General features: G+C 46.4%; 1 protein-coding gene and 1 pseudogene across 2 annotated transcripts; one reads left to right on the top strand and one right to left on the bottom strand.

Moving 5' to 3' along the window:
- Nucleotides 1–28,971: 28,971 nt before the first annotated feature.
- Nucleotides 28,972–63,130, bottom strand: C3H17orf67 (chromosome 3 C17orf67 homolog). Of its 2 annotated transcripts, none has more exons than XM_081582648.1 (4): nt 62,601–63,130; nt 61,041–61,141; nt 32,282–32,419; nt 28,972–29,399 (listed from the first exon to the last, which is right to left on the bottom strand). In XM_081582648.1, the coding sequence occupies exons 1-3, from the start codon at nt 62,692–62,694 to the stop codon at nt 32,303–32,305; spliced, it is 312 nt and encodes a 103-aa protein (XP_081438774.1). In that variant the 5' UTR covers nt 62,695–63,130; the 3' UTR covers nt 28,972–29,399; nt 32,282–32,302. The 2 variants fall into 2 exon arrangements, with proteins under 2 accessions (XP_081438774.1, XP_081438775.1); XM_081582649.1 differs by having other exon boundaries at nt 62,045–63,071.
- On the top strand, nt 44,585–47,070 carry LOC145542427 (sorting nexin-7-like; annotated as a pseudogene).
- Nucleotides 63,131–63,471: the final 341 nt, after the last annotated feature.

The raw sequence follows: 63,471 nt of genomic DNA, 5'->3' as shown, positions 1-63,471 counted from the left end.
GAGAGACTGTGAAATCGCCTTCTTGCAAAGTTTGTAGGTCCTTGTTTCCTTCCTTAGGGCAGTGGATGGCGGGCCTGCCCAGGGGCAGGCAAAGAGAGGTGATAAATTCTCAAGCCTCTTCCTCCCATCCCAGGGAGCACTTTCCAATCTAAGAACTTAGGGTTCCCCGCCCTTTCTGGGTTTACGAGTCCAGAAAGCAGATCAGGACAACAACTGTTTCAGACTTTCAAGTAGCTGGGCGTGACAGATATAGGATGAAGCTTCACAGTTTACTTTTTTATCTTATTTTTCAGAGATAGGTCAACTCTACTGAGTAGCAGGCTCCAGATTTTCAAATACTAAATGAGAAATACTCTTAGCCTGAAAGCCATTTTACTATTTTAAGTATGTGGGGTTCCTCCAGTTTTGTAACAGCTATAGGATGTAAAACAAAATCCATTCCTCTCCAGTCCCTGCACAACTCTAAAGTAGCAAAAGGTAAACCCGGATGGGGAGTAGGGGGAGGAAAGGGTGGAGAGTTGGAGTGGGGGTGGGGGTAGGCCAGACGTGCAGCAGAGAGTGTATGTTCTTCACATTGTGGAACATCTCCTAAAACAGTAGATGTGAACCCTCAGAGCTCCTGGGGATCTATAGATTTTACACAAGCATCTAAGAGCTTTGGATATGCCTCTAAAATTTGAATGCAAATTCCCCAGGTGACATGGTCAGACTCAGACAAGCTGCGTGTCTCAGCAGCTGCACACTGACATTGTCTGGCAAAAGGAAGAGAAAGCGGGTTGAGAGTCATGTTAGGAGGTGGTCCTTTCATCTGGGCCATTTTGGATTTGCGACACCTTCTCCAGGATAATTCTTACTGGCTTTGCAAGCACTATAATTGCCACACCAGGGCAGACGCCATGACCGATTAGGTTAAATGAGTCCATGACTGTGACGACTATGTACTGTGCACGCTACTCCGTGAGCTACAGGGTGGGTGCTGGGCTTCTGACGACGGTGGTCCTGATCACGCCCGACCTTCTCTCCCTGCTATACCCCTACCCTTGGTGCTCTTGAGAACTAGTCACTCACTCATTCAACTGACCCTTCCATGCTTTCAGTAAATATTCATTGTGTTCCTCTCAAGAGCTAGAAGTGCAGCCGTGAATGAGACAGCCCGCTGCCCTGCTCCCCATCATGTCCAAGTGACAAGAGACTCGCAAGCAAAGGAACCACCACAGATAGACAGATAGATACATAGATACAGAAAGAGAGAGAACTTTAATATTTATTATAAATAGATTAAAATGTATATATGTGTGTGAATATATGTATATATGTGGGTCAGGAAGATCCCCTGGAGAAGGGAATGGCGGAGGCCCATCAGCAGAGGAGGCTGGAGATGGAGGAAGGAGCCAGACCGCAGAGGGCCTTGTGCCAAGACAAGGGGTTTGGGGTTTATCCTGAAAGTAACAGGAAGTCTTAAAGGACATTTAAGCAAGGATGCTTGGAACATAATCATGTCACTGTCTCAACTGCATTAATTAATTGAAGAAACATTTACTGGGCACCTTGATGGCTCAGTGATAAAGAGTCTGCCTGCCATTGCAGGAGACCCCAGTTCAATTCCTGGGTCGGGAAGATCCCCTGGAGAAGGGATAGGCTACCCACTTCAGTATTCTTGGGCTTCCCTTGTGGCTCAGCTGGTAAAGAATCCGCCTACAATGTGGGAGACCTGAGTTCAATCTCTGTGTTGGGAAAATCCCCTGGAGAAGGGAACAGCTACCCACTCCAGTATTCTGGCCTGGAGAATTCCATGGACTGTATGGTCCATGGGGTCGCAAAGAGTTGGACACGACTAAGTGACTTTCACTTTCACTTTGAGAGCTCAGTGGTAAAGAATCCACCTGCCAATGCAAGAGACACAGATTTGATGACTAGGTCGGGAGGATACCCTGGAAAAGAGATATGACTGAATGGCTAACACACTTTGTATGTATAAAATGCTATTCCAGGCACCATGAAGATAGGGGAAATAGCTTGGACACTAAGGGACTTAGGAGCCCTGGACTGGGTACTGAAGACATGGGTTCAAGTTGCAGCTTCGTCCTTTACTAGACAGCCCAGAGCTCCTTGAGGAGAGTGGGTTCGATCATCTTTCTGTCCCCAGCACCTGTCACACAGGAGGATGGATAAACTTAGAATAATCACATCACTTTGGATAATATCAGTAAGGCCTAAGATTTGCTTAGTGCTTTATTGCCTTTTAAGACCTTTTATAGGACTTCTCTGGTTGGGGAACTAAGATCCCACAAGCTGAGCCATGGTGCCAAAAAGCCCAGGAAAGATTTTTCACATACTGGATCTTATTTTATTCTCACACCATCCCTGTGTGGTAGATTCAGGACCAACTGCATAATCTGTGAGGCCCAGTGCAAAATGAAAATATTGGCCTCTTTGTTTAAAACTTAATAAGAATTTCAATATGGTGGCAGCACAGCATTAAGCCAAGGCCAGGATCCTTGTAAGGATGGAATCCTGTGTTACTGCACAAGCTACATGTGCGTGAAGCCAGCCCTGGGTACATCTATTTTATTCCTTTCACAGGTGAGAAGACTGAGGCACAAGGGAAAGTGACTCAGTGTCACTCAGCTGGCAACCAAAAGAGTGAGCCTCAAGAGAAATTCAGGCCGTCTCATTCCAGAGTGTGCTTTCCAGTGAAACAGAGCTGACTCACTCCTGCTCTGGGTCACAGCTCTGCTCCAGGGTGTTCCTGGCAGGGAAGTTCTAAGCATTGTTTGAAAAGTGATGTAGTAAAAAAAAAAAAAAAAAAAAGTGGAATGCAATTGTTCATGATGTTGCACAGAACACTTCAACAGGTCCCACTGCTCTCAGGCAAAGGGCCAGAGATGGAGTCCTTTTATAGTCTGTGGTTGTTCAGTTGCTCAGAAATATGCGAAGTACAAAGTGACTTTTACCTGCTGTGCCGCAGGCAGAATTGACAATTCAGACAATCCAATTGACAATCCAGTGACTCTCTGCGACCCCATGGACTGCAGCACACCAGGCTTCCCTGTCCTTCACAGTCTCCCAGAGTTTGTTCAAATGTACTTTGAGTCGGTGATGGTATCCAACCATCTCTCCTCCTGCCCTCAATCTTTCCCAGCATCAGGGTCTTTTCCAATGAGTTGGCCCTTGGCATCAGGTGGCCAAAGTATTGGAGCTTCAGCTACAGTCCTTCCCATGAATATTCAGGGTTGATTTCCTTTAGGGTTGACTGGTTTGATCTCCTTGCAGTCCAAGGGACTCTAGAGAATCTGACCCCTGATTAAAAGTTTCCAGCTGCATCACCCACCCTTGCTCTCTCCTTCAAAATGTGCTTTCCAACCACACACACCTTCCTACAGTTTCCCAACTGGCCTTGCTCCCTCTTACTTCCAGGCCTTTGCTTGTACTGCTCCCTCAGCCCCAGATGCTGTGTTAGGAAGGATGAGTTCAAGGTAGCTGGCTGAGGAAGGGAGCAGGGCAGGATAAGAAAAGGCATCTAAGGCAGATGACTGCAGTCTGCCTCCTTAGAAAAACTAACCATCCATCCATTTATCCATCCTTCCTTCCTTTCATCCCTCCCGTCATCCCTCCATCCATACACCCATACACCCAATAAGTATTCATGAGGTATTAAGTTGGGCCCTGGCATCCGGAGATGAATGATCCACACCTCCTACCCCCAAGGAACTCACAGTTCAGTGGAAAGACAAGCAAGCATTACCCAGAGTACAAATCCCCAGTTTCACAACCTCCATGAATCCAGATTCCTTCCTCACAATTTATGCAGGTTCTTACTTTCTTCCTCTTGCTCCTGATCCCCATGCTTGTTCATTAAGTGTCATCCCAATATGGCCTTGAACCAATGGGCACAAAGCCCTAAGCCCCTTTACTAGCTCTCCGTAAGAAATATAATTTCGGCGGCAATGTTATGGATTTGGTGACTCTATAGACCTGACACGCTTACTTCCACCATCTTACTGGTTTGCCCCCAGTAACCCTCCACTTCCCCAAAGCCCAGCGATTGGCAAGGACCCCTCCCCACTGCACAGCCCCCTGGGGGGTTGTCCAGTCCTCACTCCCTACCTCGACATGTCCCCGGGACAGCCGGCTCCCCAGAACTTGGTGAAGATGAAGTGCTCCGACTCACAGGAAGGGAGGATGACAATACAGCAAGCGGCGAGCGCGGCAGCAGGGCAAGTTCAAGGTGCCCATGTGAGGTGTCCAGAGAGGGCTGGGTTCCGGGAAAGACTCCTGGAAGAGACAGATCAGATGAGGATATTTCAAGCAGAACAAATGGCGAGGACAGAGAAGCCCGAGAGGGCGTGGTGAGTTAGAGGCGACAAAAGTGGCTCAGCAGGACGGGAGCGTCAGGTGTACAGAGCTGCAAGATGACTCTGGAAAGAGAGGCAGGCAGGGTGAGGCCGGGAGGGGTCGGGGGCCTGCGGAGGACCACGGGCTTGAATCTCTGCTTGCAGAGCTGCTGCTGAGAGATCTGAAGCCAAGAAGTGATAAGCTGGTGAGAGAATTTCAAAAAATTATAGGGACTGGGGCATATGGGGTCACTCAGTCCCAACCCGAAGGCTGTGGGAACCTCAAGCTCAGGGCCAAGGCAGCAGTCTGCCTTCCCACCCCACCGGGGAGTGGGTATGAGACCAGACTGAGCCACTCCTGGGGACAAGGCCTTGTGATAAAAACGGGCAACAGGGCCCCAGGGAGGCTGTTCTCGTGTCCCCAGGGGTAGGGGAAGGCCACATCTACTCTGTTCTCCAACAGCTCCTCTTGAGGATCTGTCATGAGGCCAAAAACAAAGTCTGCAAGATTTGTGGACTGTTCAGACCTGGCAGAAGGATTCAAACCAATTTTCAAATGTCCTCAGGTCTGCAAAACTTCAAAAGCACTTTTTTCCAGTGCTTTCTGCTCCTCTGCACACCCCACAGCTGCTTCACTCTAAAAGCCACATGGATTTTAAGGGAAACGGGATCAACGTGGTCCTAGCACCTTCACACTTGAATTCTCAAACGGGCTGTCTTGTAAGAGACAGGGCACTTCCCAGGCACCTTGGTGGGCTCCCTGAGCAGCTTGTTTTGAATCAGGAAATTGGATCTTGCCAGGACTTTATGTTCAAGTTCAATATTAATGTCAGAACACACAAAATGTGAGTGAGTTCTAAATTTGGAAAACCGTGTCCTTCCACCTCTCCCCCAGCGCATTCCTTCAGCTACTAGCAAATCCTCTCCTTGGTGCGGCCATCCAGGGCTGGTTCTGAATGAGGCACTCAGGCTTCAAACACTTGAGGTGCTCCCGCAGCAGATCAATAGAGCAATAACGCGTTTAGGAAGACCGCACAGAGGGAATCCAACATCTAACCAGCTTCTGTCTTGGCAGAGCTGCTGGACTGAGTCTTGTTTCTGTTCAGGACATCTGCCCTGACTTGAACTTTGACTCCCTACCCGCGTCCTTCCTGAACTGTTTACACTGTGAACATAACACCTAAAAAGATTTATTAAAAAAAAAAAAAGGACCTGAGTGTCATTTTTAGAAAGGCAAGACACCCAACACATCCTACTCTGAGTAGATTTCTTTGACGGCTTATGACGTTGCCTGAATGGTAAATATACCCTCAGACTCCAAGTAAATAGTCCAGGGCATGTAACTTGGGGATAAAAGAGGAAATTTTACACAAGGTGGCCACAGACGCCTTGTCATTTCCCAGAAAATTAGAGGGTCTTCCCCAGTGCCCTGTAAATTTATCATACGAGTATTCTTCCACGACTTCAGGAACAGATGGGGCCTGTTTTGATAATGTTTCCCAATCCCCATAGATAACATGAAGGAGAGGGGAGGGGGAGGGGCGGCTGGGACCACCTGCCATCGCCCCCAGAACCGGGGGGAAGCCAGCGCTCAGGCCAGCAGCCCACAGATGGACCGGGCCTCTGGTCGCTTGAAAGACACTTTGTTAGCACCGTGGCATTTCACTTCTGAAGGGAGGCAGCAAGGAATCCGGGGCAAAGTTCATCCCTGTATCTGGCAGCCCTTCCCTAAAGCGGCGAGCTGGTAAAGGATGGGTGGAAAGATCCTCAGCTGCAGAGGAGGGGCCGGGCTCAAGCAGCGGCTGCAAGGGGTCTCGAAACACATACCTCTGCCTCGAGGGAGGATCACAGGGATTCTGAAATCAGAGGGAGCCTTCCCAACTCCCGACAAACCAGTTTTCTGCATCTCAGTGGAGACGTAGAAATACAATCATCTTCCAGGCAGCGAGTGTGGGCTCACTTTAAAACGCGGTTTCCACCACTAATAATAATAGCTAATATTGACTGAGGGATTTCCAGGTGCCAGGCACTGGGCTGATCACTCGGCCCGGGTTCACGCATCCAGTCCTCGCCACTCTGTACGCGAGAGAAGGAAGAGGAGGTGCAGAGAGGTCAAGAGGTCAAGGCCCTGCCCAGCATCTGCCGCAGGGCAGGGCTGGGGAGAGTCCCAGGAGGTGCTGGATGATGCCCCTGCATCGCTGGGCTCTCCACGCCCAGATTCCTCACCTGTTACGCGCCACTGATAACAATAAGACGCAAGTGTTTTCCTTTCTTTTTTTTTTTTCTGTCCCTTCTCTTTTTTTTAAACCAGGCCTGTATGCTTTAAAACCACAATTTCTTTCAGGGTTCTCATTTCCAGCTCTTATCACTCATTTGTCCATTCAACACACTGACTGAGTGCTTACCAGTTGTGTTACCACCTTCCAGTCTTTCAATCCAAACTTTTGTCACTAGCCCGTACACTCGTGCTAAGTCACTTCAGTCGTGTCTGACTCTTTGTGACCCCATGGACTCTAGCCCGCCAGGCTCCTCTGTCCATGGGATGCTCCAGGCAAGAATACTGGAGTGGGTTGCCAAGGCCTCCCCACTGCCTTTTCACACTGAGCTTTTCCATCATTACCATGCCTTTAACAAGCATCTCCTTATGCCACTGTTTTACCAAAACTAACTATATCTGTCTTGTGCTTTACTCTTCACAGACTCCCGTCCCAAAGACTTACTTGTATGTGACCTTTATGATGACCTAGCAGAGAAATGAGAAACAGATATGATATTCTTATTATTGTTATCCTATTAAAGCACAGCCCAGGCATTCCAAGTGAATGCTGGAACCAAGATTCAAGCTCAGCTCTCATGAAACCTACACCTAAACCCTTTCCGTATAAACGTGACCCACCCTCTGGGCCCTATCTCCCCATCATGGGCTGCTTTGGTAAAGGACAGTAGCACACAGCAGCGTGGAGCTTGGCAGTCATACACGTGGCCTCTTGAGCCAGACAGCCTGGGTTCTAAACCCTGCCCCTGCCATGTACTAATTGATGACCTTGGGCAATGCCTCTATCTCCTCATGGGTAAAAGGGGATAATAAGAATACCTGCCCCTAGATGTCCATCAGCAGACGAATGGATAAGGAAGCTGTGGTACACATACACAATGGAATATTACTCAGCCATTAAAAAAAAAATACATTTGAATCGGTTCTATTGAGATGGATGAAACTGGAGCCCATAATACAGAGTGAAGTAAGCCAGAAAGAAAAACACCAATACAGTATACTAATGCATATATATGGAATTTGAAAGATGGTAACGATAACCCTATATGCGAGACAGAATAAGAGACACAGATGCATAGAACAGTCTTATGGACTCTGAGGGAGAAGGTGAGGGTGGGACGTTCTGGGAGAATAGCATTGAAACATGTATATTATCATATGTGAAACAGAACACCATTCCATGTTCGATGCATGAGACAAATGCTCAGGGCTGGGGCAATGGGATGACCCAGAGGGATGGGATGGGGAGGGAGGTGGGAGGGGGGTCCAGGAAGGGGAACACATGTAAACCTATGGCTGATTCATGTCAATGTATGGCAAAAACTACTACAATATTGTAAAGTAATTAGCCCCCAACTAAAATAAATAAATTTATTAAAAAAAAAAAGAATACCTGCCCCATAGGATTGTTGTGAAGATCAATGATTCATATTATTTTTATATTATATATGTTATATATAATATTAATATATATTATATAATTTATATATTTTTAAATTATAATTGATGGCAGTGGTGGTGATTTAGTTGCTAAGTTGTGTCCAACTCTTGCAAGCCCATGGACTATAGCCCACCAGGCTCCACTGTCCATGGGATTTCCCAAACAAGAATACTGGAGTTTCCTTCCTGCCATTTCCTTCTCCAATTATAATTGATATGTTATACAATGTTAATGTTTATTATACTGCATATTAATTTAGTCTAGAGTACTGGTTAATATAGTATATTAATAGGAAGCTCTTAGGACAGTGTCTCACACTTAACAAATGCCATCTAATTGTTCATTGTTTTAATGTTACTATAGAGGCATATGAAAGCAAACAGGCTAGGAAGGGAATGGCAGAATAGAGCAGAGAGCTCTAGCTGGGAATCCAGTTCAGTTCAGTTGCTCAGTCATATTTGACTCTTTGTGACCCCCTGGACTGCAGCACACCGGGCCGCCCTGTCCATCACCAACTCCTGGAGCTTACTCAAACTCATGTCCATCGAGTTGGTGATGCCATCCAACCATCTCATCCTCTGTCATCCCCTTCCCTGCCCACCTTCAACCTTTCCCAGCATCAGGGTCTTTTCCAGTGAGTCAGCTCTTTGAATCAGGTGGCCCAAGTATTGGAGTTTCAGCTCCAGCATCAGTCCTTCCAGTGAATATTCAGGACTGATTTCCCTTAGGATTAGGGGATCCAAGGGGGAAAACGGACTAGAACTGACCGTCAGGAGATGTGGTTCTCCTCTCCAATCTGCCCCTTACAACCTGTGTAGCTGGGAGTAGATCTGTCCATCTCCTCCGCTCCAGTCTCCTCATCTGTCTGGTGGGAGGGAGTTAAACTTCTTTGGGTAGGGGAGGTCTGACAAAGACCGCCAGACTCCCTCATCGGACCCCAAACCTCTGGAGACTCCGATGAGTGCACCAGCCACCACCCCCACTTTGATTAAGACCAGTGAGAGGAGATGATCAGTTTGTTTCACTTAGAACCAGGCTGACCAACTCATCTCAGTTTCCCTGGGACTTCCTCAGTTCTAAAACTGAAAGTACCACATCCAAGAAACACAATCCCAGGAAAATTAGGACAGCTCATCACACTAACTAGGTCAACCTCTTTAAAAAAGAAAAATCCTATAATCTCATCCATCATTGTCAAAATCTTGCCACATAGGTAGGTTATCACCTTCAGATATTTTGTCGTAACTGTTTCCAACTGTGGTGGTTTAATTGCTCAGTCGTGTCCGACTCTGTGACCCCATGGACTGTAGCCCATCAGGTTCCTCTGTCCATGGGATTCTCCAGGCAAGAATACTGGAGTGGGTAGTCATTTCCTTCTCCAGGGGATCTTCCTGACTCAGGAATTGAACCTGGGTCTCCTGCATTGCAGGAAGATTCTTTACCGACTGAGCTATGAGGGAAGCTCAAAAAAAGACACACTTTTTTCCCGGGCCGAAACCCGGGACTGAACCAGGGGCCTCTAGATCTTCAGTCTAAGGCTCTCCCGGCTGTGAAATTACTCACATACACGCATTCTCTGGTGGTCCGGTGGTGGAGAATCTGCCTTCCAATGCAGGGAATATCGGTTCAATCCCTGGTCAGAGAACTAAGGTCTCATGTCTTACTGGGGTGTAAGCGTGTCTGCTGCAACTAAAGAACCTGCACACCACAATCAGGGAAATCCACATGCTGCAGTGAAGAGCCCAGGCCACCACACACAGACACAAAGATTCTTTTACATTGTTACTGCAGCAATCAGGACAAGCCAGCTTAGCTCAAAGTTAGTCACTCAGTCTTGTCCGACTCTTTGCGACCCCATGGACTCTTCTGTCATGCAACCCATCAGGCTCTTCTGTCCATGAGTTTCTCTAGGTAAGAATACCAGAGTGGGTTGCCATTTCCTTCTCCAGGGTATATCCCCCACCCAGGAATTGAACCTCCTGCATTGCCAGCGGATTGTTTACTGTCTGAGCCACCAGGGAAGCCCTGAGGCAACAAATAACCCTACCAAGTAGAGAACTGGAAATATACAGGAATAGCACTACCACTGTGAAAATCAATCAGTATTGTGGGCCATAAAAAGGGGTGAGGGGATAAAAATCAATGAAAATAAAGCAAATGACACTAACTAGTGGGGTTGACTGAAGGTTCTGTCTGGCCCCACATGCCTGCTCACTTTTTGGTAAAAGGAAAGATTAGTAAGAAATTAAAACATCCTGTGATTTTCTTCTTTCCATAGGCAGGATTGAAAATAAATGGATCACTCTGTGATTTTATCTTATTTAATAAGATCCCCTGGAGAAGGAAATGGTAAGCCCACTCTTGCCTGGAAAATCCCACGGACAGAGGAACCTGGTGGGCTACAGTCCATGGGGTCACGACGAGTTGGACACAACTGAGCAACTTAGCACACACAATGTCATGTCCATCTACCATCTAAAAGTCATGTCCCACACCATCAGCGGAGGACATCAAATATACTGGGAAAGACAGAATAAGAGAAAGCATAAAGGCAAGGGCTGGCTCGTGCATTTAAATGGCCAGCTCTTCCAGAGGTACCTGTTCTCCCAAAGCACTTTTACCACTAGCTGATCCCAAGTGTCAGACAGGCCACCAGCTGAGAGGGAGACCCCTCTCCAGCCTTTCCTTGATCAGGAATCCCACCTTGCCTAGGGCAAGTACCACAACCGGCAGGAGGAGCATCCAAGAGAGGTCTTTGTTCCAACAAGAACAGGTGGGAAGAATTTCAGCAAAATGCAAAGCAGTGTCAAAGGACTTGTGACTTTAAGACCCCAACAAGGTTTAGGCAGGTCCCCGAGAAGATTGAGAAACGACTGTAAATTCTCACCATCTGGTTGAAAGGGCCTGTGTCACAGCTATTTCTTCCAAAGGAATGCGTGCATGCTGTCACTTCAGCTGTCGTCTGACTCTTTGTGACCATATGGACCAGAGTCCCCCCAGGCGCCTCTGTCATGGGATTCCCAGCAAGGATGGGAAGTGAAGTGGGTCCTCCTCCAGGGGATTGTCCTAACCTGCGGATCAAACCCATGTCTCCTACATTGCAAGCCAAATCTTTACCCCTGAGGCAATGGGGAAGCTCTCCAAAGCAATAGTAGTACCAAAAATGGTTTGCCACCTAAGACTGGTTACCCGGACAAATGCCAGATGGAGGTGCAGGGGAGCCCCGCCTCGCTGTCTGTAGTCTCCTCCACTTCCCTGAGCACCGTTCACTTTCTCCACTCCAGCCCTGACCCGCTTACTTGTCTGGGCAACCTCATCCATTCCACGGCTTTAAATCCCACCTTGCGGCCGATGACTCCCAGTCTGTAACACTATCTGCTTGCACTCCAGACTCCAGACCCTACCAGTTCCTCCCCACCTGGATGTCTCCACAGAACCTCACATTCAACGTGTCCAAGTGGAACAGGCAATCTGTTCTGCCCCAAAGCCATTTCTCTTCCACCATCTACTCCTTTGCTCAAACTCAAAACCCAGGAGTCTGCTGTGATTCCTCTTTCTCCCCAAACCCAGCCCTATTGATTTTACCACCTAAATGTTTGTAGAAGTGATCTTCTCCATTCTCACCCCTCCCACCCTCCTGCAGGCACCCACATTCCCCCCATCCAACTACAGAGTCTTCTAATTGGTCTGCCAGGGTCACCTTTGCTTCTCTCTAGTCCTTCCATCCGCAACGCAGCTACAAGCATCATTTTTAATGTAAATCTTATTACCTTATTTTCCTTGCTTAAATCCTTCAGCGGTACCCTATAGACCTTGCCACTGAAACCATGGGTTAACTTCATTTCACCTGCCTTCACTAAGATTGTTTTAAGACTTGCAATGCCCTCCAAGCACATGTAGCCTTGTTTTAGTTGTTCAGTCACTCATTCGTGTCCAACTCTTTGTGGCCCCATGGACTGCTTCCCTGTCCTTCACTATCTCCTGGAGTTTACTCAAACTCCTGTCCATTGAGTCGGTGATGCCATCCAACCATCTCATCCTCTGTCGCCCTGCCCCCGCCCTCAATCTTTCCCAGCATCAGGGTCTTTTCCAATGAGTCAGCTCTTTGCATCAGGTGGCCAAAGTATCGGAGCTTCAGCAATCATATGTAGCCTAAGCAATATCATGTTTGCTCAAGTTACTTTCCAGGAACTTGGAGTCAGCTGCATCTAATTCAAGCCGAACTGGTTAAGACTGGGAAGGACCTCCAATCCTTCAACTAGGTGTGTGTGAGTGTCAGCTCAGTGACCTTTTGACACCAGGGGTCTGGAAGGTCCCCCCTTAGCACCTGCAGAAGCCTGTGAGCTAGTCACACCTGCTCACAGCCATGGTCACTGCAACACCTTTTCCCAGGCTACCCACACCTCACGCCACCCCGCTTCTCTGTTTGTTATCCCACAAATACCCTGGGTCTCTTGTCTTCAGGAAGGTGGTTTGGAGATTTGTTCTCTCATCCCCTCACTTGGCTTCCTTGCAAATAAACTTTCCCTTCGCTACAAACCTCTGCAGCCCAGCATTTGGCAAGCCAGACAGAAGGTAAGACCAGACAGACATTTTGCCCGTGGTTTGTTGGCCCCCTTGCCTGTATCAAAAGCAGCTGCCTGGTCCATCTGTTCCAGGGACCATCCCCTAGATTTCCTGGCAAGGTGCCACTGACCTTCAGTGCTTAGCTTTGCTTTGTAACAAAGAGACGGTTTAGGGATTTGGGGGTCTCGAGGTTTGGAAGACGTTCTTTGGGAGAGTAATTTTGTTAAAGAAATGCACCTATGTCTAGATTGTTTTCGCAATCCTCACCAAAAGGTGGGTTGGGGTCCAGCTGGCAGGTTGTTGGCAGACAACATAAAAGGTTACTGCTACTGAGGCAATCCATATCTGAGTTAAAGGCCCAGGGTTCTATGGAACCAGGACTATAGTTCTTGGTTTTGTTGTTTGGTTCTTGTTTGTCTATGTCTGATGGTCTTAACTGTTAAGAATTGGCTATTGGAGATTGAGTTTCTTGGTGAATATAAGCAAGAACTCTTGGAAAGATTTTGTTGCTGCTACCACCTAGAAGCAAAGCTCCTACAGTTTCAAGGAGAAATGCTAATCCAATTTCCTCTTGCAACCCTCTAGGCTGTATTCTCCAAGTTGAACGACTTTTGATTACAAATCCATGGTAAAGAAAAAGATGGCATTAATCTGTAACACTGCATGGTCACAGCGTCCTTTAGACTCAGGAGCAAGGTGGCCTAAAAATGGCTTCTTAAATTACAATATAATTTATTGTAATTTATTTTGTAAATGGGATGAAACATCATATATACAGTCGTGTTATTGTATCAAAATAAACCTGTGCAAAGAAGATGTAACCTTATAGTCCAACAGGAAAAGAAGGCAAATAAATTGGCTTCACTTGATTCTAAGGAAACTGTCTGAACTGCCGTTGATGCAGCTGAACACGCCAACGGCTCCTCCACCCCTACACGAAGGTGTTGCTGCTCTTTCATTGCCACTGTCTGAGCCACAGCCTCAGGCCTGGCTGTCATGAAATAAGAATGGTCTCCCCCTCTCATACCCACTGGGGCGGTGAATGTGACCGGGGAGCTCCCAGACTCAGGTGGGACAAGATCCGTCAAGGCAAGTCCCCACTGCGTGAAGGGGTGTACATGTGGAGAATAGGCAGCTGATTGGTTTGAAAAAGGGGAGTGGACCCAGATTAACTTCCAATTAATGTAATTGGAAGAGCAACATGACATCTTATAGAGATGATCCAAAGAAAATGGGAAAGCGTTTCAATTTTTTTTGGGGGGGAGCAACCCACAACCGAACCTGGACAGATAATCAAAACTCATTAAATACCCTCTTCACTTCAGAAGAATACAGAATGGTGCTGGATAAAGCTAGGAGGAGGCTGATGGCTTCACAAGGAAACCCCTGGCACCCTGGTATAGGCTGCAGCAAGCATAGCGGTCCCAGCAGCGGATCATAACTGGGATGTGAATGCTGGGCTACAAGCTGAACTATAGACATTGCATTCTCACAGGATTATGACAAGGGGCACCAAAACAAAGAAGCCTTAATAAACTTCAGGATGTAAAAGAGAAACCAAATGAGGATCCTTCGGCATTTCAAGAAAGGGTCTTTAAAGCCCACAGGCAGTAGTACCTAGGCAGAGAGCTGCAGTCCCAGAGAATTTAAAGGTAGTTAATATGACTTATCAGAGTGACCCCCAATATACAGAAGAAACTGTAAGGGACAGGAGTGCTGTCTATCACAGGGACCCTACTCTGTTCTTTTTCTGAGGTTCTGAAGGTTCTGTTTCCATTCAGGCTCATGCAGCCAAAAATAAGACCGAAGCTAAGATGACAGCAGCACAAGCTTTATGCAATGCCCAGAGAATGGAAAAGCAGGAGCTTAGTTCACAAATCAGCTTCTCACCTTAAGCAAGAGGGATTTGCTTTCAAGGAGTAAGAACAGTGGGGAGAGGAGGGAGGCAATTATGGTAGGCAGGCACATCAGTTCCCTGGGAGAGAGGCAGGGCTTTCCCCAAAGTGGGGTGCCACCCCTTTTTGGTTTGTGGCTTCCAGTCATGGCCACCAGTAGGGGTGTCATTTTTAACGCTAATGTAGTAAAATCAGCAGAGAGTAAGCCTCGGGGTCTGTTGGAGGTCAGATTCATTGCCACCTTGATTTCAGCTGGTTCCATACAGTTTTTGCTTTTCCCTTCCTAAGCTGGCTTTCTTTGTGTCCAAACTATATGATCTAAAGGTATATGTTAGTTCCTGTTTGAGGGAGGGACCTGATGGGTTTTGAGCAAGGGTCTGGTGGTAACTCTGGTGACCGAGGGGCTTAAAGGATGCCCATGACTTAGCTTGCTGAAACTGCCTTTAAAGTTTTTAATAGTAGAGGCTAGGTTCAGGAGAAAACAGGGCAACAGAGAATAAGACAGGCCACTCTGCTGGCAGCTGCTCTAACACAGGGAAAAGAAGCATCAAGCTGAGGGCTTTCACCAGGAACTCCACAAAAGGGTTACCTTTGCACCTGGACAAATGGACACAAAGTACAAACCAGAGCAGGCTTGTATATTGCAGTCTCCTCTGTTCTAATCTTGAAAAAAAAAAAAAGCCTGCAACCATTCCAGAAGAATATGCTGTGGAAAGAATCTCTTAAAGGAGGAAACAATGAACCTCTGGGCTAAAATCTTGGAAGATTAAAAATCCAGAAGACCAGATCCATCCTTGCTGGACTGGACCTTATGAGGAACACAACAGAATATGGAAACCATGCTGCAGGAGAAAAACTGTGACCGAGATCATTCGAACCTTGACTTTTCTGAGTCAGCAAGGGAACCCCTAACAGATCTCAGGTTCTAACGGAAGCAAGCTATGAGAAAGAAATTAGGGTGACCTTCTTCGTCTGCAGCTTGGCAGTGGTGATTTTGGTAAGGTAAAACTCTTCTAAAGGAAATCTGAATCACCTGTTACACTACCAGAATGACTGTCCTCGTGTGTTTATGCCTTCTCCAGCCTCAGGCCCTTGCTGGACCTAAGCCCCTTATCGGCAGGAAATAGCTAGAGCAATCGTTCCTTCTCTTCCTCAAGGTTGAGGAATAATCAGGGAGGGCTGAAACCGTGGCTTAAATCCGTCTCACCTGTCTTCACTCATCAAAGTTGTTTTAAGACTTGTATGTCCTCCAAGAAGAACATGGCCTAAACAATTAGGTGTTTGCCCAACATTTTTTTCCAGGAACTTGGAGCCAGCTGTGTCTAATTCGAGCTGAGCTGGTTAAGACTAGATAGGACCACCAACCCTTCAGCTGAGCATGTGTGTGTCCACTCAGTGATCTTTTGACATCAGGGGCCCAAAAACTCCACTCTCAGAACACACAGGGGCCTGTGGCCTAGGTACGCCAGAACTACATTATTCCGCCTTCTTCCAATCACTGCTCGCCATCTCTGAGACTGCCTTGCTTCTTTATTCATTACCCTATAAATACCCTGAGCCCCTTGCCTTCAGGGTGGTGGGTTTAAGGTTTGTTCTCTCATTTCCCCACTTGACTGCCTTGCGAATAAACCCTCTTTGCTGCAAGTCTCAGCATTTCAGCTCTTCCTGCACCAGGCAAAAGGAACCTAGTTGGGTAGCAATGAAGCCTCATGTCCTTAACACGGCTATCAAGGCAGCGTGTGCCCTGCCTTCCGACCAGTGCAGACTCACTTCCGTGCATGCCCCCTGCCCTGGGAGCATTTTCACTCCAGCCCCACGTGCTTCCCTCACCTTCTCCTCAGTGTCAGGGTCTTGAAGAGCTAGGAGCAGGCCCTCTCTCTGCCTAGCTCACTCCTTACCCCTCAACTTGGCAATCCTCTGGGGTCCCCAGGCCAAAGTAGGGCCCCTCGCTCCCATATAAACCCCTGGATGCCCTGGCCTCCTCCCTCCCAGCACTCAGCATAGTGATGTTCCCTGTCCACTAGCTGATGCCCATTAGGCTGCCCACTCCTTGGACACAGGGACCCGCCAGTATCTCACATCTAGCGCAGTGTCCAGGGCTACAGCCAGGACTCTGTGGATATCTGGAGACGGAGTGATAACCATGAGAGCTATCTGGGTGCCCCGCCCTCGTGCCTCTCCATGCCCTTTCTGAAGAAAACTCAACAGCACACATTCTGATTTTAGAGATCACAGAATCTGGTGACACCCCTGGAAGCCTGACAAAAATGCGGCTGTGGGGGTTCACCAGCCCTCAGGAAGGACTGAGGATGGGGTCAGGCTGCACCACACACAGGAAGAGCCTGAGCTGGTGCCGCCAGCGCGGGGTGTCCTGAGCCTTTGGTCTTGGGTTTCTCTTCCTAGAGTATTTATATCCATCCGGAGAAGCCGGCTGGTTTCATTAATTGTGAGCGTATGTCCACCCAAGGCAGCCATACGCTGAATATGTTGAATACCAGACCTTATATGGGCATCCCTTGTTGATTTATATATGAATACACGACATGAAGGGGGGCTAAGGCAGAAAGCCAAATGTTCACCCTCCCCTGTGATCTCAAAGGCGCGAGTTTGTTGGCATATTGTTTGTTTTTAATGGAATGACTCTCCTTTCAATGAAAAAAGATCATGGTAAGGCCCACAGACGTTTAATGTGGGAACATTTAATGTGCAGTTAAGAAGGGGCAGCAAAAAGTGCAGATTCGGTGTCCGGGTCTCAAATGAGAACCACTAACATGTAGCAGGTGTGAGTGCCCAGCACCCTCTAAAGAGCCCGCCTGCCAGGAGAGGCAAGTTCGATCCCTGGGTGTGAAAGATCCCCTGGAGAAGAATCTCGCAACTCACTCCAGTATTCTTGCCTGAAAAATCTCATGGATAGAGGAGCCTAGCAGACCACAGTCCAAAGGGTTGCCAAGAGTCGGACTACGACTGAGCAACTGAACACACACACATCCTCAACACAAATGTACCCCCTCATTCAATCCCCACAGCATGTGTACAAGGTAGGTGCTCCTATTTTTCCCTTTTTGGCAAATGAGCAAACCAAGGCCCAGAGAGATTATGTGATGGGCCCTGTTAGTAAGTGGCAGAGCTGGAGTCTGAATCCAGGCAGCCTGGCCCCACAGTCCGGAGGAGTTGAGCCCCATGGGGATCCATGGGAGTCCAAACCAAAGCCGAACCCATGATCCTGCTTTTGGAGGACTCCACCCCCTGCCCTGATTGGGTCTCTTCTCTCTTGAGGGCTACGGAGAAGCCACAAGCAGGGCCATAGCCCCAAGGAGCACATGTGTCTACAGTGGAACAAATTAGCTAGTGCGACTTCCATGCTATGGAACCAGGTGCCAGGGACTGGGCCGTCCAAGTAAGCAGAGGTCCTGAAGCCCTGATCCCCGGTTACCTCTCTGCTCTGAGGTTGCCATGTTTCATGGCTGTGGACAAGTCAGTTTCCTCTTGCGAGGTTCAACCTCCAAATCCATAAAATGGAAATGCTGATGATGACAGGTGTGCTAGTTCCTGTCTCCCAGGCATGGCTCAAGGACTGTACGAGAGAAAGTGTGCAAAACTTTTAGGACAGAGAATGTCTTCAGTAAACATTGGTTCTATGACCTCTAGCACGTGGTTCAGGACATCGCCAGTTCTCCACTCACAAACATGGATCAAGCACCTAGGAGCGTGTGCCAGACATCCACCCCAGGTGCTAGGACTACCAAGGAGGAGAGAGCAGCAAGGTCTTCAAAGAACACATTGTTCAGAGAGGCTGTGATTTTAGGTGCACATGAGGGACAGTGTGGCGGGGACGCGAGGCCCGTGGAAGCCTCGGGTCCTTGCAGAGAAATCAAGAAGGTGCGGAGAAGGAGGGTGAGGAGGCTGCAGCAAGGGGGGTGAAGCTGTTCCCTGCGGGTGCAGAAGCACCAGTAAGGGCCCAGCTTCAGGGCATCGGACAGCGGAGGTCAGTGGGCTTGAGGAGAGGGGTCACCATCAGACAGGGACTGGGCTTCCAGGCAGGCAGCTCTGAAGGGGCGAAGTCTCCCTCCGCCTCCTGAAGTCTTCTTTATCTCCAGACTCGACCCCAGACAAAGGAATAGCTAAACATTGAAGCTCGAGTCTGAGTGTGGGATTTTTTTTTTTTCCTGTTCGGTGCCCAGTTATTTGCCTGTTCGCCAGCCCTGGGATAAGACAGAATTTATGTCTCACCAAAGAGGCACCAAAAAGTGAAGGAGACAGAGACACACACACACAGAGAAGATTATGCAGAGCTTTTTTTTTTTTTGCTTCAAAGTGTCTCCTCACTAGAATGCTGCCGCACTGTCTCCGGGGAGCGGCTCGCCCTCCAGAAAATATGACACTTTATTTCCTGCCCTTGTTTGTTAACACACCCCATTACCATCCATCTCAGTTTCATGTAACTGCCAGCCGGCATTAACGCCCTCCTCCTCGCAGAGGAAGAAAACAGAAAAGGGAGAATTCAGCAGATTTTGCCCCGTGGCACCCTCGGCGGCACCAAGATAACCAGAGCAGAAACCACAATTGGATTCTTAATTCCTTCAGCCCAGGAATGCGAAGGACGGGTCGGTTTAACCACCTCCTGCGTTTTCCAGCAAAGAGAGTCGGCTTGTTATTTCGGTTGTCTGGGCTCCCTTCTTTGCTACGGAGAAAGATACATTAATTAATTAATTTTTTTTTTTTCTTTTTTAACGTTGGGGCAGGAGATGTTGCAAACTGTCAGGAACTGTCAGTGGGCGCCGGCCCCAATCAGGTAAAGCGGCCAGCGGCGGAGACACACTGACCCCCAGTGGCCGGCCGGGCCCTCGCAGCCGGCGCGCCCCCCGCAGCCCTGCCTCGCCCCGGGCTGGGTGAGACCGCTTCTTCCGCGCAGCGTGTGAGCTGCAGGGTGGCCACGCTGCGTCCCCGCCACGGCTGCCCCGGCGCAGACACAGACAGCCGCACACAGAGAGATACACGCAGACACGCGCACACGCTGCCCCAGTTCTTCTCTTCTCCGATTTCGCGGAGCATCTGTCTCCCGAGAACCTTCACCGTGGGCTCTGGGCTTACAGATAAGGCCTGTTTCTGCTGCTCCCGGCGTGCATGGCTGTGAGAAAGGCAGCCAGGGGCCCAGCAGGATCCAGGGCTGAAACGGAGGAGAGGACCGGCCCTGTGGAGGGCTCCCGTGTACCAGGCCCTGGGCACACATTTTCCCCACCGGAGCCGTAGTAGCCCCAAAGGACAGATTAGGAAACTGAAGCTCTGGCTGTGTGGCTTGCCCACATCACAGTTCTCTTTACTGATTTTATTTAATAAGCAGATATTTACGTAATACCGGTCAGGCAGTCATCTAGCGCTGTATCTATCTCCCAGTTAACTAGGCTGAATCTTTATTGCAATCCTGTGAAGTACTATTGCCTCCATTTCACAGATGAGGAAACTGTGGCCTAGAGGGGTTAAATCACCAGTGAGTGGTGAATCTGGTGTTCAGCCCTGCAGTCTGTCTTCACTGCACTCTGGCCGCTGCGAGGCACCCTGTACCCTGGATACATCTAAGGAGGAGACCAGGGCTCCAAATCCCAGCTCTTTCCCTGAGGTCTTTTATCCCCTGAGGAGAAAACGCTGCAGCTGCACAGGAGAGAGCTCACAGACATTCCGAAGAAGCATACTGGAGAAGGCGGCACTGAACCTCCTGGAAGTCATGGACCATGCCATTCACCCTCAGAGCCCCAGACTGGGCGCAGGGCGGGAGGGGTGCTCAATAACAGCTCAGCCGGACTGGACCTTGAAAGAAGGTTCATGAACCTTGAAGGAAGTTTCAGTGAAGGTGGGAGGGAGGTTACAGGACTGCAAGAACCACAATGCTGAAGCAGAAAGGCACAGGTCATGTTTCCCAGTACTGTCCCATGAAAAGGTATTTTCAAACCCACCCATGCTCTTCTGGGCAAAAAAAGGGGATAACGTGGGGGGGGAGCAAAAAAAGGGGATAACGTGTGTGTGTGTGTGTGTGTGTGTGTGTGTGTGTGTGTTAGTCGCTCAGTTGTATCCAACTCTGCGACCCCATAGACTTTAGCCCACCAGGCTTCTCTGTCCATGGAATTCTCTGGGCAAGAGTACTGGAGTGGGTTGCCATTCCCTTCCCCAGGGGATCTTCCCGAGCAGGGATCAAACCCATGTCTCCTGCATTTGCAGGTGGATTCTTTATGCTGTGCCACCTGGGAAGCCCTAAGCTAGACTGTAATTGAGCGCCCCCTACTGCACATGCCTGTAGTTAATATTTTCTAAAGTGTGTCCCCCTCCCATCTCTGAATTTATCTCATCTGAGCTTCACAGCAAGCCCATAAGATAAATATAATCAGCCCCACATTAAGCAAGAGAAACAGAGGCTCTTCCAAATGGCTGACTTGTCCTGGCTTCCCAGCTAATACATAGAGACCTGGCCACCTGGTTTCCTGCCTTCCAAAGCCCATGCCCCCACATGCTGTCAGCACCAGGCAGGACCCTCTGCAGGGAAAGCCCAGCTCCCTCGCTGGCACCCCCGTCGGTCTCCCCTGGAGTCTTTTGAACTGGCCAACTGGTTCCCGTCTTGCCCCAGCCGTTCCCTCAGCCTGAAATGCTCTTCCTGTACATGGATCTTCACTTGGTTGGCTCCTTCCTGTCATTCCGGTGTCAGCTCAAGTGTCACCTCCTCCGAAAAGCCTTCCTTGTCCACCCAACCTAAAATAGCCTTCCAGTCACTCTCTATTGCATCACTGTTTTGTCTTCTTCCCAGCAGTGATTCATCTCTGGTAATTTCATGTCCAGTTACTATTGTTAGTCTCATCTCGTGTATAATACAGGCTATCAGTTACACGGCACAAAGCTGCCATGTGCCAGCAGAATTTCAAGAGCTCTGCACACAGTAGGTCATTTAATCATCACACTCTCCTTTAGTATAGGTTCCATTATTATCCCCAATTTACAAAAGAGGAAGCTGAGACAGGGGAGGTTTGGTAACTTGTGCAAGATTCCACCTTTAGTGAGCACTGCTCTTAGCTACTACAAAGACATCAGCCTTCAACAGCAAAAACACAGGGAATTCCCTGGTGGTTCAGTGGTTAGGACCTTCATGCCTTCACTGCTATGTCCTGGAGTTTGATCCCTGACTGGGGAACTAAGATCCTGCAAGCCACCTGGCACAGCCAGAAGCAACACCAACAGCAAAAAGAAAAGCAATTGAATTTTTAAATGAATAAAGGACTTAAATAGAAATTTCTCCAAAGAAAATATACAAATGGCCCATAAGCATATGAACAGGTGCTTCATTAGTTGTTAGGAAAACGCAAATCAAACCATAAGATAATTCTGCACACGTACTGGGAAGTCAGTGCTCTGTGATGACCTAAATGGGTGGGATGGGGGGTTGAGGTGGGGAAGAGATTCAAGAGGGAAAGGATATATGTATAGATATAGCTGATTCACTTCATTGTATAGCAGAAACTAACACAACAGTGTAAAGTAATTTTATCCACTAAAAAGTAAAATTAAATTTAAAAAAATTTTAATGGGAATTAAAACATAAGGTAAGTGTTGGCAAGGATGTGGAGAAATTGAAACCCTCATACATTGTTAATGGGAATGTAAAATGGTTCAGCCACTATAGAAACAGGTTGGTGATTCCTCAAAAATTGAATCACAGAATTGCCATACAACCCTGCAATTCTACATCTAAGTATATACCAAAAGAAATTGAAAACAGGGACTCAAACAAAAACATATACGTGAATGTTCATAGCAGCACTATTTGCAATAACTAAAAAGTGGAAACGCCCAAATGACTCATCAACTGATGAATGGGTGAACAAAATGTGGTCTGTCCATCCAGTGGAATATTATTCAGCCATAAAAAGGAATCAAGTGCTGATATAAACTACAGCATGGATGACTTGTAAAAACATATACTCAGTGAAAAACACCAGCCACAAAAAGCCACATATTGTATCATTCAGTTACACGAAATGTCGAGAATAGGTAAACCCATGGCATCAGAGACCAGACGTGGTTGCTGAGGGGTGGTGAGAGGAGCAAACAAGTAATTACTGCCTAGTGGTCATAAAGTCTCATTTTGGGGTAAGAAAATGTTCCAGAACTGGATAGTGATAATGATTGCACAACATTGTCAATATACTACATACATGCCACTAAATTGTATACTTCATAATGGTTAAAATGGTGGTTTATATATGCCTGAATTTTAAACTTTTTTTTAAAAGTTCAGACTTGTCTGTCTTGTTCATTTATGGATCTCCGGGGCTTAGAATGTTAGGAAGCACACAGTAGGTGCTCAAAACATATTTGTTGGAGAAATGAATAGAAAGGACCAGAGCTCAGGCCTCCCAGCTCTCAGTCTTGAGCTCTTTCCACACATCAGAAAGCTCTAACTCAGTGGTTCTTAACCTCTGAGTCATCCAGTTACCTGGAAGGCTCGCTAAAACACAGACTACAGGGCTTAAGCCCAGGACCCGAGAATGCTTGTCTGACAAGTTCTTTACAGGCCCAAGGGCCACACTTTGAAGCAACTGCTCTCTGCTGCCCACTAAACCACCAGAGAAGAGGAACTTCGATGTGACCAGGAGAGAGGAAAGCCAGGGCTGATTAAAAGAGAAATAGATTTAAACCACAAATGCAGCTACACACACACAAAAAAAAACACATCAGTTTTAATCAGTCAAAAAGTCTCTGAGGCAAAGACTTGTTTTCTATCAGCTGAGTTGACAGGTTTGGTGGGGAGTCTAACTGGACTGGCGGAGACTTGCTACCTACCTCCTCGACTCAGACACATCTCTTCCTCCTCAGAATTGAAGCCACACTGGCCTCCTGGAAGCTCCTATAACAAAGTGGTTCCTTCCTCGCCTTGGGGCCTTTGCACTTTCTGCTGCTTCTGCCTGCAACCACTCTGGCCCTCCCTCTTCCCTCGCTTTCATCCCCACCTCCATCTCCTTTGTCTGACTGATTACAACCCCTCCTTCCCTATAAGAAGGCTTCCCTGACAAGTTGCATTAGTTCAGGATTTTTAAGGAATTAAACATCTATTAATTATTATCACATTGATATTATTAAAAATAGTATAGTCATTTCAATTAATGCAAAAATGCATTCAAAAAAGTAAACACCCCTTTATAATTTTTTTTTCAAACTAAGAACAGAAGAGAAATAGCCCCCAAATAACCTTCTACCAAAAGGCTATAGCAATCATATTATTCCCTTTGAACACAGATAGGAGGCAAGAAGACCTCTATTCAACACTGTTCTAGAAGTCCTAGATATAGTGATAAGACAGGAAAAACTAACAAGAGTTATACCTCTTGTAACAGAAGAAACGGTATTGTCCTGAACAATAAGATTTTCTATACAGAAAATGCAAGGGAACCTACAATATGCGAGGCACATTTGTTTCTTCGTGTTGATGATTCTCCATGGTGATAACTCCATCAGAATAGCGCCCCGGGGCTCTCTTTGTTCCCTCACCCATCACCAAAGAATAATTTATCAAGTTTGGAGAAAGAACTGGGCCTGCACAGACCAGTACCCTCCTTTCTACCCTCTTGAGGAACCAGCCTGCCCATAGGAACCGCTCATCCTCTCCTCCCCCACCCCATGATATCTACAATGGCAAGACCAGCAGTTTTCCAGCTCTGTCTGCAAATGGGTACATTTAATTATGCAATAGGATATTAAAGAGCCTATTGTAGCCACAAATCTAATCCATATTTCCCAAACAGTTTTATGAAGAATTAAGGTGATAGTTTGTACCTCTGTCTATCTGACTCCTGCAGACTCCTAACTTCTCAATTTGTTCTAAACTTGGTAGAGGAGCAAAGGTCGTACATAGTAACCCTCTCAAAACCTGAAATTATTGGAATTAATAAGAGATATCAGAAAGGTGTCTAGAAACAATATATAAAAATCAATATTATATACAGCAGAATAACCAACTAGAAAATGTAATTTTTTTTTTTTTGGCTGTGTTGCATGGCAGCTGGCAGGATCCTGGTGGTAGTTCACCTACCAGGGATCGAAGCCACACCCTTGGAAGTGAAAGTGTGGAGTCCTAACCATTGGGACTTCCTGAGAAAATGTAATTTTAAGAAAATTCCAGTTATAATTTTAGAAGTCCTGCAAGGTGCCTAGGAATAATGCTGACAAAAAGTATGTACAATCTTTACAAAGAAAACTATAAAATTGTAATGATGGATGCTAGAAAGTGGCCTAAATAAATGCTGAGGTTGATCATGTTCACATACATGAAAGTTCAATAATGTAAAGATAGCAAATTTTTCTCAAGTAGGGGGTCAGCCTTTCTGTACCCTGTATTCCCCCAACCACTCTCTATCTCGTCTCTAAATAAGAAGTTTTAATACACAAATAGTGTTAGTAGCTCAGTCTTGTTTGACTCTGCAGCCCACCAGGCCCCTCTGTCCATGGAGTTCTCCAGGCAAGTACTAGAGTGGGTTGCCATTCTCTTCTTCAGGGGATCTTCCCAGCCCAGGGATCGAACCGAGGTCTCCTGCATTGCAGGCAAATTCTTTACCGTCTGAGCCACCAGGGAAGCCCCAATATATAAATAGAATTTATCTTGATTAATAAAACAATGTCCAATAATTTTTTTAAAATAGTAATGACTACTTTTATGAAGTGCTACTCAATAAAGGAAAGGGCTTCCCAGGTGGCGCAATGGTAAAGAATCCATCTGCCAAGCAGGAAATGCAGGTTCAATCCCTGAGTCAGGAAGATCTCCTACAGGAGGAAATGGCAACCCACTCCAGTATTCTTGCCTGGACAATTCCATAGACAGAGGAGCCTGATGGGCTACAGTCCACAGGGTTGCAAAGAGTCAGGTGTGACTGAGCAACTGAGCACTCACTCGATAAGGGAATAATCACAATAACATTTGAACTAGGTGTTATTATTATTATTATTATTCCCATTTTATGGATGAGTTGAGACCCAGAAAAGTTATTCAACTTGCCCAAGAACACGCAGTCTGGCTCCAAGCCTGTTTTCTTTCTTTTCTTTAATATTTTATTTTTATTTATTTGTTCCTTTTTGGCTGTGTTGGGTTTTTGTAGCTGCACTGGGGCTTTCGCTAATTGTGGAGAGTGGGGACCACTCTCTAGTCATGGTGTGCTGGCTTCATATTGAGGGGGCTTCTCTTGTTGCAGAGCATGGGGTCTAGGCACTCAGGCGTCAGTAGTTGTGGCTCGTGAGCTTAGTTGCCCCAAGGCATGTGGGATCTTCCTGGACCAGGGATCGAACCTGTGTCCCCTGCATTGCAAGGTGGATTCTTAGCCCCTGGACCAGCAGGGAAGCCCCAAGTCCATTTTCTGAGCTGCTGCTCCCCGCTGCAGTCAGGCTTTTCCTGTAGCCCCCTCGCTCTCACTCACCCACCATCCGTGAGGTGGGGGACCTGACTTAGGAGGGAGCTCACGGTGAACCCAGAGCTTGAGCCCCTTCATCTGTGGCCTCAGGGACAGTGTGCCCCAATGTGCATCTAGGGAGGAGGCTGAAAATCACGGTCTGTCTGATCGAGGAAGGATTCCCTCTGATCATAAGAGGAGTGTTTGCCCCTGAGATATGAGCTGCGTCTAGGGTTCCTAGCAACTCAGAGAGGCCCCTCTTTCTCTGATGGGACAGGAGACCTTGGCTCCCTCAGGGTCTGCTTTGCTTTTAATTCTGCTTCATTCCTTCTCATCTTTGGAACTTATCAGGGAAATTATCTTGCATTCTGTCCCCCACACATGCGCAACTCCTACTTCTTAGCAAACACCCTGAGACACAGGTGGTGTGGTGGCCTGAGCAGGACTGCTCTGTCGGCCGCTGAGCCCCATCCAAGACCCGTGGAATGGGCCTGGTGTTCAGTGACACCCCTGCGAGATGGGGATGCAGTGGGGTCTCAGTAAAGACACATCCTGAGCACTCAAGAAGCTCAGATGAAGCAATGACCTAACTTCTTAAGGCAGACGAATTTCAGGTTAAGGGCAGAGGAGCAGTGTTTGGGGGGCTCAGAGTAGTGAGGGGCTTCCTAGGATCAGGTTCCAGCTCTGGGGGGACTTGAACAAATAGCCTAAGGTAGGCAGAATAAAGCCTTCCCTACAAGATGTCCACATCTCAATCCCTGGAACCTGTAAGTATGTTAGCTTAGGTGGTGATGGGGAATCAAGGTTGCTAATCAATTGACCTTAAGATAGGGAGGTTGTCCAGGCTTATGTGAGTGAGCCTAGTGTAACCACAAAGTACTTAAAAGTGGAAGAGTGAGGCAGGAGGACCACTCAGAACAATTCAGTGAGAGAAGAGCTCCTTATTCCTGGCCTTGAAGATGGAGGAAAAAAGATACAAGATGAGAGATGCAGGCAGACTCCAGAGCTGGAAAAGGCAAAGAGACAGTTTCACCCCTAGAGGCTCCAGAGAGACTAACACTCTGACTTTAAACTCATGACACTCATGTTAGACTTCTGATCCCCAGAATGTAAGAGATAATAAATTTGTGTTAAAGGTTCTGGTCTTTTTTTTATAGAGAGGTAGAAAGTTAATACACCACCTAAATGCTGTAAACCTCAGTTTTCTCATCTACAAAGTGGGACTAATCACTACAGTCACTGCCCAGAGTAGGTGTTATCAACTGAAGAAAAAAGAACCACCTAAAGGTTTCAAGTGAAGTTTTATTCAGGGACCTTACTGAGGACTACACCCCGAGACACAGCCTACCAGGTTTGGGGAAAAGCCACGATATACAGGACTTTTTGCTGGGGGGCGGGGTGCAAACAAGGAATTCCCAGTGGTTAGGATTCAGCGCTTTCACTGCCATGGCCTGCGTTCAATCCCTACTTGGGGAACTAAGATTCTGCAAGCCACATGGTGCTACCAGAAAAAAATAGAAGACTTTACCACTGGTGCCACCTTTCTATCTATGGAAGTTGCAACTCTGGACATACTGAAATTATTCCTTAGACGGGCATCTCCACTATCGAGGGCCAAGATCCTGTTTTTGTCTGTCCTGAATTCCCTTCCGGACACACGGTCAAGCATAGCTGCAGTGGTTGATGGCTTGATGGTGGGCAACATTCATTGTTCACTGAAACGTAGGCAATGTATTTTTGTCTACAAAGTGATGATCAGATGAAGTAATGTATATAAAAATCTTTGTGCGGGGTTCAGCCCGTCGTGGGCTTCCCAGGTGGCAGAGTTGGTAAAGAATCCACCTGCCAGTGCAGGAGACACAAGAAACATGGGTTTGATCCCTAGGTCGGGAAGATCCTCTTGAGTTGGAAATGGAAACCCACTCCAGTATTCTTGCATGGGAAATTCATGGACAGAGAAGCCTGGAGGGCTGCAGTCCATGGGGTCACAAAGAGTCGACCACGACTGAGCACGCACATGCAAAGCCCATTGTCGTTGTTCAGTCACTCAGTCATGTCTGACTCTTTGCCACCCCATGCACTACGGCATGCCAGACTTCCCTGTCCTTCACTATCTCCCACAGTTTGCTCAAATTCATGTCCATTGAGTCAATGATGCCATCCAACCATCACATCCTCTGTCACCCCGCTTCCTTCTGCCTTCACTCTTTCCCAGCATCAGGTTCTTTCCCAATGAGTTGACTCTTTGCATCAGGAGGCCAAAGTATTGGCTTTTCAGCTTCAGCATCAGTCCTTCCAATGAATACTCAGGGTTGATTTCCTTTAGGATGGACTGGTTTGATCTCCTTGGTGTCCAAGGGACTCTCAAGAGTCTTCTCCAGCACCACAGTTTGAAAGCATCAGTTCTTTGGCACTCAGTCTTCTTTATGGCCCAGCTCTCACATCTGTACATGACTACTGGGAAAACCATAGCTTTGACTAGATGGACCTTTAGTGGGTATAAAATAAATACAGTATCACTGTTGAGAAGCTCAGTAGCTGTCTCCTGGACAAGCCCTCCTGGGCTCCCTTGGCACAGACCCGCCTCTACAGCCCAGGGTGGACGAGCATCTCTCCTTATCCTTTTGGAGGATGCCACATTCTCCATAGGGCCACCCAGCCCACTTTCCCTTGCCCTCCCAATTTCTGCTTTTGTTGGTCTTTGATAGTCTAATCTCTGATTCTAGGGGTTGTGAGCAGGTGAGGGGCAGTGACATACAGAAGCTATGATCCACTTTCCACCAGAAATGTCTCCTTGGCTAGAAGACCAGGGTGTGGACCTAGTACTAACTTATGGCCATATTCCCACAGCGGGTGTTGGACAAATAATCTCTTTACCAAAAAAGATGACCTTTGTGGAAAACTGCTGGGTGTTTGTGTTTTTATCCATCCAACTATTCTAAGAAGAGTGAATTTTCTGATGCTGGAGTCACAAAGATAAACAAGGGAGAAATTTTCTGCTGCTCTTCTTCTAGGAAACGAAAAGAGACACCAATGGAAAGTAGGTTTAACACCAGTATTTATTAGAGCAGAGAAGGAGAGAGGGGAAAAAAAGCAATGACCAAAACCCCGGCAGCCTGAGTGGTGTGTTTCACTGGGCTGAACAAGGCTTTCCCACTAACCTCTCTCCTGTTCTGGAGGTCCGAGCTCCACTAGCCCCAGGAAAAATTCTTCTATTTACCCTTCAAACTGGTAGGAAGGGACCATTGAAGGAGAGGGAGGGAGGATCTACAGTTTAAGTGATTGGTTTTAATGAGTTGTTCAGGTTAGTAAAGTGAAATAGCATAAATATTTGCTCTTAGTCCCCAACGCAATCTTGCTGTGCCCACAGTTCACAGGCCCTGGAGATCTCCACTCCACAACTGGAAAAGAAAGGAAAGGAGCCTCATCTTGTTTCAATGGTATCTGGGCCTTTGCTCATCAAAGCGCTTGCTGGAAAAGAACAAGAAGATAATGTTATGATGATGATGTTGATGAAGAATGTGGTACGTATATTCACGATGGAATATTTCTCAGCCACTAAAAAGAATGAAATAATGCCATTTTCAGCAACATGGATGGACCTAGAGATTGTCATACTAAGTGAAGTAAGTCAGACAGAGAAAGAGAAATATCATATTCTATCCCTTATATGAAGAATCTAAAAGGAAATTATACAAATGAACTTATTTACAAAACAGAAATAGATTCACAGATTTAGAGAAGGAAATTATGGTTACCAGGGGGGAAAGATGTAGGGAAAGAACAGTTAAGGGGTTTTGGATCCACAGGTACACACTGCTGTATTTAAAATGGATAACCAACAAGGACCTATTGTATAGCACAGGGAACTTTGCTCAACGTTACTGGGCGGTCTGGATGGGAGGGGAGTTTGGGGGAGAATGGATACATGTATATGTATGACTGAGACCCTTTGCTGTCCACCTGAAACTATCACAACATTGTTAATTGGCTGTACTCCAATATAAAATAATAAGGTTTTTTTAAAAAAAAATTTTAAAGAAAATAATGTCAATGTGATGATGATGTTGATAAAGAAGAAGTAGGGAGGAGGAGGACAGGGGAAACAGCTACCAAATTGTCATTTCCTGAACACTTCCTAGCATGTGCCAGGGCAGTACTATTTTCCATGCACTGACTTTTTTAATGCTCTGAATAGCCATATGAGGGGGAACCCTTACATGTTACAAATGAGGAAGCTGAGAGAAGTGAGGAATATTTTTTTCCGAAGTGAAGTCACAGTCAGAATGCTATATCCCCCCAGCCACTTCCTGGTCTTCTGAGGCGAGGCCTCCGCAGATTCCTCTGCAGGAGCCACCCCACCCCCCACCACCACCACCAGAGGCGAGGCTGCTGCCCTGAGGCTCACCAACCTGGAAATCTCTCCTCTCACCTGGCCTGCACCAAAGGTGCCAAGGGACCCTGCTCATGGAGTCAGTCACTATCTGCCTGGCTCTGTACACATCACCACTACCCCAACTCAGAGACTCAGAGAGGTTTGGGGACTTGCCCAAGATCACAGAGCAGAAACACAAGAGTGCCAAACCCAAGTCTGCCAGGTTCCAGAGTCTGAGTGCTTATGTACTCTGCAAGCAAGGGCTTCTGACGCTGGAGGACAAAGGTCTTAGGTGCCAGGGGAGGAACAAGTTCTGGCAGAGGAAGGAACCAGCTCAGAGCCTGGAGGGACCAAAGCAGGATGTTAGTAGAGCCCCTAGACCTCAAAAACAGAACTCCTGTTCCGTTCCTAGATGTTCCTCTCACTGTTCAGGAGGACCATACCCCATCTACCCCTGAAACATACACACACAGGTCCCAGCAGTACAGCCCGCAGAAAGCATGCAGGATCTGGGGCTGTCAGAAGACAGCCATATTAGCCACGGGCTGAAGTGAGTTAGTAGCTTAATCACACTCAGTTAAATCCCCTATAAAACAGGATTAAGGGCTTCCCTGGTGGTCCAGTGGATAAGAACCTGCCTGCCAATTCAGGGGACACGGGTTCAACAAACAGCCCGGGAAGATTTCACACGCTGCAGAGCAACTAAGCCCATGTGCCACAATCACTGAAGCCGTGCTCTAGAGCCCAGGAGCCACAACTACCAAGCCTGAGGACCGCGACTCCTGAAGCCTGGGTGCCGAGCGCCTGTGCTCCGCAGCAAGAGAAGCCACTGCAATGAGACGCCCGCCACCGGAACGAAGAGTAGACCCTGCTCGTTGCAACTAGAGAAAGCCTGAGCGTAGCAGCGAAGACCCAACACAATCAAAACTAAAAAAGGAAAAAAAAAAACCAGGATTAAAACTCACGCCCTGCAATGACCCAAGGATGTTAAGAGGACCAAACGAGAGGTTTTGTGTAATAACACCCTGAAAATTACAAACAGCAATCTTCTGAAGGGGGTGTTCATGCGTTCATTCACAGTGGCTCAAAATGAACAACAGGAAACAAGACGTCCGTTAACCACAGCTGATCAAGTGTCTAGTCTACTCTGTCTTGCTTGCTCCAACCACATGACAGAGGAGAAATGAAACTCACCAGGCTTCACCTCTGAAGGGGTTTTGCTGTGTTATCTGGCAAGGATTGGAAAGGGAACGAGGACATGGACACAGATGGACAGTGAGGGAACCAGCAAGCAGCTCCTTGCAGAAACAGAGGTGTAGGGCTCGGGTATGCTGAGAAGGCTGAGCTGTCAAGCTCAGGGACACTGAAAGGGCAGAGCCAAAGGAGGAGGGAAGACTAGGCTGGCTGGGCAGGGTCCCAGTCTGGAAGGTGGGAAGGCAGTAAAGAAGGCACTGGTCTTAGGGAATTCCCTGACAGTCTAGTGGTTAGGACTCGGTATTCCCACTCCTGGGACCTGGCTGTGATCCTTGGTCAGGAAACTAAGATTGAGCAAAAAAAAGAAGTTTCTGATCCTGGTAACAGTGGTGACCCTTGTGATGTCACCCGTCAAGCCCATGGATGATGACCCCACCTGGAAAGACCCAAGTCTCAACAAGCCACGCTTCTCCAGATTTGTACTCCAGAGACCCTTCCTGGGTGGCAAATGAGGTCTCGTAGCTCCCCTATTTGGGATCTCATCCCTCCCCTATTTGGGATCTCCAAGTGACTCAGTAGGAGTCAGGCCCTCCCAGTGTGTCCCCAGTGGTCCTCTCCACCTGATCCCCACCCACCTCTCATGCCTCGCCCCTCCCACTCTCCAACCCGTAACTAGCTAATCTGCTGGTTCCTGTAGCGTCATGTTCTCAAAGGTCCCCAGAGTCCTGCCTGCATTGTGCACTGCTGTCTCCCTGAAACAAAAGGCCCGGGAGAAGGAACATACCAGAGGCTGGTCCTGAGCCACTTAGATGGGATGGACCAGGTTCCTGTCACAGTGGGGTTTGCAGTGTGGGTTCAGCCAGTGCTCCAGGAACTGCTCCTCGGCACGGTGTTCAAGGAGGAGCAGATGGTGCATGTACTCCTGTAAAACAAACACACATTTCAGAGAGAAGCATTTATCCGTGGTGACGGCCGAGCTGCCCCTGTGCGGGGTACGGCTGTGCTTATGAGATACAGCAGCACAGCCAGGGAGGAGAAAGCACCAACAACCATAAGTGCTGAAAGGGTGTGTGTCCGTGGGAGCTCATAGGCACTGATGATGGAGAGTTAAATGGAACAGCCACTTTGGAAAACAATCTGTTGCCTAGAATCCTGAAATGCCACTCTTTTTTATACCCTAGAGCAATGATTCTCAAATTTCATCAGGCATCAGAAGCCCCTAGAGGGCTTGTTAAAACCTACAGATTGGGACTTCCCTAGTGGTCCAGTGGCTAAGACTCCACACTCCCAATGCAGGGGATCTGGATTCCATCCCTGGTCAGGGAACTAGATCGCACATGCTACCACTGAAAAATATCCCACATGCTGCACCTAAAGCCGAAATAAATAAAAATAAAATTGAAAAAACCTACAGATTGCTGGGCCCCACTCGCAGAGCTTCTTATTCAGTGAGTCTGGGATACAGCTCCAGAATTTGCATTTCTAACAAGTACCCAGTTGTGAATGTCGCTGGTCACTTTGAGAACAAGAGAACATAAGAATGTTTACAGTAGCAATAAATTTGTAGTAGCAAAATACTGGAAACGTGTAAACATTTCAAATATCCATTGATAGCAGGATGGATAAATAAATTATGGTAGGGTCACAAAGTAGAAGATTACGCAGCAGTGAAAATGTAATTATAATAATGTACAAAAACATAGATGAGACTTAGAAATAGCAGGAGTGAAAAGAGCAAGTCCAAGAAGACAATGTTTATAGTGTGACATCATTTTAATGAAGCTGAAAACATGCATAACTTAATAATATACTAGTTATGGCAGCACACATTTGTGATAAAATCATCTTTTTCAAAAGGTAAAGGATAACTATAAGAAAGTTGGAGTTGATATACTATTATCAAACAGAATAAGTTTTAAAGCCAAAAAAATGTTCCTGGGGATCTAGGGGCATTTTGTGAAAACAGCCTGGCAGTTTCTTAAAATGCTAAACATAGAGTTAGTATATGAGTGAGCAATGGGAAAAATGAAAGGATATATTCACACAAAAATGTGTACACAGATTTTCACAGCAGCATTATTCATCACAGTCAAAAAATAGAAACAACACAAGTGTCCATCAACAGATGAATGGATAAATAAAAAAAAGTATCCACATACAATGGAAATATTCTATGGCCATTAAAAGGAATGACGCATGCTGCAACCTGGATGAACCGCAAAAATATTATGTTAAGTTTAAAAAGCCAGTCACAAAGGACCACATATTGTGTGGCTTCATCTCCATGAAATGTACCTGGTTCTACATGTTGGTGTGTCCACAGCAGAGAGCAGCTAGTTGTTCGGTGCTGCCTGTCTCTGCAGCCAGCATCCCCGTCGATGACCCCACATGGTGTGAGGCAGAGCTTCATCATGCTCCTGGATCTCCTCCTCCTCCCTACCCTCCAACCCCACCAGCCAACCAAGCCCCAAGTCTAATGGGTGCTCCCGGGTCCCGTCCCCCTTGCCTCTGCACAGTCGCAGTCCCCAGCCCTCTGCAAAGTCCCCTCCACTGCATCTGGGGAGCTCTCCCTGCCTTACCTCCTTCCTCCCCACTCAGCTCCAGGGTGAGGGGCGGGGGGGGCGGCGGGCAAGGACTGTGCTTTTCGCTTGTTTGTTTTTCTTTCTCTTTTCTTTTTAATAGACATTTTTCAGAGGAGTTTTAGTTTCACAGCAAAATGAAGCAAAAAACACAGTGATTTCCCATATACCCCACAGATGCACAACCTCCCCATTGTCAAAATCTTGCCCCAGAGTGGTGCATCTGTTAGAAGAGATGAACCTACATCGACACCACGTCATCACCCAGAGTTCATGCTGGGGTCACTCTTAGTGTTGTACATTCTATGGGTTTAGACACATGCATAATGACATGTATCCATCATTAGAGTACCATACAGAGTACTTTCATTGCCCTATAATTCTTTCTTATTCTGCCTGTTCATCCCTCCCTCCCCTCTAACCCTTGGCAACAATACATCTTTTTACTGTCTCATAGGTTTACCTTAGAAGTAGAAAAACATCTACTTCTGCCTCTTTAACTACACTAAAGCCTTTGACTGTGTGGATCATAAATAACAAACTGTGTAAAATTCTTAAAGAGATGGGAATACCAGGTCACCTTACCTGCCTCCTAAGAAATCTGTATGCAGGTCAAGAAGCAACAATTAGAATTGGACAGGGAACAACAGACTGGTTCAAAATTGCGTAAGGAGTACATCAAGGCTGTATATTGTCACCCTGCTTATTTAACTTACATGCAGAGTACATCATGAGAAATGCTAGGCTGGAGGAAGCACAAGCTGGAATCAAGATTGCCGGGAGAAATATCAATAACCTCAGATATGCAGATGACACCACGCCTATGGCAGAAAGTAAAGGGGAACTTAAAGAGCCTCTTGATGAAAGTGAAAGAGGAGAGTGAAAAAGTTGACTTAAAACTCAACATTCAAAAAACTAAGATCATGGGGTTAGGTCCCATCACTTCATGGCAAATAGATGGGGAAACAATGGAAACAGTGACAAATTTTATTCTCTTGAGCTTCAGAATCACTGCAGATGGTGACTGCAGCCATGAAATTAAAAGATGCTTGCTCCCTGGAAGAAATGCTATGACCAACCTAGACAGAATATTCAAAAGCAGAGAATTACTTTGCCAACAAAAGACCATATAGTCAAAGCTATGATTTTTCCAGCAGTTGTGTATGGATGTGAGAGGTGGACCATAAAGAAAGCTGAGAACTGAAGAACTGATCCTTTGGAATTGTGGTGTTGGAGAAGACTCTTGAAGTCCCTTGGACATCAAGGAGATCAAACCAATCAATCCTAAAGGAAATCAATACTGAATATTCATTAGAAGGACTGATAATTAAGCTGAAGCTCCAATACTCTGGCCACCTGATGCGAAGAGCTGACTCATTAGAAAAGACCCTGATGCTGGGAAAGATTGAAGTCAGGAAGAGAAGAGGACGACAGAGGATGAAATGGTGGATGGCATCACTGCCTCGATGGACATGAGTTTGAGCAAGCTCTGGAAGATGGTGAAGGACAAGGAAGCCTGGTGTGCTGCAGTCCACGGGTTTGCAAAGAGTCAGACACGACTGAGCAACTGAACAACAACAACAACCACTTTAATAGCAGAAAACAAAGAGGAACTAAAGAGCCTTTTGATGGAGGGGAAAGAGGAAGTGAAAAAGTTGGCTTAAAAATCAGCATTCTCAAAAAAAAAAACCTCAGCATTCAAAAAACTAAGATCATGGTATCCAGTCCCATCACTTCATGGCAAGTAGATGGGGAAACAATGGAAACAGTGACAGACTTTATTTTCTTGGGCTCCAAAATCACTGCAGATGGTGACTGTGGCCATGAAATTAAAAGACACTTGCTCCTTGGAAGAAAAGCTATGACAAACCTAGACAGCATATTCAAAAGCAGAGGCATTACTTTGCCAACAAATGGCCATATAGTCACAGCTATGGTTTTTCCAGTAGTCGTGTATGGATGTGAGAGCTGGACCATAAAGAAGGCTGAGCACTGAAGAACAGATGCTTTCGAACTGTGGTCCTGGAGAAGATGCTTGAGAGTCCTTTGGACTCTAAGGAGATCAAACCAGTCAATCCAAAATGAAATCAACCCTGAATATTCATTGGAAGGACTGATAATGAAGCTGAAGCTCCAATAATTTGGCCACCTGATGGGAAGAGCTGACTCATTAGAGAAGACCCTGATGCTGGGAAAGACTGAAGGCAGAAGGAGAAGGGGATGACAGAGAATGTCATCACTAACTCAATGGACATGAATTTGAGCAAATTCTGGGAGATAGTGAAGGACAGGGAAGGCTGGCATGCTACTGTCCATGGGATCCCAAAGAGTCGGACACAGTTCAGTTCAGTTCAGTCGCTCAGTCATGTCTGGCTCTTTGCAACGCTATGAGCCGCAGCACACCAGGCCTCCCTGTCCATCACCAACTCCCTGAGTCCACCCAAATCCATGTTCATCGAGGTGATGATGCCATCCAACCATCTCATCCTCTGTCCTCCCCTTCTCCTCCTGCCCTCAATCTTTCCCAGCATCAGGGTCTTTTCCAATGAGTCAGCTCTTCGCATCAGGTGGCCAAAGTATTAGAGTTTCAGCTTCAACATCAGTCCTTCCAATGAACACCCAGGACTGATCTCCTTTAGACTAGTTGGATCTCCTTGCAGTCCAAGGGACTCTCAAGAGTCTTCTCCAATACCACAGTTCAAAAGCATCAATTCTTTGGCGCTCAGCTTTCTTTATAGTCCAACTCTCACATCCATACATGACCACTGGAAAAGCCATAGCCTTGACTAGACGAGCCTTTGTTGGCAAAGTAATGTCTCTGCTTTTAAATATGCTATCTAGGTTGGTCATAACCTTCCTTCCAAGGAGTAAGCATCTTTTAATTTCATGGCTGCAATCACCGTCTGCAGTGATTTTGGAGCCTAAAAAAATAAAGTCAGCCACTATTTCCACTGTTTGCCCATCTAACTGCCATGAAGTGATGGGACCAGATGCCATGATCTTAGTTTTCTGAATGTTGAGCTTTAAGCCAACTTTTTCACTCTCCTCTCTCACTTTCATCAAGAGGCTCCTTAGTTCTTCACTTTCTGCCATAAGGGTGGTGTCATCTGCATATCTGAGGTTATTGATATTTCTCCTGGCAATCTTGATTCCAGCTTGTGCTTCATCCAGCCCAGCGTTTCTCATGATGTACTCTGCATATAAGTTAAATAAGCAGGGTGACAATATACAGCCTTGACGTACTCCTTTTCCTATTTGGAACCAGTCTGTTGTTCCATGTCCAGTTCTAACTGTTCCTTCCTGACCTGCATACAGGTTTCTCAGGAGGCAGGTCAGGTGGTCTGGTATTCCCATCTCTTTCAGGATTTTCCACAGTTCATTGTGATCCACACAGTCAAAGTCTTTGGCATAGTCAATAAAGCAGAAATAGATGTTTTTCTGGAACTCTCTTGCTTTTTCGATGATCCCAGGGATGTTGGCAATTTGATCTTTGGTTCCTCTGCCTTTTCTAAAACCAGCTTGAACAGCTGGAAGCTCAAGGTTCACGTATTGCTGAAGCCTGGCTTGGAGAATTTTAAGCATTACTTTACTAGCGTGTGAGATGAGTACAATTGTGCGATAATTTGAGCATTCTTTGGCATTGCCTTTCTTTGGGATTGGAATGAAAACTGACCTTTTCCAGTCCTGTGGCCACTGCTGAGTTTTCCATATTTGCTGGCTAATTGAATGCAGCACTTTCACAGCATCATCTTTCAGGATTTGAAATAGCTCAACTGGAATTCCATCACCTCCACTAGCTTTGATCGTAATGATGCTTCCTAAGGCCCACTTGACTTCACGTTCCAGAGTCGGACACAAGTTAGCAACTAAATAACAACGTTTACTTTTTCCAGAATATCTTATCATTGGAGTCATACTGTGTGTAGCCTTTTCAGATTAGCATTTTTTACTTAGAAATAAACATTTAAGTTTCCTCCATATTTTTTCATGGTTTAATAGCCCATTTCTTCTTAGAGCTCAATAATATTCCATTTTCTATATGTACCACAGTTTATCCATTTGCCTACTGAAGGGCATCTTGGTTGCTTCCAAGTGTTGACAATTACGAATAAAACTGTGATAAACATCTAAGTGCACGTTTTTGTATTGAACATAAGTTTTCAACTCATTTGAGTAAATACCAAGAAGCATGACTTCTGGGTCATATGTTAAGAGGATGCTTAGTTGTGTAAGAAACCACTTGACTGTCTTTGAAAGTGGCTGTACCACTTTGCATTCCCACCAGCAGTGAATGAGAGTCCCTTTTGCCCTATATCCTTGCCAGCATTTGATCATGTCAGTATTCTGTGTTTCGGCCATTCCGACAGGCAAACAGTGGTATCTCATTGTTTAATTTGCATTTCCCTGATGACATATGATACGAGCATCTTTTCAGATGTTAGTTTTGCAATCCATGTTCTTTGGTGAAGTATCCATTTAGGTCTTTTGCCAAGGTAGGTTTTTAAAATATGAATAATGAAAATGGCTTTATTGTTTTTTATCACAGGTGACACATATTACTGTTTTGAAATTATGTAGAAATTAAAAGTTATAAAGAAGAGAGTGAAAAATCCCTGCTGTTGGTTTGGTTTGGTTTTGTCTATCTCTTCATTCTGTTGCAAAGTGACTTTTAAAAAAATTTATATGCGATTGCTTCCTCTCTTAAAATACTTGAATGGCTTCCATTGGGCTAAGGAAAATTCCTTAAGGTGGTTTGCAGGGTTTCTGGTGATCCTGCCTCACCCACCTCCTGAGCCTCTTCCATCACCATCACCCCACTCGAGCTTTGTGCTCCATCTTTCCCTGGATGGGCTATGCTTGCTCTGCTCTCTGATTTTAGGCTATTCTCTCTGCCCAGAACACCCCTGTGCTTTCTCTTTTCCCTCAGTTCAGTTCAGTCGCTCAGTCGTGTCCGACTCTTTGCAACCCCATGGACTGCAGCACGCCAGGCCTCCCTGTCCATCACCAACTCCCGGAGTTTATTCAAACTCATGTCCATCGAGTGGGTGATGCCATCTAACCATCTCATCCTCTGTTGTCCCCTTCTCCTCCTGCCTTCAATCTTTCTCAGCATCAGGGTCTTTTCCAATGAGTCAGTTCTTCTCATCAGGTGGCCAAAGTATTGGAGTTTAAGCTTCAGCATCAGTCCCTCCAGTGAATATTCAGGACTGATTTCCTTTAGGATGGATTGGTTGGATCTCCTTGTTGCCCAAGGGACTCTCAAAGAGTCTTCTCCAACACCACAGTTCAAAAGCAATCATTCTTCAGCACTCAGCTTTCTTTATAGTCCAACTCTCTCTCTCATCCCGATCTGATTTTTCAGCCTTCAGCTTAGATGGCACTTCCTCCAGGCAGCTTCTCAGATTGTCTGTGGCACTGCAGCTCTCTGACTTCCCCCAGCACAGCTCTGCTCACTCAGCCTAGCAGTGACCTCTCCCTGACAGTAGGGATTTAATTGGGCCTCATCAGACTTTGTAGTGGAGGTGCTGTGTATGTTGGCTCATGTGTTGGCACATGGACTTGATGTTTCCTTTTGAAAGAGAGAGAACAGACTTTCAGTTTGATGAATATATGTTGTTGACATTGCCCTGAAATAAGGTTTGGTGCTGAAATTATGGGATGGGAATCACTGCAAAGTATGCATGGAACAGTCCGTATCAGCACATATAGATAACCCAAAGCTGCAGGACATTAATCAGAGAAGTGGCATTTCACCTTATACACATAGGTGGTAATGTCTGTAGAAGATAATTTTGGCAGGTAAAGATCTAAAAATCCTAAATCATGAAAACCCTCCAATGGCATTGATAAAGCTTTAACAGACAGTCCAGTTTAGAACTCTGAGTTTTTAAGTTTCAAGAAAATCCTCTAGGAAGTCTACATCCTATTTTAGATATAATTTTTTAAAATTAATGACTGTGCAAAGAAATGAATTATGAGTTGTCCAATTTTCCTGAAATGTTTTTTCTTTCCCCCAGGACTCAGGCAGTTTGAAATTGTTTTGATTATGTTATTGCTTTCATTTAACTCATCAAGATGTACCCTGTGTCCTGGGTGAGGAGTCTCTGGGACAGCCAGGGAGGGGGTGGTTGCTGGGAGGGCTCCTTGTGGGACCCAACAAGGACTCCCCAGCAGCTTGCTGGACACGTCTGTGAGTTTGGGGCTCAGCCCTGCCCTGTCTTGCCCTGTCTGAGGAGTCTTTGGCCAGAAGAACAGTCACTGGGAGGAACAGGAAGGCAGCGTGGAGTCTTGTAAATAAGGAACAAGGACTTTCCAGCACATAGCTTTACTTATTCAGCTGTTCCGTGTAACAGCTCCCTGAAGGAAACTCACATTGCTGTCTTCTCGCCTGCCTGTTTGCCAGGCATGTGGTGGAGGGGCTAAGAGGGTCAGGTCTGGGTCTGAATCCAGGGCTAGTTTCAATCAAGACCTTACCACGACTGCTGCTTTCAGTATCAGGCGCTCAGTCGTGTCAACTCTGCTGCAAACCCATGGACTGTAGCCCACCAGGTTCTTCTGTCCATGGGATTTCCCAGGCAAGTATACTAGAGTGAGTTGCCATTTCCCTCTCCAGGGGATCTTCCCAACCCAGGAATCAAACCTGCATCTCCCTTATTAGCAGGCAGATGCTTCACCATTCAGCCACCACGTGTCCAGCCTCAATTTGTCCATCTGCAATATGAGGTTGCACTAGCACTTACTTCACTGCGTTTCCAGGATTAAACAAAATGATACAAATGAAGCTCTGTGCCAAATATGTAATCTGCCTTTTCCTTTCTAAACGTATTCTCAAGACTTCCCTGGCCGTCCAGAAATTAAGGCTCTCGATTCCAATGCAGAGGGTGCAGTTTCCATCTGTGATCAGAGAACTAAGATCTCTCATGATGCGTGGTGCGACCATAAATAAATAAATAAGTCCATTCTCTCCCTTCCTTCGCCTGGCCCTTTGCACTAAGAGGCTGACCTAGATGAACTGCAGCACGGATCTTTTGTCCTGCAGCTCCCAACTGGGTTTGGAGGAGGAGGTGCCAACAGAGGACTAAAGGCAGGAGATGAGAGGTGGGGTCCATACGGACTCCCCTGGTACCTACCTGAGGACTCCCTGCAGGTGGTCTGCATCATTCCCCTGATGACCCAGTTTCTAGAGATCTGCCCCTCCGGGCCTGGGAATCATACTCTTCCCTTCCACCCTCCTACCTCGGGATTCTCAGCCCTGCAGCCTTTATCATTTCTTGTCAGTTCCCCTTCATCCTGCCACATCTTTGTAAAAAGTTCTTGACTAAGCCCTCCTCAGTTAATTTTGGTTGCTCTTTGATATGGAAGACCTGAGCATGCCCAGAAGTTGTGGATAGAGCATCTCTCCCACGAGCTGGTCCACAGGAAACTTTCAATAAATATTTGCTGAATAAAAGACTAAAGCCGCGGTCCTCAAAGCATGATCTATGCTCCCCTCGGGGGTCCATGATGTCAGAACAACTTTTTGAACAATATTAAGACATTTGCCTTCTCACCGTGCACGTGCGTGCATGCTCAGTCACTCCGTCGTGTCCAGCTCTTTGTGGCCCCGTGGACAGTAGCCTGCCAGGCTCCTCTGTCCATGGAATTTTCCAAATAAGAATACTGAAGTGGATTGCCATTTCCTACTCCAGGGGATCTTTCCCACCCAGGGATCAAACCCACGTCTCCCTCATCTCCTGCATTGGCAGGCAAATTCTTTACCACTGAGCCACTTGGGAAGCCCCCTCACTGTGGGTGAAACTGACGCCTCTGCAGGAGCGAGGGCACCCAGCTATCCTAGTGGTTACAGTGTCCTTCATCACACACTCACAGCTAAAATAAACAATCAAAACAAAGCATTCTTAACATGCCAGTTTCACTGAAACACGCCCTGGTGAAGCCATAGAAAGTGACCAACAGGAAGCTCACAAGCAGCACTTCCGCTGCCCAATAAAGAAAGCGCCTGGGGGGCTGGGGGTGTCAAGGGCGGAACTGCGATTTCCTCAAGAAAAAGCCCCTGGGGGACTGGAGGTGTCAAGGGCAGAACTAGGTGTGTTTCATGTGCCTGTTTGGCAGGCAACTTTCCAAAAACGAATCCACCGACCTTGTCACTTTCAGGAAAACAACTGACAGTGCTTGTTACTAAATGATGAAATTTGAGCTTTCGAGGGGAAATTAGAACTTTGGGAAACTTATGTTTGCAACTATGAATCTGATAGCTTCCAAAAAGGCTTTTCCAATGAGATTGATGGTGATAGGAAAGAATGTCACCACTGAAAAACAGCATTTATATACCTCTTGTAACTATATGCTCATTGGCATCCTTACTCATTTAATCCTTGTCCCTCTCAGCCAAACACCTGTCTGGCTTTTTGATGAGTGACCAAGACATACCTAGTATATGACTTACTTCTTGACACATAGTAGGACCTCAGTAAAACACACAGAAGAAATGTACAAACAAGTGAATGAGTAAGTGAAATGACTGTTCTTTCTCCATAATCTCACTAACTCCTCCTTGGGAGGTTCCTGGGTATCTGTGTCAATCTGCCCATTATAATGGCCCAGGCCAAATGTACATAAAAAGCATCCAAGAATGAAATATATATATATATTTCACACTCCTAAATAGAGGCTGAAATCATTGTTGAAGAAAAACAATACAGACACACACATAGAGAGAGAAAGAAACAAGCTCTGGTTTCCATGACATTTCACTATTTATTTAAAGTGTTAGGGAAATGAATACGCCACAAAGGCCTAAAAGCAATCATTAGTCAAAGATGAAAAGCCAAACTGCAAATCTGCTGAAAACCACAAATTCAACAATTGTGTTGGCTAGGTTAGAAATGGCCCAGCATTAATGATAATCTCAAATGTTCCTGGATCAAGAAAGAAGGGGTAGATGGAAAATAAGCTTTCTTTTTTTTTTTCATTTCTTTCTTCACGGGGAAAAAAATTAAAGCAAACAAAAACCAATACCTGTTTTCCATGTCCAATGTAACGGTTTAAGTAAATAATTTCTCAGTAATTAGAGCAGAAATTGGAAGAGGTCCTTTATAATGGCCAGGAGAGGTGTGATAATGAAATTAAAAACCCACTGGAACCTGAGCTTAGCTGAGAATCATAAGCTAGACAGTTAATCTATCAAGGTGGGATCTTTTTCCAAGAAGGCAAACTTCTTCCCATGACATTTGCATGGAATTAGAGATCCATTGACATTTGGATGAAGTATTTTGCTCATTAGTAAAAGCAAGGTAATCATACAGGCAGTAGGGTGGCTCAGAACTTAACTGCTCAGGGCCACCAGAAGGCTCAGTCCTAAAAGAAGGCAAACCATTTATGCGCACAATTTGCATCTCTGTCGCTCTGAACTGGTTTTTGAGATCACAAGGCACAAAAGGGTAATGGAGTCACTACATACATTTGTCAAGGCGCCAAATATGAAAGCATATTTTACAAAGACTATTTACAATAAAGCTAATATGATTTATACTTGCCCAACAAGAACATTCCTTCAAGGAACACAGGCCAAAATGGAAAGCATATTCCCAGGGCACACAGTGCTTACGAATACAATCAAAAAGGACATAATTTTAGCTCAGATGTCATCTTTTTAGAGAATTTCCATGGTTCACCCCAGCAGTTGGCAATAATTTCTTCCCTAAAATTTGGAATGACTAAGAGAAATTTAATGAATTTAAGTAAGGCCATGGGGAAGACGTCTTTGAAATAACCTCCAGGTTCTATGGTAGAGTTATGTCCTACAAAATTTCTCCCCTGGAGAGAAGCAGAGAGAGGAAAGGAAATAAGTATCATGAGCATTTAGTAAATGTCAAACTCTGCTTGGTGCTGGGGACCCAGAAGTGAAACAAATAGTCCATCTGCTCAAGCAGTTTAGAGCAGTCTAGTAAGTGGAGAAGGAAATGGCAACCCACTCCAGTGTTCTTGCCTGGAGAATCCCAGGGACGGGGGAACCTGGTGGGCGGCCGTCTCTGGGGTCGCACAGAGTCGGACACGACTGAAGCGACAGCAGCAGCAGCAGCAGCAGTAAGAGAGAGAGGTTGGTTTTGTTTTTTTTTTAAGTCAGAAATAGCAATTTTATGCTGTGAGTGCTAAGCCAGAGGGATGCTGTAATTCATGGTGGGAGGATGGGGACATCAGGAAATCCTCTTTAAAAGGCATCATTTCAGGTGAATCTCCGCAAATGAGTAGAGTTCACCAGGTAGGCAAGGGCAGAATAAACAAGTACAAAGGCAGGTGCCGTCAGAGAAGAACTTCAAACACATCATCATCCCAGATAAGCTGCTCCTGCTCCTAGGTTTCCAATGCCATTGAATAGCACCCACGTGTCCACACAGACACCTGCAAGTCAGCTTTGATCCCTCATCTTCGCTCACTGCATCCACTCCTCCTGCCCCAGAAACGGCCAACTGATCTACAATTTAAGATACCATAATCATGCTCCCACCATGCTGCTGCTGCTGCTAAGTCGCTTCAGTCGTGTCCGACTCTGTGCGACCCATAGACAGCAGCCCGCCAGGCTTCCCCGTCCCTGGGATTCTCCAGGCAAGAACACTGGAGTGGGCTGTCATTTCCTTCTCCAATGCATGAAAGTGAAGTCACTCAGTCGTGTCCGACTCCTAGCGACCCCATGGACTGCAGCCTACCAGGCCCCTGTGTCCACGGGATTTTCCAGGCCAGAGTACTGGAGTGGGTTGCCATTGCCTTCTCTGGCTCCCATCATATCTTTACCTTAAAACCTCCACTGGAACACTCTTGGAGGACAAGAACATGAATTATCTTTTAAAACTTTTAGAAAACAATGTGGAAATATATACTAAAAGCTTTAAAAATATTCATATACTTGGACCCAGTAATTTATTTTCTGGCAATATGTCCTTAGCAACTAATTCAAAATGTTAAAAATACTATAAGAACAAACTTTTAGACTGTTGTTTATAATAGAAAAAATAGTGGAAGAAGGAGCCCTCCTACACTGTAGGTGGCCACGTAAACTGGTATAACCAGTATAAAGAACAATACAGAGGTTCCTTGAAAAACTAAAATAGAGCTACCACCATATGACCCAGCAATCCCACTCCTGAGCATATGTCTGGAGAAAACCATAATTATAGACGATACACGCATCCTGAGGTTCATTTATAATAACCAAGACAGGGAAGCAAACTAAACGTTCGATAGATGAACAGATAAAGAAGAGGTAGTGCATGTATGTGATGCAGTATTACTCAGCCATAAAAAGGAATGAAATAATGCCATTTGCAGCAACATGGATGGGCCTAGAGATTATCATACTAAGTGAAGTAAGTCAGACAGAGGCATATATCATATGATATGACTTACACGTAGAATCTAAAAAGATAATACAAGTGAACTTATTTACAAAACAGAAACAGATTCACAGACTTTGAAAGCACACTTATGATTACCAAAGGGGAAAAGTCAGGGAGGGATAAATTAGGAGTTTGGGATTAGCATATACTTGCTGCTGCTGCTGCTAAGTCACTTCAGTCGTGTCCGACTCTCAGTGACCCCATGGACTGCAGCCCACCAGGCTCCTCCATCCATGGGATTTTCCAGGCCAGAGCACTGGAGTGGGTTGCCATTGCCTTACATATAAAATAGATAATCAACAAGGACCTACTGTATAGCACAAGGAACTCTACTCAATATTCTATAATAGCCTATATGAGAAAATAAACTGAAAACGAATGGATATATGTATAACTTAATTACTTTGCTGTATACCTGAAACTAATACAACATTGTAAATAGACTATATTCCAATATAAAATAAAAATTAAATTTAAGGCACACTCCTTCTTTTTGTTACAGCTGATGAACCTGAAAGCCATGTTACTACAATTGAAATTTTTATTACTTACAGGATTATTACTAAAACATCTCATGGAGAATTTGACTCCAGTGAATTCGAAGTTAGGAGACATTATCAAGATTTCCTTTGGTTGAAAGAAAAACTTCAAGAAGCACAACTCACTCTGATTATTCCACCATTGCCAGAAAAGTTTATAGTGAAAGGAATGGTGGAATGCTTTAACGATGACGTCACTGAGACACACAGGAAGGCATTGCACAAATTTTTGAACCAAGTTGCTGATCATCCAACTCTAACATTTAATGAGGACTTAAAAGTTTTTCATATCGCACAAGCTTGGGAACTCTCTTCTCGCCAGAAACAAGGGCCTAGGTTACTCAGCAGGAAAGGGAAACAGAGCGGCTGCATTACCAATGAGAGGAGTTAAAAGTCACCACAAGGAGTCCATGGAAATGAATAACTTTGTTGAAATATTCAGCCAGAAAATAAATTTGATAGATTAAAATATCTCAGAGAATTTGCAAGAAAGAGAGGGAATATTTTGATGAAATGAAAGACTATGACCCAATTCATATTCTGTGGTCAGCATCAGAGGAGATCTGGCTGTTACTCTAAAAGGTGTTGCCAGCTGCATTGACAAATGCTGTAAGGCCTCTGAAAACAGATGTCTGGCCTCTCAGAGGCCCTGCTTCCTGTGTATATGAGTATGTGCTTTATAGTGAAATGTTAATGGGTGTCATGAAAAGAAGAGACCAGATACAGGCAGAACTGGATTCCAAAGTTGAAGCTTTGACCTCCAAAAAGGCAGATACTGATCTGTTTACAGAAGAGATTGGAAAACTGGAAGATAAAGTGGAGTACACTAATAAAACCCTGAAAGCAGATTGAGAAAGATGGAAACAAAACATGCAAAATAATATCAAGTCAGCATTTACAAACATGGCTGAGGAGAACATTCTCTATGATGAACAGTGAAAGTAACTACCATTGATCTCCTGAGGGTGTGTTTCCGTTATTTAGTGCCTTGTTACATGGGAATCCTTCCTTATATCACAGACAGATCTCCACTTGGAAGAAGCTTCTGAAGATAAATTGTAATTGCATTGAAGACTTCTATGTGATCTTTGGGAAACAGTGTCTGTTAAACAAAGGTATTCTTTCTAGATGGCCTGGGTCCTTTCTAAACTGGATGAAAAGTGTTTCACACTATCTGGAAAACCAACAACTTAAAACTCAGGTGTTCCAGATCATTGATATGAATTTGGATATATATCCAATTTGGATGGGCTTCCCTGTAGCTCAGTTGGTAAAGAATCCGCTTGCAATGCAGGAGACCCCGGTTCGATTCCTGGGTCGGGAAGATCCCCTGGAGAAAGGATAGGCTACCCACTCCAGTATTCTTGGGCTTCCTTTGTGGTTCAGCTGGTAAAATCTGCCTGCAATGTGGGAGACCTGGGCTCAATCCCTGGGTTGGGAAGATCCCCTGGAGAAGGGAAAGGCAACCCACTCCAGTATTCTGGCCTGGAGAATTCCATGGACAGTCAAGGGGATCACAAAGAGTCAGACATGACTGAGTGACTTTCACTTCCACTTCCAACTTGGCTATATTTATATATACATATAAATATTTAGCTTAGTTTTAAATATGTTCTTAAATTTGTATGCCAATAATTATATATAAAGACACTTTCTCTTAAATATTTGTCTGTGGAATAGGTCATTTTTAATATATTGTAAAGACTCAGTTTTAATAAAAAGTTTAATATGAAAAATTAGACTTAAAAAGATCATGGAAATGACCTAAAAAAAAGAGGATAATTTACTATCATTATGGTTATAAAGAGTTATAATAATATGAAGAAATGTGTATATTATAATATTAAGAGAAAAACCAGGATACAAAATTGTAGATAAGAATATGACTATACTTTTTTAAAATACACACAAAAACAACAAAAAGAAATACATCCCCAAAAATGGCAATGCTATCTTTGGGGAGAGAGAATAAGACCACATCTGATTTTTTTCTCTTCTTCTGATTCTTTCTTGGTTTTCAAGTTTGCTGTAATAAATACAAATGGCTTAAATTTTGTCTGTAATTATACAAGTAACACATGAACATATTGTTATTGTTTAAAATTCAAATATAAAATATAAAATTCCCTAGATTACCACCTGCAATCTTAGCCTCCTTAATGAGATGACACAGTTAAAAGTCAACTAATCAAATTTCTAGAACTTTTTCTAGAAATTTACATCCATATAGATGAACCTATATAAATATATAGTATTGTCTTGTGATTGAGAACTATAAGGGTAGGACCAACTCAGGGGAGATAGAGAAAGTGACATTGAGAATGAAGAGGAGGGTACCAGGCAGAAAGAATGGAAAACAGCACTGCCGGCAAAAGGAATCATTTGTGAACAGATGCTGAGACCAAGGAGAGGACAGCCTGTTTGAAAAACACCGAGAAGTTCCAAGCTGGTTGAAGCATAAATGGATTTGGAAGAATAGCAGGAAATGGGACAAAATGGTGCCTTGCATCTGATCTGTCTCCCAGGCCAAGATGCTTGGCTTTTACCCTATAAGCAGTGAGGAGCCAAAGAGGTTTTTGTTTTGATATATTTTTTGAAGTATTTATTTATTCAGCTGCTGCTTTGTAAAAAACAAGAAGCATGAGAGCCAGTGTCACAACTGTCAGGCACTGTGCTTTGCATGCCTTCTCTCACAGTAAATCTCTGAGAGAAGTTTGATCATCATACCCCACCTTGAAAATAAGAAGACTGAGACACAGTTTAAGCAACTTGGCCAGGATGTGATAACCAAACAGTGGTGAGCTGGGATTCAGACTTGGCACTCTGCAGCACTGCTCTTAACTCCTCTCTTATGCTATTTTTGGTGAAAACTAAGCAAAGGAGAAAAGGAAAGATATACTCATTTGAATGTAGAATTTCAAAGAATAGCAAGGAGAGATAAGAAAGCCTTCCTCAGTGATCAATGCAAAGAAATAGAGGAAAACAATAGAATGGGAAAGACTAGAGATCTCTTCAAGAAAATTAGAGATACCAAGGGAACATTTGATGCAAAGACGGGCACAATAAAGGACAGAAATGGTATGGGCCTAACAGAAGCAGAAGATATTAAGAAGAGGTGGCAAGAATACACAGAAGAACTATACAAAAAAGATCTTCATGACCCAATAACCATGATGGTGTGAACACTCACTTAGAGCCAAATACCCTGGAATGCAAAGTCAAGTGGGCCTTAGGAAGCATCACTACAAACAAAGCTAGCGGAAGCAATGGAATTCTAACTGAACTATTTCAAATCCTAAAAGATGGTGCTGTGAAAGTGCTGCACTCAATATGCCAGCAAATATGGAAAACTCAGCAGTGGCCACAGGACTGGAAAAGGTCAGTTTTCATTCCAATCCCCAAGAAAGGGAATGCAAAAGAATGCTCAAACTACCGCACAATTGCACTCATCTCATACTCTAGCAAAATAATGCTCAAAATTTTCCAAGCCAGGCTTCAGCAATACATGAACCGTGAACTTCCAGATCTTCAAGCTGGATTTAGAAAAGGCAGAGGAACCAGAGATCAAATTGCCAACATCCCTGGGATCATTGAAAAACCAAGAGAGTTCCAGAAAAATATCTACTTCTGCTTTGTTGACTACACCAAAGCTTTTGACTGGGTGGATCACAACAAAATGTGGAAATTCCTTAAAGAGATGGGAATACCAGACTACCTTACCCGCCTCCTGAGAAATCTGTATGCAGGTCAAGAAGCAACAATTAGAACTGGACATGAAACAACAGACTGGTTCCAAATCGGGAAAGGAGTACATCAAGGCTACATATTGTCACCCTGCTTGTTTAACTTATATACAGAGTACATCATGTGAAATGCCAGGCTGGATGAAGCACAAACTGGAATCAAGATTGCTGGGAGAAATACCAATAACCTCAGATACACAGATGACACCACCCTTATGGCAGAAAGTGAAGAAGAACTAAAGAGTCTCTTGATGAAAGTGAAAGAGGAGAGTGAAAAGGTTGGCTTAAAACTCAACATTCAAAAAACGAAGATCATGGCATCTGGGCCTATCACTTCATGGCAAATAGATGGGGAGACAATGGAAACAGTGACAGACTTTATTTTGGGGGGCTCCAAAATCACTGCATATGGTGACTGCAGCCATGAAATTTAAAAATGCTTACTTCTTGGAAGAAAAGCTATAACCAACCTAGACAGCATATTAAAAAGTGGAGACATTACTTTGCCGACAAAGGTCCGTCTAGTCAAAGCTATGGTTTTTCCAGTAGTCATATATGGACGTGAGAGTTGGACTATAAAGAAAGCTGAGTGCCGAAGAATTGATGCTTTTGAACTGTAGTGTTGGAGAAGACTCTTGAGAGTCCCTTGGATCAAAGCAGTCCATCCTAAAGGAGATCAGTCCTGGGTGTTCATTGGAAGGATTGATGCTGAAGCTGAAGCTCCAATACTTTGGCCACCTGATGTGAAGAACTGACTCATTGGAAAAGACCTGATGCTGGGAAAGATTGAAGGCAGGAGGAGAAGGGGATGACAGAAGATGAGATGGTTGGATGGCATCACCGACTCGATGGACATGAGTTTGAGCAAGCTCCAGGGGTTGATGATGGACAGGGAAGTCTGGCATGCTGCAGTCCATGGGGTTGCAAAGAGTCGGACACGACTGAGTGACTGAACTGAACTGAACTGATGCATATGTTTATTAAAAATAAAAAACTAAGTGTCCTGGATTGAATAGAGGCCTCCAAAATTTAATGTCCACCTGAATCCTATGAATGTGACCTTACTTGAAAATGAGTCATACTGGAGTAGGGTAGGCCCTAAATCCAATGACAAGTAGCCTTAGAAGAAGGAAATCTGGACATGAGGACACACAGTGAAGAAGGCCATGTAAAGGCAGATGCAGAGATTGGAGTAATGCAGCTGCTAGCCAAGAAATGCCAAGGATGACCAGCCAGCACCAGCAGCTGGGGGAGAAGACAGGACAGATACTCCCTGCAAGCTCCCAGAAGGAACCAACCTTGCCAGCTGCTTGATGTCAAACTTCTAGCCTCCCAAACTATGAAAGAATAAATTTCTATTGTTTCACACAATCCAGTTTGTGGTATTTTGTCATGGTAACCTTAAGAAACTAATATAAACTAGTATACTAAGTAGTGGGCTTCCCAGGTGGCCCCAGTGGTAAAGAACCCACCTGCCAATGCAGGAGACGTAAGAGACTCAGGTTGCATCCCTGGGTTTGGGAAGACCCCCTGGAGGAGGGCATCACCACCCACTCCAGTATTCTTGCCTGGAGAATCCCATGGACAGATGAGCCTGGCAGGCTACAGTCCATAGGGTCACAAAGGGTCTGACACAACTGAAGCGACTTAGCATGCACATGCTCATAAATACTAAGCAGTAGAAAAAGCATGAAAATACAAAGTATTAATCTGCCCCAAATTTTATTATGGAGAAAATCACATCATTATTGTTAGGCAACTTGTATCCATAAACACATACCCGATAAAAGAGTATAAAGTCGTCAGTCAGTCAATTCAATCACTCAGTCATGTCTGACCCTTTGCGACCCTATGGATTGTAGCATGCCAAGCTTCCCTGTCCATCATCAACTTCTGGAGCTTATTCAAACTCATGTCCATCAAGTGGGTGATGCCATCCAACCATCTCATCCTCTGTCGTCCCCTTCTCCTCCTGCCTTCAATCTTTCCCAGCATCAGGGTCTTTTCCAATGAGTAAGCATATACAGCTAAAAAAGCATGCAGTTGAGCTCTCTTTTAAAACTTTATTTATTCCCATTTTGAATGTTCTACATGCAAAGTCTGATAAGAAAAGTGTTGCCAAGAATACAAGGAACTAGGTATTTTTATATACACTACTGATGGGGGTTGGTAAGGCAATTTGGCAGTACCCATTTCAATTGCAAGTACATAAACCCTCTGACTCAGAAGTTTCATTTCTTATCATTGAACTTGGCAAAACATACATGTGTACAAGGATATTCATGATCAGAAATAACTACAATGTCCATTGTTCCAGGAAGAGGTAAATAAAATAAACAAGTTGTAACATGTCTTAGTCCATTCAGGCTCTATAACCTGAAATACCACAGACTGGGCAGCTCACCAACCACAGAAATTGACTTCTTCCAGCCCAGGAGGTCGGAAGATCACAGATCAGGGTGGAAGCAGGGGCAGACTTGGGCTGTCTGGCAGCTACAGACATCTCCTCGCATCCTCACATGGCAGACATGTCTGGGGAGATTTCCTGGGGCCTCTTTCATAAGGACACTAATCCCATTTACAATCCATGAGAGCAGAGCCCTTATGACCTGAGTACCACCCAAAGGCCCCATCCCCGGATACTGTCACTTGGGAGTTCGGATTTCAGTATATGAATGGAGGGGAGGTGGGGACACAGACACTCAGACCATAGCATAATACGTTTATCCTATGCTTCAATTTAAAATGAACTAGAACAAGAAGTTTTACTTCTTGTAGAAGTAAAAGATAGTAAAGAAGTCACGAAATAAAGGCAACTCTGCTTTCCCCGTAGCCTGAATTACAGCAGTGAAGGGGCAGACAAGCCTGACACGTTCAAGGCACAGGGAGGAGGCCAGCACGACTGCAGGGGTGGGGCGGGGTCAGGGATGAGGTCAAGGAGGGAACAGAGACAGTGGTCAGGCTTCTAGGGCCTCGCAGGCCACTGTCGGACCATGGAAGTTTTTGGAGCGAGGCAGGAAGTCACTGGAAGGATTTAAGCAGGGGGAAGATGGGGTCTGGCTTACGTTTTTAAGAACTGACTCTCGCTGCTCTGCTGAGAACAAAAGCTGAGGGGTCCAGAAAGGATGTGGCTCGGTCCACTCCAAGGACTTGGGTGGTGGCAGGGGAGGGTGAGAAGTGGTCAGATGCTGGATTTCAGGCTCACACAACTAGGAGGAGGTGGCCGGCCCCCTTACCCTAAGAGGGAAGGCAAGGGCAGGGAACGGTTAGGTCCGAGCTGCTGGCTAGATGTTCCAGTGCGAACAGCCCAGTGGACAGTTGTATGTGGGAGCTCGTGGAGAGAGCCCAGGCTGGACTTAGGAGTGTGCGGCCATCGGCACAGAGGTGATACTTCAACTAGGGGACTATAAGAGGCAGAGAGCCTAGAGCAGAGCCCTGGAATGCTCCAACGTTTAAAGGATTGTCAAGGGCTAAGAACGCAGCAAAGGAGACTGTGGCTGAGCAGCAGAAACCACAGGGCAGAGAGAGAAGCCAGGGGCCAGGTGTCCTGGAAAACAGGAATCCACTCGAGCAGAGAGCCCAGAGGGAAGCAAGAGGGATCCTTGTGTCGAAACACAACCAGCGCTGAAATGTTCCCAGTCCCCAGGAGTAGAAGCTAAGGGCCGCCCCTCCAGGACAGCACTTCTGGCACTCAGATGTGCCCCTGGGGCCCCCAGCCTGCGGCTCAGGCCCGCCTTCACGTGTGGGGAGGAGCCTGAGGCTCTGCGTGTCTGGTGGGCTCCCGGCTGGGGACCACTTTTGGAGTTCTGAGAGTTCAGCCCCCAAACCCTGAACATCAGCAGAAGTGCAGTCATGACTGCTGACACATTCCAGGGAAAGCTCAGGACTATCTTTCTCCGGCTTCTCCCCTCGAACCCCAAGGCCAGCCCTTCTTTCCACACAGCCCTGTCTTCCTCAGCTTCTCACACTGTTTCCCCTACCTTAGGATCTGGAGACTTCTAGCATGATGTCTTCAGACACTTCAGTCCTAAATCCTAGAGCATAGTAAGTGAACTCAGCGAACACCCAGATGTCCCCAGAGGGGTTGTCCCCACGTGAATCCTAGCCCTCCAGGAGGGCCTGTCGCCTTCCTGTGACATCTAGAACCCAATTCCCCCACTTCTCTGAAGATCTGGGGGTCGCCTTTCCCCCATCACTCCAGTTTCCAGATCCGAGTGAGTCTGTTCCCCTTTCGCCAGCCACCTTCACCCTGCACAGCACACCTGCCCTCCATCACTTCTGCAGAGAATCACTAACACCAGGTTGCTATGTAGAGCAGATTTTCTTACGGTGTAAGGGCCACAGAGCAGAAAACGAGTTCAAACTCAACGCCAAGGCCCTGCCATAAAATGAATGTGTCGGCTATTTCCCGCCACAGGAACTCTGTCAGAGGTGGGCCTCTCTGACCTCCCCACCCACCCCACCCCCGGACCCCTCTCCCCGTCCCCTGGGGCTTCCACGCCCTTCCTCCCTGGCTGCCTCCAAACACTCAGAACACTTCCGGCTTCCTTCCCCAGAGCCAAGTCTCTTCCTCTCTCCCTCAGTCCTCACTTTCCTCTGTCAAGGGTGCCAGCAAGGTGTTCCCACCCCTCTGAGGTGGAAGCCAGGCCTCCCCACAATGAGGGCACACCAGGGATCTTTTCAAAGGCATTATTCTGTCCCTCCCACCCTACAGTCAGGAAAGAGCGCCTGTTGCCGTGAGTCGGCAGGATACAGGCTGTCAAAACAGTCCAGCCCCCGGGATGTGTGGGCAAAGCTTGTCTGGACCTGCTTCCAAAATACCTATCATCCCACAGAAGCCGACACCTGCCAATATTTAAGCCAAATGTCAAGAATATAAGCATTGCTTCATAGACGCTCCTGAGGAGAGACGAGTGCAAATCTTCCTATTTGCTGTCGTTTTGAATTCTTGATACCTCCCCAAAGCATCATCCGTTCCCTCTCATCAGTGGCCTCTCCTCTCTCTGAAAGGGTTTTCTTGTGCACAGGCCCTCAGATGGGAGAAGCAAAATGAAATAACCCGCCGGCCATCGCTCGGGAATTTTGAGCACACGAGCTCCAGGCTCAGCTCCCAAGGACAGACCCACGCTGCTCACCTGTCCCAGCCCACCTGTCCATCTCCAGGTTACATAACACGTCCAAAAATGTAATATCCCACGTACCTGAAGGCCAGAGTTCAAGAGGCTGTGTCCTGAGACTCTAAGTGGCTCCCGCACACCAGCTCTAACTCCCCCACTTCAAATCCCTTGTGGCTCCCACCGAGTACAGAATGAAAGTCCACTCCGCTAGGACAGCCAGCGCCTCCCAACCTGGCCCCAAGAGGACCTTCTGTGCTCATCACCTATCATCCCATGTATCCTAGATACTCAAGGTCAAAAGAGAGGAAACTGGAATCCAGACTGTCTGAAAAACACTATCCTGTGATGCCTTTTCCAAAACAAACACACACACGCACACATACCCTCATGCACACACACACTCACATACATACATTTCCTTATACACATACAGTCATACACAAACTCTCACACACACACGTATAGTTATACACACACACATACCTTCACATATACACACCCTCACATACATTTATATCCTATACACCCAGTTATACATAAACCCTCACACACACACAGGTATAGTCACACACACACACATATCTTCATATATACACACCCTCAAGTACATATATAGCCTATACACACACAGTCATACACAAACCCTCACACACATGTATAATCATACACACACATATCTTCATATATACACACCCTCACGTACATATATATCCTATACACACATAGTCATACACAAACCCTGACACACACATGTATAGTTGTACACACACACATACCTTCACATATACACACCCTCACATACATTTATATCCTATACATCCAGTCATACATAAACCCTCACACACACACAGGTATAGTCACACACACACACATACCTTCATATATACACACCCTCACATACATTTATATCCTATACACATACAGTCATACACAAATTCTCTCACACACACACAATATCTGCCACCCTAAACACACAGAACAATGTGTCCATCGCTAGCAAAGGAACATGTAAGTAAATGGTTTGCACAAAGAAAGAAGGAGGGTAGAAAGTGGTCTCGGCAAAAGGTAAAGAGCCACGAGGTGTGGTTTATGTGGCCAGAGGTGCATCTCGCGGCCTCCTGGTGGCCTGCTGACAGACAGAGGTCACTGCACCCAGGGCTCACATTCGACAGCGACGCAGGCTAAGATGGTCGTGACGTCCACCAGCTGCTCAGCTAAAAGGAGGTGAATCAAAACGATAAGGCAACTAACTGTATAGCACAAGGAACTATATTCAATATCCTGTGATAAACCATAATGGAAACTAATATAGAAAGTAGAATATATATATGTATGTATGTATATATAACTGACTGACTTTGCTGTACAGCACAAATTAACATTGTAAATCAACTATACTTCAACTAAAAAGTACTGTAATTTTTTAAAAAGGGGGTGAGTTGCCTCTTTTTACACAACAGGTGATTGGTATTGTTCATCTTGCCCTCAGCAAATCCCTTGAAAGGAAAAGTCAACAACGAGACACAGGGGGGCACCGAGTCAGGCAGCAGGTGCGGGAGGCCAGGCACGTGGAAGCAGGGCCATCTCGGTGGAGGGGCCCTGGTGTTTGAGCGAGACCCTACATAAGCCCCTCCAGGGGCTCCAAATAAACCCCTCTGGCCCTCACCAAGTCCAGGTCTGGCCGTGGGCTCTTCCTGTCAGTTGCTGACTGGCACCAAGAAACTGGTCGCCCTGACGCTCTCTCCAGATTCTAGATTAGGAAGCCTGGGATGAACATTTCAGCCAGACTCTGGGCCAAACTCTGCATTTTACAGACAAAACTGCTATTCCAGGAAAAGGAAAGGATTCACCCCCAGTCGAAAGGCCATAGTCCAGAACCAGTCTGCACAGAACACAGCCTGGAATCACACTAGGGGGAGCTCTCGTCCGCACTGTTTGCAAACTCCACGTCCTTCAAGCCTCAGCTCAGTGGTGCCTCTTCCAGGAAGCCTTCCCAGCCTCCCTCCTCTTTCAGGTTAGAGCTCGAGGCCCTCTCCTCAGACCCCGTGTGCCAGATAACCTCGTTAGATAACTGGAGTCAGGCTGGAAGGCTCTGGTTCATCCTTATCCATACCATGGACACAAGGTTCTCAAATGAAAGAAGAATGTCTAGTCTATGGCCTCAGGTCCAGTGCTCAGCAGGGCACAGCAGATGTAGAGTGTAACTCGGCGCCCGTCTTGGTCAGCATGGAGGGCTCTCTGCTCGACCACTCAACCCTCTCACACGCTCTCTCTCTCACCTGCGTCTAAACAACTAAGCCAGCTACTCTCCAGACCACAGTTCAACCCTCAACTGCTTTCTAAACGTGTTCCCCACTGTTACCCAAGGCAGGCCTCCCCGGAGAAGGCCTGGGCTGGTGGTTCTGGGCTTCAGCTGCACACTGATGCCATCTGGGGGCCTCCACCTGCCCCCTGATGCCGATGTCACACCTCGGGCCACCCCTCCCTGAGGGGTCCCAGGCAGCATATTTCTAACCTCCCCGTTTGATTCCAGCACATAGCTAAGGTGAAGAAACACACACCTAAGAAAAAAATGTGATTCCGGAAATTGTGTTGGTTCACCCAGTACCATGTGTGGGTGGAAGTAATTGTGAGTGGCAGTGTGAGTGTGAGAGACACACAGAGTGACACAGCAGTGAGAGAGGAAGAGCTTGTTCAGCACTGGAGACAGGCTTCCTCATCCCGGCACTACTGCAGTTCGGGTCAGATGAGTTTTGTGGTGGGAGCTTCTCTGCGCATGGTAGGATATTCAGCAGCAGCCTTGGCCTGAACCTGTCAGATGCCAATAGTAAACCCCCTGCACCAGCTGTGAACAACCCAAGAAGTCTCCAGACATCGGCAAATGTCCCTGGGGTAGAGGAGCAAAATCACCCCTGCGTGAGAACTACAGGTATAAACTAACTACCAAATGCTTTATTGCATGTTGATGTATTTATGTACATATTTCAACCATAGGTCACAACAGGCATTTTTCTAAATTTGACTGAGTGGCTAAGGATTCTAGACACAGGTCAGTGTCTTGGTGAGGGACACACAGGACTGAACCACACACAGGATGTGTAGAAACTAGTGGGTGAGTTGAGACAGAATCACAGAAACTAGATCAGGCAGATTCAAGGAGTTAAGATGAGTCAGTGGTGTGTGCGTGCATGCTAAGTCACTGCAGTCGTGTCCAGCTCTTTGCAGTCCTATGGACTGCAGCCCGCCAGGCTCCTCTGTCCAATGAATTCTCCAGGCAAGGACACTGAAGTGGGTCCCTCCTCCAGGGGATCTTCCCTTCCCAAGGATCCACACAAGTCTTTTCTATTTCCTGCATTGGCAGGCAAATTTTTTACCACTAGCGCCCCCAGGGGAGCCCGAGTCAGTGGTCAAACCTATGAAAGACGACCAAATTAACAAAACCCCAAAGCCAGATATTCCAGAAACTAGCAAAGCCTGAGGCAAGCAGAGGGTTGTCACAGATGAAGACTGGTGATGAGCAGGAGCAGGAAGAGGGAAACAGTCAGAGAAGGAGCTCTGGGACATTCTGGGCATGGAAGGACCACAACAAGCCGTGTCTGAGGACAGAGTCGAGCATGGTGTGTAGCTGGCACAGGAGGAGGAAGGAAGCTGGAGGCAGGAAGTGGAGCCTTAACGCCCCTGCCCACCTGCTGCCTAAACCGCCTCCAATCCCCACCAAGGCTGCCCTTTCACAATCAGAGCTCAGGGCAGCCAGGGCCAGATGCTGGCAGAGAAAACACTCAGCCCACTCTGGAGCCGAGCACAGCCTGTGTCCCGGGCACCTGTAGGGGTCTTGAACCAGCCCCGTGACCAGCATCCCCCAGCCTCCAGGACCCATGAGGAAGAGCCTCTGGAACGGCCCCTCCAGACAACACCCCAAAAGCACAAAGAACAAATTGGGGCCCCCCAGGGACCCTGGAGCCAGGCACCTGCTCCCCATGGCTCCGTCACCCTCTACCGCACCCCTTCCCAACCCCTGTCCCCTGGGCTCTCGGGGCCCCCCAGGGACCCTGGAGCCAGGCACCTGCTCCCCATGGCTCCGTCACCCTCTACTGCACCCCTTCCCAACCCCTGTCCCCTGGGCTCTTGTGGCCCCCTGCCTGGTTTCCCCCGTATCCCCTCACATTCTTCCTGAGCCCCTAGGGGTCTTCTGCTCATGCCCACCTCTGAGCACCAGCAGACTCGGACTTCAATCCTGGGCCTCCTCTAAACGCTGTCTGTCTAAAGCCCGAGTCTGCACTCCCCTACTCAAATCATCCTCTAACTGTCCTCTGCTAAACGGAAAAGTCCAGCATCCCCACACCCTCCCTGCTACCGCGTCTGCCCCCTGCCAGCCCCTTCCCCCGGCACTCAGAGACTCCAGCCACCTCTAGCTTCTCCCGCGAACAAGAACAAAGCCACAACCACCCTTCACAGTCTGAAGCGCTCGCTTGGTTTCTAAGTGACTCTGGGAAACAGCACTTTGCTGGCTCCTCTGTGTCTCCCACCGGCAGTGAGCAGAATCCCGGAGGACCATCTGCAGCCTTGCTGCACCCCGCCCCTGGTACTCAATACTCAGAGGAGTCTTACTGCTTGCTGAGTACTCTTTTAAGTGTCTTAGTATGAATTACCTTCTTCTGTTCTCACAAAGGAGTTGCTTTATGCTATTGTTTATAACAATGATATCATATTAATATAAGTAGTCCTATTTGCTACCCTCTTTTTACAGTCAAGAATATTGAAGTCAAGAGTACTGAGAAACGTGAGGGAATGTCTTCAAAGTTCCATAGTTGGAAAATGGGGAGATTCAAACTCCCACGGCCACCACTGTGCAACCCAGCATGGTAATGAGAGCCTTTTAAAGGGACTAATCCAGCTGCCCCCTCGATTTCGCAGGGAGCAAAGCCAGTGCTGCTGCAGATCCTCGGGGCTTTGTCGCAGAGACACAGTGAACAGAGGCCAGTGTGGGGCTTGGCTGGCGTGGACACAGGGTAGGAACCAGCCTGGACCACAGACACAGCTTCACAGACATGCTGACTCTGCCTGGGTCACTGCTACTTTCTTTCATCTGTTTTTGTTTAGTTACTAAAGTAAAGTCGCTCAGTCATGTCCAACTCTTTGCGACCCCATGGACTGTAGGCTACCAGGCTCCTCCGTCCATGGGATTTTCCAGGCAAGAGTACTGGAGTGGGTTGCCATTTCCTTCTCCAGAGGATCTTCCCCAACCCAGGGATCAAACCCACATCTCCCGCATTGTAGGCAGACGCTTTACTGTCTGAGCCACCAGGGAAGACTTGTTTAGTTGCTAAGTCGTGTTCAATTCTTTGAAACCCTGTGGACTGTAGCCCACCAGGCTCCTCCGTCCATGGGATCTCCCAGGCAAGAATACTGGAGTGGGTTGCCATTTCCTTCTCCAGGGGATCTTCCCAACCCAGAGATGGAACCAACGTCTCCTGCCTTGACAGGCGGATTCTTTACCACTGAGCCACCTGGGAAGCTCTTACCTTCACCTGAGAGGGATAAAAAGACCAAGAATGTCAGCACTTCCATCATGGGAAGGTGAGACAAGCCAGGGTGGCAGGGTCTTGTAGCACCCAGCACAAGTCACAAAATGAAGACAGGAGAGGGGCTCCTGGTTCAGAAAACCTAGGCGGACACCACGAAGCTACAGGGCTGAGACGAGGCCCCAGCCTGAAGTTAGAGGCGTGGGGCGAGGGCAGAACCTGGTGGCAGCAGGCAGAGATCTTGCCTTGCCCAGAGAGAGTGTCATCACTGGTCGGGGATGCTGGGCCAGCCTGCCTGGGACCCAAGGGAAGAGGGAGAAGATGGGATTGATACCAGCCTCGGGGCACAGCTCCCGAGTGTCCTGTTCAGAGTAGCTGCCCGACAGCCCACTTGGGATCCTGGACCCCCAGCGGGGGCTGCACTGTTTCCATTTAAAGCCTGTGTGAACAGTCGGGGAGTGGGGCTGGCACCTCTGGAAGAGAAAGCGTGAGGAGAAGGTGATCACCCTGCACCTGAGACTCTATAGAGTCTCCATCTATCGCCCCCCGCTCCTGGGCTGGGAGGACCACCTCATTTGGTTTCATAATGAACAAGCACTCCAACCACCTCCCTCTCCCTTCAAACAGCCCAGAACCTGCCTGGAACTCACCCGCATGGGCTCATCGGGGAACCCGGGTTTGCTCGGCCTGTCCTGGCGCCGGGATCTCAGGAGCTGCTTGGCCTGCTTTTCCGTCAGAATTGGAGAGGCCCCTGAAAAAGTCAGGAAGGGACCTCAGGGACTCTCAGGCACCCCCATCCACGCGCCATCTCGCCATCCAAGGCCAAGCATTTACAAGTCCAATTTGGGTCAGCACACAAAAGTTCTTTCACAGGGACCTGTCTCAGAGGGCTGGGCTTTCCCAAAGGCTCAGAGAGGAATTTTTAATTGTTCCTAAGATGGCTAAGGCTGCATAACTAAAACTTATTTACTTCCTGCGATGACCCATTCCTCTAAAAGCGGCCATTACTTTAATGGATATGTTTCTTTAAACACATTTTCTTCAGGTCTCTGGCCAGTGTGTTTCTTATCGCTCAGGGTTGCTTTGGTGAGATTCTTTCAAAGCCTCAACACACTAAATCAAGTTTAAGTTGTTACTAGAAGGTTCCCCCATGACAAGAAGATTATGTTAAACTTGGTAAGCACCCATGATCCCTCAAAACAGATGTTATAATTAAAGTAAATCAAGTTTTGATCATCACACACAAACTCTAAAAGATATTATCATAATAAAAGTATATCAAGGGAATTTTCTGGTGGTTCAGCGGTTAGGACTCCCACTTAAAAGTGCAGGGAACGCCAGGTTCAATCCCTGGTCTGGGGGCTAAGATCCCACAAGCCAGCCAAAAAAAAAAAAGGTGAAAAAATGTATGTCAAATTTTAAGATTGATCAGCATTTTTGAGAATTAGTATTCAAATGCATTTAAAGATTAAAAAAATTAATTTATCCCTTATGATAGCAATTCTGGGAACCTACTCTTAAGGTTAAAAAAAAAGAAGCATTGAATTATTATGTATTACGTATTATTTGAAATTCTGAAAAAATACTTTATAAAATAGATTTATTCCAGTCTATCTTGTCACCATAGAAATAGGTTTAGGGAGTTAATGCTCACCTGAGAAGAAAATCAGCAAGGTGAGAGACAGCACAAGCACAAAGAACCCCTTCATCCTGCCAGGTCCTCTCTCTGCCTGTGGCAGAATGAATCCCCCCACAGAGAGCCAGCCTACTTGAAGGAAGCCACGTCCGGCCCAAACGCTGTTTGTGCTTTGACTCACAGCGCTCACAGCATGATGCTAAATTCATCTGACTCGAAGTTTCTATTATGATCCCCAAAATATTTTCCTTTGAATTCCTATAAATTTTCATCCTGAGGAAGGAAATTATCTCTCTGTCATATGACTTTCAGAGCTTGAATTTGACAAAGCAACATGCCACAACCATTTCATTTAAACAGATACACAGACATCATGGAGTGGCTTGTGTTTATCTGTAGCTTCTGTTTGTGCTCCTGTTGTTTCACCGAGGTTGAATCATCTCTTACATTTGCATATTTTATGACATTCTTCCAAAGCCCATTCACCAATCTAATTTGACCTCCCCAATAATTTCAGAGGTGGGCATGGAAATTAGCCAGGAGCCTGATGAGAGGAAAATTTTTTTCAGCTGACCTTGGAGCCAGATAGACCAGGGTTCATGCCTCCACTCCAGTACTCTTGCCTCGAAAATCCCATGGATGGAGGAGCCTGGTAGGCTGCAGTCCATGTGGTCGCTAAGAGTCCGGCACGACTGAGTGACTTCACTTTCACTTTTCACTTTCTTGCATTGGAGAAGGAAATGGCAGTCCACTCCAGTGTTCTTGCCTGGAGATTCCCAGGGACGGGGGAGCCTGGTGAGCTGCCGTCTATGGGGTCGTACAGAGTCGGACACGACTGAAGCGACTTAGCAGCAGCAGCAGCATGCCTGGGGTTTCTGTCTTTCTAGCAACGTAACCTTCCATCAATCACTTATCCTCTCTCTTTTTTTAAAAGAAAATTTTGTTATTTTTAGCTGTGCTGGATTTTCCTTTCTCCGTGTGGGCTTTCTTGAGTTGCAGTGCATGGGCTTCTCATTGCAGTGAGTACAGTGGCTTCTCTTGTTGCAGAGCATGCGCTCTAGGTGAGAGAGCTTCAGTAGCTGCCATTCGAGGGCTGGGCTCAGTAGTTGTATGTGGGTGTGGCGGGGGCGGAGGTTGGGGGCTGTAAGCGGGGGGAGGACGGGGTCTAATTGCTCTGCAGCATGTGGGATCTTCCAGGACCCAGATTCGAACCATGTCCCCTGCATTGGCAGGCAGATTCTTAACCACTGGACCACCAGGGAAGTCCCCACTTACCCTTTCTGAACTTCAGTGTCTTCTCCTGAACAAAAGAAGTAACAATACCTACCACGTAGGTGTAGGCTACGGAATGAGCTACATTACTCATCTTTTCATTTTATAAACAAGGAAGTGAGGTTCAGAGAGGTAAAATAATGTCCAAGTTCACACGTTACGCAGAAATCCAG

Source organism: Giraffa tippelskirchi, chromosome 3, assembly GCF_054371585.1.
Source record: "Giraffa tippelskirchi isolate mGirTip1 chromosome 3, T2T-mGirTip1v1.2.pri, whole genome shotgun sequence".
Taxonomy (NCBI): domain Eukaryota; kingdom Metazoa; phylum Chordata; class Mammalia; order Artiodactyla; family Giraffidae; genus Giraffa; species Giraffa tippelskirchi.
Note: the sequence above shows the minus strand (reverse complement) of the source record. Positions and strands in the feature narration are given on the sequence as shown.

Excerpts from the sequence above, each read along its gene's own strand:
- C3H17orf67 (XM_081582648.1), bottom strand. The coding sequence starts at position 62,694 with ATGGACTGCAGCCTACCAGGCTCCTCCATCCATGGGATTTTCGAGGCA. Across the intron at positions 61,142-62,600 it reads CTGGTCTATCTGGCTCCAAG|GGGCCTCTCCAATTCTGACG; the intron begins GTCAGCTGAAAA and ends TGACTTTTTCAG. Across the intron at positions 32,420-61,040 it reads TCCCCGATGAGCCCATGCGG|GAGTACATGCACCATCTGCT; the intron begins GTGAGTTCCAGG and ends TTTGTTTTACAG.